General features: G+C 38.8%; 3 protein-coding genes across 5 annotated transcripts in view; 1 reads left to right on the top strand and 2 right to left on the bottom strand.

The window, feature by feature from the left end:
• Positions 1 to 1,223, bottom strand: part of LOC130910914 (UPF0500 protein C1orf216 homolog) — an 8,002-nt gene extending 6,779 nt beyond the window's left edge. The window contains exon 1 of one of the 2 annotated variants that reach the window (XM_057828565.1): positions 1,107 to 1,223. Coding sequence is in view for 1 of the 2 variants with exons in the window: in XM_057828564.1 (XP_057684547.1) it covers positions 967 to 1,085 (119 nt within the window). In the remaining variant the exon portion in view is untranslated. The other variant, XM_057828564.1, reaches the window with a different exon arrangement.
• An 11,544-nt stretch (positions 1,224 to 12,767) lies between these two features.
• Positions 12,768 to 33,858, bottom strand: LOC130910910 (claspin). Its single transcript, XM_057828556.1, has 24 exons — positions 33,591 to 33,858; positions 32,746 to 32,863; positions 32,290 to 32,660; positions 32,078 to 32,227; positions 31,939 to 31,995; positions 31,771 to 31,843; positions 30,104 to 30,206; positions 29,552 to 30,030; positions 28,190 to 28,378; positions 25,961 to 26,112; positions 25,696 to 25,877; positions 25,576 to 25,625; positions 22,007 to 22,206; positions 19,718 to 20,201; positions 19,611 to 19,644; positions 17,013 to 17,088; positions 16,770 to 16,894; positions 16,540 to 16,701; positions 16,271 to 16,392; positions 16,079 to 16,206; positions 15,279 to 15,399; positions 15,140 to 15,210; positions 13,245 to 13,406; positions 12,768 to 13,018 (listed from the first exon to the last, which is right to left on the bottom strand). Exons 1-24 carry the CDS (start codon positions 33,615 to 33,617, stop codon positions 12,899 to 12,901), a joined length of 3,756 nt encoding a protein of 1,251 aa, XP_057684539.1. The 5' UTR covers positions 33,618 to 33,858; the 3' UTR covers positions 12,768 to 12,898.
• Positions 33,859 to 34,176: 318 nt separating this feature from the next.
• ago4 (argonaute RISC component 4) lies at positions 34,177 to 58,848 on the top strand. 2 transcript variants are annotated; one of them, XM_057828560.1, is made up of 19 exons: positions 34,177 to 34,384; positions 43,262 to 43,433; positions 46,193 to 46,313; positions 46,400 to 46,581; positions 46,717 to 46,853; positions 47,104 to 47,238; positions 47,319 to 47,406; positions 48,595 to 48,742; positions 48,820 to 48,939; positions 49,247 to 49,408; positions 51,390 to 51,538; positions 51,610 to 51,794; positions 52,673 to 52,832; positions 52,906 to 53,077; positions 53,141 to 53,284; positions 53,365 to 53,499; positions 56,042 to 56,143; positions 56,215 to 56,414; positions 56,475 to 58,848. In XM_057828560.1, the coding sequence occupies exons 1-19, from the start codon at positions 34,366 to 34,368 to the stop codon at positions 56,581 to 56,583; spliced, it is 2,640 nt and encodes an 879-aa protein (XP_057684543.1). In that variant the 5' UTR covers positions 34,177 to 34,365; the 3' UTR covers positions 56,584 to 58,848. The 2 variants fall into 2 exon arrangements, with proteins under 2 accessions (XP_057684543.1, XP_057684544.1); XM_057828561.1 differs by having other exon boundaries at positions 34,178 to 34,384; positions 51,405 to 51,538.
• Positions 58,849 to 70,086: the final 11,238 nt, after the last annotated feature.

A 70,086-nucleotide genomic window follows, 5' to 3' on the forward strand; every position in this document is an offset into this window, starting at 1 on the left:
CGACATCAGTCATAGGCGTTCATTAATGTTCATGATAGTGTCATGTCATAATTATGACGGTCTTATGACAGTCAAAGTGTTACTGTCTTTTTTTTCTTTTCGTTTTTTCCATCTTTTGGCAGGTCAGTCTTTTCACTCATCATTTTGTCATCAGTCAGTCTTTTAGTCAGCATTTTAGTCGGTCTATCTGCCTTGAGGTTAGTATCTCTCGATCAGTCTGTTTATATATTTAAATCAGGAACTTCTAAAATCTCTGAAAATTTTCTCAGCCACGATTGAAATACAAAAGACACTTTATAAGGTTTGTACAGTTAAGGATTTTGTTAGTAACTAATCCATTTTCACTTACTTGGAAGTCATTCCTCCACACTCACACAGCCACACATGACCATGTCATCAATTAGAACTATAAAAACACTGTAAGAAAATAACAATTGTCCAATCATGCTTTATCTGTATTGTACGACCTCCAAATCACCCTGAAAATAGTTGCCTTTTCCTAATAACTACAGGCATAAGTGTTGCACTCAACTTGTATTAGCATCACGCATTTCCATGTCACCCCATAATGGAAATTTCTCTAATCCTGACTAGGGGCTGCTGTCAATCCCGCCATAACCCCCCACCCCTTGATGCGCATGCGCGTTAACGCGGTGCTGAAGGACAGCTCATCTTTAAAAAATACACAAAAAAAATAATGAGAAAAACAATAAATAATATTTAAAAAAAAAAATAATACCCAAATAGAGATGGAAGAACGTTCCGGGTCCGAAACTGCGTGGATTCGAATATCTGCTTATAGAAAGCAGAAAATCGACGACTAATAGCGCCTACTGGCTTCATTCGTTTTTAAAATCAAAACGTTCGTTTTAAAAATGAACAAAAATCTTTCAGGTCGACGCGTGGAAATGATTGAAAATGATGAAAATGCGTCTCTGCTCGAGCGTTATGTAATATAAGACTCACCCCATCTCAGTGCTCGCTGCTGTCTTTTCCTTCCTGAGTGAAAACAACACTGCCGCCCTTTGCTTTCCTATTTGTTGCTGGCTTAAGTCACTTGACGGGCATTTCACGCTCATTTGCATGCATCGGGTTCGATTTCTTACCTTGGTGCGGTTCGTTGCGAGCTGGAGAGGCTGGACCCGACCGACGTTGTGTCTTTGACGAGGTTTGGTTCCTCCTCCCCTTCGCCGGCTTCCGCTTCCCATCCCTTGACTCATGTGAGTCCAGGAAAAAACAAGTAGCAGTGCAGGAAAGCTAGAAAATCCCCAGCAAATGCCTTTTCCGAAAATGGATTGGACGTCTATCGTTGTCAATGGCATCCATTGAGTTAAGAGGTGAATGAAAAGGATTTGCTGTTTTTTGGGAAAAAAATAATTGGTTACTTGGAATTTTTTTTACATAAATGTCCTTATGAAAGAAAAGAAAAGAAAAAAAAAAAACATTTTCCTGGAAAAAATATTTTGGGAAAAAGGGGATGGGGGTCCACTTTTAGGCAGTGTTGTCACAGATTACTTGAAAAAGTAATCTAATTACTGATAACTGATTACGCCTAAAAAAATTAATCTAGTTACTTTACTGATTACTTCATTATCAAAGTAACTAAGTTACTTTAAAAGTAATCTATCAGTAACTTTTTACCCATTTTTTCTCCCTTTGCCGCCTCAACATAAGAACGACAACAGAAAAATGTCATCACATGTAATTGACTTTCCGATGATTGAATTGAAAGGGGAATATCAGAATTTTGCGCTAGCTTAGCCACTACGGAGCCCTGAAACTAACAAATATCTGACTGCTTGGAATTGGTTGAAATCAACTCCACCGACCAATTAAACCCCGCTAACTCTAAGATCAAGCCTAATGTCAAAACTTCTTAATTTCGGGTTATGGTTAACAGCATTTCAGTGCCAATGTAAAACAATGCAAACTGACGGCACAATAATCAACAACACACAAGTGGATTGTACAGTGCAATAAACACAAAGGTGGTGGCGGGCGCGGATGCGCGGGCACAACCCGGAAGTACTCCTCTCAACACACACGCGGTCAATTTGGCCACAAAACGTGGCGGCAACTAAGCACTTTACACTCAGTCGGACTTACAACACATTCCACAGATGCTAAACAAACACATCACCTCACGGCATGAATGTGCAACACACATATGATGTAAACAAAGCTTGCCAACTTGGAGCGATGACTGCGTGTCGTTGCTACGGCAAAGCTACAAAACGGCCACGCATGTAGGGGGTCCAGCCTTTTGCTGATACCCTCCAGAATGAAGGAAAAATACTCACCTTCATTCATGGATATCCACAGATCAACATTCCCTCGCAATGTCTCAATACTCGGCGTGAATGTCCACCCGCCTCAGTCCCACAACACGTGACGCGAGACCAAAACAGGAAATAGCTAAGAGGTTGTCATGGAAACACGTACCTTGAACCTTTTATTTTAGCATTTTCTATTCAAAATGCTCTTCACACATGACTACAATATTCCTCATTGTACATACGTTATGAGGCAATGAAAAAATAGTAACGCAAAGACACTAAGGAAACTAACTTTAATCAGATTACTGGTGTAGAAAAATGAACGTGTTAGATTACTCGTTACTGAAAAAAGTAATCAGATTACAGTAACGCGTACTAAGTAACATGCTACTGACAACACTTCTTTTAGGTAATTAAATTACTGCAATTTTTGGACTATAAGCCGCTTTTTTTCCCTTCATTTTGAATCCTGCGGCTTATTTGTTGATTTATTTGGGTTAATAGGCAATACATGCCTCCTAGTATGCATTGCAACAGTACAGATGTAAATAACAATCAAAATTCATGTTCTGTGCTAACTATTTATTCAGTTACTGTTCCAGTTGTTCCATTAATTGCTTGTTATGGTATTTGATAACAATTTATTTGACAGTGGTGTCATAAGACGGTCAAATTTATGACATGACACTATCATGGGTATTACTGAACACTTATGTAATTAACCCTTTCTTGCCAAATTTATCACATTTGATACACTTAAAATTTCAGGATTTTGAGACTAATTCAGAATTATGAAATATCTTTAATCAAAAAAAATAAAAATAAATAAAGGATGCAGGTCAACTCATGCATCTACAGGTTCCATGAGAAAAAAAAACAGGATTTAGCAAGGGTTATAGATATTAGAGCGCTTAATACACATATTAAATTTTTTTTTATTATTTTTTTTTTTACAAATTTGGAAAAAGGTTTCTTTAAGACCTTATTTTTCACATTTTTGTGATTCTCTGACAATTGTTTCATATTGCAGGCATTAAAGGGTTAAGTGTCATCCGGCAAATTATGTCACTAACTCCATTTATGTCCAGCTTGGATCTTTTACATCTATTCAAAAGTGAGATGTAAAAGATCCAAGCTGGACATAAATGGAGTTAGTGACATAATTTGCCGGATAACACTAAATGAAATCTGTTATAAGCATTCATTAATGGTCATGACAGTGTCATGTCATAGTTATGATTGTCTAATGATGTCTTATTGGGCCACTGTCAAATAAAGTGTTACCAAATACCATAACTAGCAATTAATGAAACAACATAGCACAGAACATGAATTTTGATTTATTTATATCTGTAGCACTGCAATGCATGCTAGGAGGCATGTTGGACAACAACAGTGTTGACAGCAGATGGCAGAAGAGGTTGACTGTCTCCCCCAAGGGGCAAATGAAGCTTCTTGAAGTATTAAAGCTTTGCAGCCAATTGGGTCAAAGTTTCATGGTGGTTCATTTGGTCTTATGACAGTTGTAAGATGCCACTGTCAAATAAAGCGTTACCGGTTAATGTCTTTTAGTGTAAACCAGTTCGGCTTATCCATGAACCAATGCCCATTTTTGTGTCACATTTGGTGGGTGGCGACTTATAGTCAGGTGTGCCTTATAGTGTGAAAATTGCGGTAAAGTAAATATTTTATTTTAAAAAAAGGAACATTTTTATTTTGACAAAGGGGGGGTTTGGTCAGAAAATGAATGTAAATATTTTATTCAGAAAAAGGACAATTTTTTGGTACATTTTTTTTTTTTTTTAATTAAAAGGTCATTTTTAGATCGAAAATAAAAGAAAAATGGCATTTTTACAGACAAAATATTTTAAAACCAGGAAAAAAGGTACGACATCTAAAGAAAATTTGAGGAAAAATTAAGTTTATTCTTAATTTAATATGTTCTAAAAATACATATATATATGTATATAGTGCGTATATATGTACAGTATATATTGTATATTGGGTTTGAACTGTGAGGGCTTGCAATGACTGATGTTGCATTGCCATTAACAGTAATTGATGCCCAATTCACTTGAACTGTACTTTTGCTAACTACCACATCACATACTTAGCTAAATGAGAAAAATACACTAAAATTAAAAATATTTCTTCCTTCAAATGATCATTGTCAGCCCTCTCAGATTGGACATCCTTCACCGTCAATATAACTGAAACAGGATCAGTCACTGTCAGCCCTCCAAGTTCAAATTTAGATGTCGATAACCTTCAAATGCAGCGATTGAGTCACGGATAAACACTCACCTACTTCCACTATAACATAACTGCCAGTTGTCCGAGTTCAAATGGACGTCAATCACCGTCAATAGCAGTGAATGAGTTAAATAGCCTCATGAAAAGTTATGTAACACGATCAAGAAGTTCAAATTCATCCACATCCTCAGGAAAAACAACATTCTACAAAAAAAGCACAGTGTGAACCTAGAGTTACGTAGGGTCTGATGATTCATAAATAGGCGAGCAAGCTCGAATTAGAACAAAAAAGTACTTCTGAACTGCTTGACATTCATGTTTTTCAACAGATGACTATGAGAGTTGTCCGATATTATCAGGTATCCAACAATATTGACCAACATAAGCATTTTACAATGGCATCGGGCTATATTTATATCGGTTTTGAGCCATGCTGCCTTCGAAGTGACAGTTAAAGACTTCTGCCTATGTGCATAATCTATTAGCAGTTTAGCATAGCAGTTCTGCTTATTAACCAAGAGATGCTAACAAAGAATTAAAAATGAAAAGAACTAAGAATTAAACCCACACCAAGAATTAATACCCACACCAAGCTACACGGCTGCTAACCGTCATATGCTATTGTTTAGCCACAACTGGATTCATTACCTTATAACTATTCATCCTTCACACAGCCACTGGAAACCGAAATGTTGTTTAATACATCTGCAGGCGACCGGGAGATTGATTTTTAATTGAGTGATGATTTTACGACACTGTACGGGTTTGCGCTGGTCCTCACGGGCAAAACATTACCGCTTTTGTCCACCGGCGTTACTAAAATCGACCAAAAATGAAAAGTTACAAAGTGTTGTTTTAATAGCGTACCGTACGAATGGTATTTTTAGACCGTGACGTCGCCATGGTAACGCGGAAGTGGGACATTATAGACACGTACTCGCATACAACCACATTATTTCTGCTTGTTTTCTCAGGTAATCTTTCAAAAAAGAAGATGTCGATCAAACACTGCTGCTATGGAACTTGCAGAAACGACTCTAGACATTACGACATATGAAGGATGTTTTCTTCATACGTTTCCCGAAACCACAAACTGTAACTGGAAAAAATGTGAAGAATGGATCAACTTGCGCGGACGTCCAAAAGACCAGTTTAACCCCAGCAAGGTGAAGCCATTTACATTTCACATGTAGTAAACATTTTGTTGGGGGGCCATGGTCCTACAGAGGATGAAGAGGTAAGCCATTTTGATATTTTTTACTTATTTTTTTTAGCGTTGTGTTTTGCCGTGCTGCTTCTGTCTGACAATGAATGACCTGAAAAAAATTAAAATGGTTTCTGACTGCCACTGTTGTTACCTTTTCTGTTGTAAAAACAACTTTAGTAAGGGGGAAGCGTGAATAACATATAGAATTAAAATTTGTTATTCATTAAAAAATTAAAAGTGTTCGTTGGCTGTCACTGAGTAGCATTTGCAATCGCTACACAAAAATAGCAATGTAAATTGCCCCTTAGAATGGTCAGAGACGTAAGACAACCAGAGGATATAATATATAAGAAAGACAGGGCATATGTTGGTAAAGGATAGACTGTTGGAACAGGAGAATGCCATTGTCAGTGGTGTAAGGCAATTCACACAAGAAAAAGGTGTGGACAAAAAAGCTAACTCTGTATCAGGTCGGCTCTTTTTCAGCCCTCGACACCCAATCCATCTCTTTAACTGAACATTTGTATGTTCTTCCACATCTTTACCAGTAAATTTAGCACCAGGGACATCATTTTCGGATAGAATTGGTAGGTTTAGCTCAGTAAACATCTCATTCGTACACTTTTTCCATTCATTTACTACCAGGGACAAACGGGAGGTTGACCCACCAAGCAACAATTGCTAACGTCATGAATATTAATGCGCAAAACTGACGTGTTGCTCACGGTACGCCATTGTGAATGATTTCTTTTATTCAATTATGGACAGTTTGGCTAATTTCAATTTATATGGGACATTTATATAACTTCAGTTGAAGTTGTTCTCTTATTTTTAACAGAATATTTGGAAAACATTAAAGTTGTTACATTTATCATTACTGAAGTATTCAGTGGGGCATCACAATACAATTCGCAATAACACATTAAGTGTACGACTGCGTATATCAACATCAGATTGTTTACAATATTGGGATATTGGTTGAAAATTCATTATCGGACAACTCTACAGGTGACAGTTTGAAAGTACTTAGTTACGTATTACAATTATTATTCAAATCTACAGTATTTGTACTACTTACTGCCTCACTTGTTGTGTTCAAAACAACCGCATTTTGATGAAAACACCCCATCTTCTACTGCCGATTAATCAAAAAGAGAACAAGGTAGACGGCAACTTTTCTCTCCTGCCAAAAGAAAGAGTCTATTCTTTCATGCTTGCATATAAACAGTAGTCATAATCACCAATCTCAGACGTAATAAAATCATTTTTTGCGTGTGGTATCGAGAGGCTACATCAGACAGACTTAACAAGTGTTCAGTGTCTCTCTGCTCTCGTCCCCCTGACATGTCTTTGCTGGCGGCGGAAAAAACGCGCCCGCACACACGCACGCGGTCTTCCATCCCTTCTCGCTCTTCCTTCAACAACATCCACATTGAAAGCCAGCAGCTGCAGGCGTCCTCCGTCTCTCCATCGTTCAGCAGTAGCCTAAGCCCATAAAAAATACATCAAACAGGCGCCCTGCACTCGCCCCGGGCCTCGTCACACGCAAAATCATCATTCTCTCCAACTCGCTCTTTAAAAAGAACTTACAAAACAGATGGATGGAGCGATACAATGGAAAAAATAGACCCTGTCAAATTTAGGGATAAATACTGGCGGCTGGATTTGCCAGGATTTTAACTTGAGGGGAGGGAAAAAAAGAGAGAAACCGTTGTGTTTACAATTAAATTAACAACAAATGAGCGTGAAAATGATAGTATTGAAGTGTTATTTTTCTCAAAATAAATAAGTAAATTAAAAAAATAATTGAAAAAAAAATACCATTATTGTAAAGTAAAAACAAATACATTTTCATACAGTAATATTTACTGTGAATTACCACTGCAATACAGTATTTAAGGTTTCTATACCTTTATTTTTTTAAACATTACATTATTTATTTTAAAATGTACGTATATTTGATTTTGTTCATGAAAAATCATACTTTACATAATATTAAAGTAAAATTTTAAAATGAAAAAACTTTAAAAATATTCTAATAAAAATTACAGGCAATGGTAATTTTCTTAAAAATAAAAAAATATACTATTCACTGTCTATAACAACACGATTTTAAGTTAAAAAAAAAAAAAAAATCGATATTGGCTAACATTCAACAGATTTATACTGTATATTTTACAATGTAAAAACTAGAAAAACGTTAAAATACAAATTGATGGTTTCCAGAATAACTTTCAAAAAAATCACAGAATGAAAATGTACAATTTTTTTTTTGATAGAATGATTTTCAGTTAAAAAAAAAATAAAACTGTCAAATCGCAAATTAACAATACCAATGTTCTGATTATTATTATGCATTTATGATGACATAAATTTGTTTTTTTTATATATAACTGTTTAAGAAAATTAAGAAAATATTTGTAATGTAAATTTTATTTTGGCAATTCCCTCCAAATAAAATGTAACATTACACCATAGACTTCTCTGTGAAAGCTGACCGAGGTGAAACACAAAGACCTTTTTACGTTGAAAATTATTGTGAATTAATTCTTAAATCCCTGAATTCTTTATAGATATGAATGTAAAACGGTCTCGATTCTTGGTTAAAAGCAAAAAAACAAAAACAGGCAGTTAGCATTTATTTTACGTAAATGTTGCTAGACTTAAAGCCACTGTGGCGTCTCCTTATAACCACAAAGAGCTTTTTCGTGAAAATTATTGTGAATAAATGCTTAAATCCCTTAATTCTTTACAGATATTGACATAAAAGTCTCCCAAAAAACAAAAACAAAAAAAACAGGCAGTTAGCATTTATTTCATGTAAATGTCAAATGTGCTAATAGTCTTTAAGCCCACTGTGGCGCCGCCTTATCAGCAAAAAGAGCTTTTTATGTTGAAAATTCTTGTGAATAAATCCTTGAATCCCTGAATTCTTTATCGATATGGACGTAAAACAGTTTCGAATCTTGGTTAAAAGCATAAAAACGGGCAGTTAGCATTTATTTTACGTAAAATGTCGATTGTGCTGCTAAAGCCAATGTAGCGCCGCCTTATGACCACAAAGAGCTTTTTACGTTGAAAATTTTTGTGAATAAATGCTCAAATCCCTGAATTCTTTATCAATATGGACGTAAAACAGTTTCGATTCTTGGTTAAAAGCAAAAAACGGGCAGTTAGCATTTAATTTACGTAAATATTGGTAATTATGACGCCAATGCCGTAGCGGTTAATTTCTCCCATTGATTTTTTCACCACGTTTCATAATGCATGCATGGTACGAAAAATATAATAATTACCTTGAATCCTCGAACAAAATCACTCCTGAGATAATCCTTCCTGTTTGTGTGCGGTACAGCTTTCGTACTTTTTCAACCTAAATCCGGCGTTAGCCTCTTGACGCTAGGTGTAGGCAGGCACCCTACTCGAAGGCGTGACGCAGTGTCAGCGCCCCGTGTCCTGTCAATATATTATGAAGTGGATGGTTACACAATTTCCTTTTCACAGTATTTTTTAATATTGCCACTTACTATACTTACGTTTTCACGTTTCACATTTATATATAACTCATTGCTTGCCACCAACAACAATAGAAATCCAATTAATATAAACTAAAATAACTTGCTATAAACTCATCTTTCGGTGGGAGGGTCAAATGGATTGGACTTCTAGCTCTGTCAATGGCAACCAATAAGTTTAAAAAAAAAAAAAAGTTTTCATATCCTCAATTTACTGGTACTGATCAAATAACATTTTTATTATCCGGGTATTTTAGTGCTTTCTTTCATACAACAAATAAAACCTATTACCGTAATGCTCCCGCAACGCCTGACTTACCTATAGTGCACAATACAGTCTTATTTTTTTGGCTCTAACATTACACAGCCCGCAGCAGCGTGACCCACTTCTGCTCCAGCAGCGGTCTCGGACCGTGACAGGGGCCCGAGGCTGCCGCGCCAGAACCCCGGAGCCCCCTCTGTCAGTGAGCACCCCGCACACAAACACTGGAGGAAGAGAGACAGCGAGCACGGTTACAAAATCAGCCTGGACGTGCTAAAGTGAAATCCAGCGTGGCTTGTTTGGCGCTATAATTACACTTTGTATCTGGCATGCAGAAAGCAAAAAGACCCTTGGGTGCCGAGTCTTTTGTTTGCAACCTCTGCCCTCGCTTATCTGGCTAATCAGAAGAGAAGAGGATCCGTGTCCTCTAGATATTTAACCACTACGTGTAACCTTCCTCTTCGGGGAGACGTTTCGGATTTTCGGCCTTTTGACCTCTCGGGGGGTAAAGTTGTGAGAATTCATTTTGAATTAAAGATCCTATTAAAATTGAATTAGATTGGCTTGTTTGACCCTGCAAAACAGGCCTTCAGGATTTGGTATCAAATACCAATGAGCAGTGATGCCCATATAATAAAAGATTTGAACTCATTGAACTTAACATTCATTCATTTTCCGAGCCTTTTATCCTCACGAGGGTGGCAGGGGTGCTGGAGTCTAACCCAGCTAAGTAAGGGCAGTCGTTTGCCAGGCAATCGCAGGGAACAAGGAGGTGAACAACCATTCATGTACACATACTGTAACATATTTTTGTCACATTTCTGTTGCCATAGTTGTGCACTCCCTGTGGTTGTGGTATTACGGTAAAAAAGAACCTCTGTGATGAGTTGTGTGCACATGTGATGAGAAGCACATTGAATAAAAAATTGTTCCACTCAAGTCTTGCCTTACATGTATTGAGACTGAGGAAGTACGTAATAATGATGTATCATGATACTTTGTATCGCAAAAGATTATCGATATGCTTCCGCCAAGAATCGATATATCGGTGTGTCACTGATTTTGGGGGGGGTTCAACCAACAGGTTGCTACCAAAATCTTCCACTAGAATAGTGTCTGTGTTAGCTTATTGGCTGACATTGACAGTGCTAGCCGTTCAATCCATTTTAACTGAAAGGGTCAAAGCTAAATAGGACATCTAGCCCCGTCAATGGCACTGAAACGGAGCATTTGCAGCCAGTCTTCCCGGTTTTGGAGACACCAAACTAGTATACCTTTTTGGTGAACGTATAGGTCATTTCATGTTCATTTTAGGGCATTTACAGGTCACTTCTTGTTGATTTGGAGTCACTCTCTATTCATTTGTGGATGTTTCCAGGTCACTTCATGTTAAGTAAACAAAAATCGACAGGAGGTGACCAGTAACGACCCCTAAAATAAACAGGAAATAGCACAGAAATGTCCCAAAACCAACAGGAAGTGACAAAAATCCGTATATTATAGAACGAGTTCCTGACCCATGTATCGATAATTGGTGTACAGTGGTCCCATGTTTTTCGCGGTTAATAGGGACCAGAACCTGCCGCGATAAGTAAAAAAAAAAAAAAAAAAAAACGCTAAGAGAAAAAAATCCGTATATTGTAGAACCGAGTTCCTGACCCATGTATCGATAATTGGTGTACAGTGGTCCCATGTTTTTCGCGGTTAATAGGGACCAGAACCTGCCGCGATAAGTAAAAAAAAAAAAACAAAAACCGCTAAGTAGTGCCCCCCCCATTTTTTTGTGTGTGTTCAATGTATAAAATATTAATTTAAAAAAGCCCAACTTCTATGTATATATATTTTAATCAATGGTTTATTATAAGTTTTAAACATGTTACTGCCACCAAATTACTTTTAAACAAGAATAAAGTAGAAATTAGCATGTCTTTATTAAATGCTTCATTGAGTGAGTCCACTCAAATCCGCTCAAGCTGCTCACTAACACACAATGAGTTGCCACAGCAAGTGTTAACATGCTAAACGATTGACGCATGTAGCACTTTGAAGTTTCGGCTTTCAATAGTCTCTGGCAAGATCAAACCTTAACGTCAGTCGATCATTGTTAACTTTAATAAGCAACTCCAGTGCACTGCCAGACCAAGAAAAGCAGCAGGAGCGAGAGAGAGAGAGACAACGTTATCGGATCTGGGCACCTCATCTGTATTGATTGATGAAGTTTTTTAATTGAGAAAAAATCCGCTATGGACTGAGGGTGCGAAGTTTGAAGCACGAAGTAGCAAGGGATCAGTATTGCCATATCGAGAGAGAATCGTTATTGCCTTGTATCGCGTATGGTAACGTAAGGTACTCATCCGTAATTCATACCCTATGGACAATTTAGTGTTCAATAAACCTATCATGCATGCATGCAAACCCCCGCAAAAATGGGGAGAACATGAAGGCCGAACCCTTGATCTCGGGACTTTAAGACTGACGTGCTAACCACTGAGCCCGGGCATAACAGTGCAGATGGCTATACAAACAGCAAAAAAGACGATAATTCAATGGGTAGATGGGGGTGGGATGCGTCATGAGCTGGAATCAAACCACCGCCACCCACTGCCCTTGATAGCAACATGTCTAAAATTAAAGGAAAAACATTTTTCTACAGCTTATGCCAAGCACAACTTCAAAAAAGAAAACAATTTTGCCTGTTGTCACCTTGTGTGAGCAGTTATGTTATCTGAGGTAGGAGTTTACTTAGTCACAAGTAATACGATTTTGAAATTATATGTTAATTGGCTTCACAGTAATCCCCATTAAAATGATGAATTCCAACTATTTTAGTTTATTGGCTGCCATTGAATGTCAGCAAGGTTGTCATTAACTCACTGGCTGCCATTGACGGAGGTAGACGTCTAATCTCGTGCTGACGGCGATTGAATGAGTTTATGGTTTGGCAAAGGCAGGTAGCAAGTGAAAAAATAATTTGACAACCATGTTTTACTCACATGTGAATCTTGTTGATGGCCTCGTGCAGCTCTTCAGGAGGTCACAATAATATTTTTTTTACTTTGCCGTTACCCCTTAATGATGTGTAATGGGGCCCTCGTAACCCCAGGACTTGTCCTCTAATTACCACAGCAACTAATGAGATGGCAAGATGTTATAATGTCTTTCTATTATTAGTCACTTCAAGCATTAGCCTCCAAAACTGCAATTAAAAGGTTCAAAGAGTGAGTACAATGAAACACAATTCCAGAAACGTCTTAAAATATACTTTTATTTACATGTAAAATACATTATACAAATCCTATCAAATTAAAAAAAACTCCTGAATTTAAGAATTCAAAGATGAGTTAGACTCAACGATTGTTAATAATACTCAGCCTATGCTGTCAAATCAGTGGTCCAGGAAGGTAAAAATGCTTTTTTGGGGTCCCTTAATAGTAGTCGTAGTTTGCCGGCAGACTCTCTTGGCCGTCGGGGTGACTGCTCCAGTGGTTCCCCTTTTCTTCGTTGGCTGTACATTCAAACACAAGTCAGTTTTGAACTAATTTGCTCTACTAGTGATAAACTCACTAGTCACATTATTAAACTCTCTTCCTAAATATCACTTAAAGATTAAAAGGTAAAAAAAAAATGTGGCTGCTCCTTGAGTATGTGGACTTTGCCGCCATCTAGTGTCCAAAATGACGAATGACGTCGAAAATGACAGCATTGAATTGAGATTCTTTTTGTGTACTTACATGATTCTGAGATGCATCCTTGGTTGATGCGTCCTTCTCTGGAGACAACGTCTGAAAAAGGAAACCGCGAGTGTTTCTGGGTGCTAGTGGGTTTCCTTCCGAGATCGACGCCAGTTTCTCCAGAACAGACTGAGGTTGACTCAGCAGGGAGCCTCTTTTCACCTGAAAAGACGCAAGAAAATGGAGAATGAACATTGAAAATGTACTTAAAAAAAAAAATAAAAAAAAATAAAAATAAAAAAATATATATACACAGTGCCTTGCAAAAGTATTCGGGCCCCTTGAATCTTGCAACCTTTCGCCACATTTCAGGCTTCAAACATAAAGATATGAAATTTAATTTTTTTGTCAAGAATCAACAACAAGTGGGACACAATCGTGAAGTGGAACAACATTTATTGGATAATTTAAACTTTTTTAACAAATAAAAAACTGAAAAGTTGGGCGTGCAATATTATTCGGCCCCTTTACTTTCAGTGCAGCAAACTCACTCCAGAAGTTCAGTGAGGATCTCTGAATGATCCAATGTTGTCCTAAATGACCGATGATGATAAATAGAATTCACCTGTGTGTAATCAAGTCTCCGTATAAATGCACCTGCTCTGTGATAGTCTCAGGGTTCTGTTTAAAGTGCAGAGAGCATTATGAAAACCAAGGAACACACCAGGCAGGTCCGAGATACTGTTGTGGAGAAGTTTAAAGCCGGATTTGGATACAAAAAGATTTCCCAAGCTTTAAACATCTCAAGGAGCACTGTGCAAGCCATCATATTGAAATGGAAGGAGCATCAGACCACTGCAAATCTACCAAGACCCGGCCGTCCTTCCAAACCTTCTTCTCAAACAAGGAGAAAACTGATCAGAGATGCAGCCAAGAGGCCTATGATCACTCTGGATGAACTGCAGAGATCTACAGCTGAGGTGGGAGAGTCTGTCCATAGGACAACAATCAGTCGTACACTGCACAAATCTGGCCTTTATGGAAGAGTGGCAAGAAGAAAGCCATTTCTCAAAGATATCCATAAAAAGTCTCGTTTAAAGTTTGCCACAAGCCACCTGGGAGACACACCAAACATGTGGAAGAAGGTGCTCTGGTCAGATGAAACCAAAATTGAACTTTTTGGCCACAATGCAAAACGATATGTTTGGCGTAAAAGCAACACAGCTCATCACCCTGAACACACCATCCCCACTGTCAAACATGGTGGTGGCAGCATCATGGTTTGGGCCTGCTTTTCTTCAGCAGGGACAGGGAAGATGGTTAAAATTGACGGGAAGATGGATGCAGCCAAATACAGGAACATTCTGGAAGAAAACCTGTTGGTATCTGCACAAGACCTGAGACTGGGACGGAGATTTATCTTCCAACAGGACAATGATCCAAAACATAAAGCCAAATCTACAATGGAATGGTTCAAAAATAAACGTATCCAGGTGTTAGAATGGCCAAGTCAAAGTCCAGACCTGAATCCAATGGAGAATCTGTGGAAAGAGCTGAAGACTGCTGTTCACAAACACTCTCCATCCAACCTCACTGAGCTCGAGCTGTTTTGCAAGGAAGAATGGGCAAGAATGTCAGTCTCTCGATGTGGAAAACTGATAGAAACATACCCCAAGCGACTTGCAGCTGTAATTGGAGCATAAGGTGACGCTACAAAGTATTAACGCAAGGGGGCCGAATAATATTGCACGCCCCACTTTTCAGTTTTTTATTTGTTAAAAAAGTTTAAATTATCCAATAAATTTTGTTCCACTTCACGATTGTGTCCCACTTGTTGTTGATTCTTGACAAAAAATTAAAATGTTATATCTTTATGTTTGAAGCCTGAAATGTGGCGAAAGGTTGCAAGGTTCAAGGGGGCCGAATACTTTTGCAAGGCACTGTATGTGATATACCTGCGCAGGTCGCAGGAAAGGATTGAGGGTTGTTGACGTCTTTTGTGGCGGTGGTTGTACAGGAAGCTCGGCTTTGTAGATAAGGAAATGTTAGGTACGCATTAAAAATTACTCTAAGATAGCATGCTAACAAATTTACCTTTTTTTTGCAGTGTCTTAGCCGTTAACTTCTTGGCCAATTTCATGAAACGGCTATCTTCCTCTCCAATGTTTTCATCCGTTTCATCCAAATCGGCCATTTTGTTGCCTTTCTGTTGGGACTAAAGAAAGAAAAAGAAAAAAGGTGCGAGGGCAATTTTTAGATTGAATATATACATTAAGGTCCATTTTGAGGTTAAATAAAAAAAGAAAAAGTATTTTTACATTGAAAATAAATTAGCATATTTAGTATTAAAAAGGTAATCTTTTGAAGGTACAAAAACAAAATGCAAAAATTTGTTATGTGGGGAAAAAAAACTAGAAAAAATAAAAGGACAATTTTTAGGTTGAATAGATAAATATGGGTCAACGTTGGTAAAATTAATGAATTAAAAAAAAAGGAGGTGTGGTGGCATTTTTAGTTTGAAAAATAATAAAAACTGACCATTAAAAAATGACTAAGTTAAAAAAATGTTTTTTTTTAAAATTTATCCATTTTATTTATTTATTTATTTATTTTATTTATTTATTTTTTTAGGAAAAAAAACCCCAAAAGTATTTTTTACTTTCAATTGAATAAATGATTAACGTTTTTTTGTTACATAAAGAAAATGGGTACTGTTAGCTGGAAAAAAAAAATTAGGGTGAAAAAAGTTCTTAGGTTAAAAAGAAAACTAAATATTGGGGCCGAAAAAAAAAAAAGATTTTTTAAGTAAACAATTTCTCTGCGATTGTCGATTAATTTGATACTGAATTAATCGTGGCAGCCCTAGCAACTGCAAAGACATTTTGACCACTTACCTGTTCTCTCATCCACTGTTCCCTCTCAAGCCTCTCCTTCCTCCTCTGAACTTCTACTTGCTCAACATCATCCTCCTCGTGGTCCTCCTCACCCTCAGCTCCGGTGGTGTCCATGTTGAAGTCGTCATCTGCGAGAAACGACCATCAATCACCATGAATATTCATGATGCCTTATTTCTTCCCGCTACAAACCGATATTTTTCCAGCGGAAGCGTCGAGCCCTTCCTGGACCGTCGGAGTGTAAATCTCCGTCGGCGAGGTAGCGTTCCTGGTACAACCGCAGACGTCGCTTGTCATCGTCCAGTATTTGCTTCCTGGAAGGAGACACAGACTTTTAATATGACGGTTTTAACTCATATGCTGCCATCGATGATGACAGACAAGGGCTAACAATGATTGTACAATTGCTGCTAGCCCCTGGAATGAGTTAAAAATAATAAATAAACCTGTGTTTGACTCACATGTGAATCTTGTTGACCTGGTTGTGCAGCTCTTCATCCGAGGGGAGCTCCTCAAGCAGTTCCTCTTCCTCGTACTCGCTCCCTCCTTCGTCATCTTCGTCACCGCTGCCCTCGTCGCTTCCCGACAGTTCGGCTTCAGAGTCCACGTAGTCTGTCAGGCGCCTGCGAACAGAGATGCACGTTTTAAACAATCTGTAACTCGGGTGACATATTTCAACAACTTCACTTACATTTTCTTCTTCTTCTTCTTAAGATTAGGCGAAAAAACTGCATTCATTTCTTCTTCTTCTACCTCGTCGTCGTCATCTTCCTCGCCAGAATTGGCTTCGTCATCTTCCTCAACAACTTCGTCCTCCTATACAGGAAATCCAATTTTTAAAAAAGTTATTTGAATGGAATCTCAAACAATATTTTGATTATCTTAATAAATTTGCTTATTCTATATATAGATACATATTTTTTTATTTACATACCACGTCTGACAGAAGCCGAAAATCACAGTCCTCTTCTTCCTGCTCCTCCTCCTCATCCTGTGTTGGCTTTTTAGTACTAGAAAGTCAAATAAAATGAAGAACTAAAAAAATATTTTTTTTAAACGACCAAAAATATTAACTTGCTCTATAAAGTGTTAAAGAAACGGGTAACGTTGTAGAATTTGTCATGCTGTATCAATTAATAGCCACATTCTAAAAGAACTGCATGTCCCATAATGCTTGGCAAGAGTACCGTAATTTTTGGACTATAAGGCGCACCTGACTAAGCCGCCACCCACCAAATTTGACACGAAAACTGCAACTGTCCTCAAATTATCTCCGTTTTGAATGGATGTGAAAGATCTGAGCTATACATAAATGATGTTAGTGACAAAATTTGTCGGATGACACAATGACTTTTGTCATAAGCATTCATTAATGCCAATGACAGTGTCATGTCATAATTATGACAGTCTTACGGCAGTCTTGTGAGGCCGCTGTCAAATAAAGTGTTACCCATTAACCCAAATATATCAATAAATAAGCCGCAGGATTCAAAATGAGGGTGAAAGTAGCGGCTTATAGTCCGAAAATTACGGGTAACCGGTACTTAGGGGTGGGAACCTCCCGATACGATTCAAGGATCACAATAACGTCGATTTCACTATATAGATGGGTTCAGGAAATCATTCTACAGCACAACAAATCAACAGAAAAACAAGGTATTTTCATCCTTCTGCTTGGAAATGGAATCACTAGTAGACATCCAATCCATGGGAGGAAATGAGCTTTCGTTCATTTGTTGCCGTCCCGGCAAACGGATTGAACGTCCATGGCCGTCAGTGGAGGCAAATGACTTAATTTTCCGTCACTTCCAGTTGATTTTGGAGCTTTTACAGGTCACTTCCAGTTGATTTTTTAACCAAAAATCAACTGGAAGTGACCTGTAAATGCCCAGAAAAGACTGGTTGCGAATGCTCTGGTTTCAGTGCCATTGACAGCGGTGGATGTCTAATCCAGTCAAAATACATTGGATGTCTAGCGCCATCAATGGCAGCCAGTTAACTAACATATACGCGATTCTAATTGAACTCTTTGGTAGCAACCTGTTGCTTCCGAGATAATTGAACTCTTTGGTAGCAACCTATTGCTTCCTAGTTTTTTTTGTTTTTTTTTTAAACAGTGACGCATTTTTAAAAAGATATGGCAGAAAACACAGACAAGACTGAAAAAGCAGTTTCTGCTCTTGCACCCCTCTTTAAAAGAAACTGTTGTATTTTAAGATAAACAACAGTTGTGTTTGATAGAACAATATGTCAATATGCTGCCATAGCAGACTCATGGAACATGAAGCCACCGAACTATTTTTAATTTGTCCGTTTTACCCTGAAAACCCCCGTTTACAGACGTCGCGCAACTGCTTTTGTTTCAACCCAGCCATAAAACGAAGGTAATTAATTATATTTATTATTCAAAATGTCTGTCGTTTTTAGCTTAGAATCATTCAGCATTGATGTCTCATTTTTCGGTTTAAAAAAAAAAAAAAAAAAACTTTAAAAAATTATTCACTCACATATTTTAAACTTTTAAACAAATTGTGTCACAAGGAAAAAATAGTGTCTGTAAAAAAGTCATGGATATCTACTTCATAACTATCGCTTAATTGTATTTTTTTGTTACTGTCACATTTTCTCCGATGTTAGATGATAAATAATTGATCAAAACAAAAAAAAGTTGGAAAAAAAAAAAACTATATGAAAAAAAACTATATGAAAAAGAAAATCTCGACCACTCCTTGATGTCTGCGATTTCTGCATCGCGACCCTTGTTATATTACCATTTTTAACCCATAAAATCCCCCCAAAATCCAGCTGTGGCCATTCACAGGTGTGTCTTGACACTCAGTGATACATGCTACATGGAGTTTTTGGATCGAAACAAAGTAAGTACGCGATAATATCTCGTTAAAGTCATGGCGTCTGGAATTCTGTTCTCGCGTGCCCTCACCTCCAGATAGGGTTTTGTTGTTTAAAAAATATTTAAAAAAAAAAAAATTTCCTCCTGCTCAAAATTTTTCTTCCCCCAGAAAATTGATGTATCACACATGCATATCGGACAATTTTGAAAGTTGGCTAAATTGGGGGTCTCAGAGTGGAACTTCAATTCACCTGAGTGTTTTCTGCCGTATACTGATTCTTGGTGGGAGCATGACGGTAAACTTTTGGGCTACAAAGTATCATGATATGTCATCACCTGTGATATTTTGTCACACTCCAATTGGCACGTGCAACAAAAGTTCTTTATCAGTTGAAAACTTTAATCTTGTTATTTGTAAACATATTAATCAAAAGACTAATGCAATTTAAAAAAACTGTTGTTATTGTTAGCGCGTTTGATGCCAATGTCAATGTTAGCCGTCGCATCGTATTCAATTGAAATGAATTTGTCACGAGTAGATGTCCGATCAATTTGAAGTGGGAGCACTAGCAGGGCTCTCAATGGCAGTCAATGAGTTAAATGTGATTAATTGCAAGGCTCTAGTCGTTGCCCAGCCTTAATTTTTACAGTTGAAAATCAAGGTAAAAATAGTGACCGTACCTGTCTTGTGCTGGTGAACCCATGTGGGAAGAATCTAAAAATACCACATGACAATGAGGAGGAATACTTACATGATCTAAATTCTAAACGGCATAAAATGAGCGTACCTGAGCTCGGGAATTTTCCAGAACACAATCCAAGTAGCTGATCCATGGTGTTTTCCATGTCTTCCTCTTTATTCTTATCAGTCTGCAACTCCTCTTCAACACGAGTCGCCGGAAAGCTGCCCGAGCACAATCCGAGAAGTTCTTCCGTTTGCGTATCTGATTCCGGCGCCGTGCGGAAAACGCCTGAGCACAAGCCTAAAAGCTCCCCCATGTTGGCGTCCATGGCGTTTTCGTCCAGGCTGCCCAGGATCAACTTCCTCTTGTGGGAGCGGACGACGCCAGGTCTCGCGCCCACGTTGAGGAAACCGTCCGCGTCTAGTAACTGGGAGTGGGCGTCGTCTTCTAGAGAGAAGCGACCTTGGGAGTCGGGACCGGTGGCGACTTCGGCGATGGGCTCGGAGTCCATCGGAGAAGAAGGGGCATATAAATCCTGCGAGTCTTCCACGGGTAGACAAAGCGAAGGCTCGGAAAGTTTACCGGAGCTCTGTCGGACAAAGCGGTGAAAATTAACCCTTTAATGCATGAAATATCCAATCCTTCATTAGCTCCTCCCAGTCAAATTGAATTGGATGTCTATCGCTGTCAATTGCATGCAATGAGTATAAAAAAAAAAAAAATAAATAAAAAAATTTAGATTTTAGAGTATTTCTGTTTTTATTCAATTTAACTTAATGAGTTTGGCTTTTATTAACATTGTATTAATTTATAAATTTATTTAAAATTATGTTATTATTATTTAATGACCAAAAATAGTCACTTAGGCTTGCAAAAATTGAGATTTTTTTTCTTATTACATTCATAGAAGACAGTGGTCTCAAACTTGCGGGTCCAGGGGCCAATCATGGCCCACGATTAACTCGAGTAATTCGATTAGAAAAAAGCTGCGAATCAAATTTTGCAGCTTCGAGGATTCGTTTAATTAGAGTGGTGTTGTAATGGTTTGCTTTGAAAGTTGTTGCATTTAGTTTTATTGATTTGGATGGATATACCGCCCTCTAGTGGCAACAGTGAATATGACATAACTAACATGGCTGAATCCAGCTGCTCCGTTAAAACCCACATAAGGTAAGTTTTTGTTTGAGCTGATATGTTTGTTCATGCATTCATGATTTAGTTTAAAAGTATATTTAGCAGTTTTTGTGGGAATATGTGTTCGAACGATTTGTTAAGAGGTTTGTGTATATATAAAAAAAAAAGTTGTACTTAGAACAGCATTTAGTTATTCTTTTTATATACCGTTTGAGGCTAAGATCAGGTATTTGAATACATTTATTGCTCTTGTGAAATGAAAGTGCAATTCTACACCGTTTGATGAAAAGGTATTTTACTTTGTATTTGCACTTAATGTTCTTTTGAAAGTGCAATTTTGCAAGCATAAACACTTTTTCTTTTGTTTTACATCCCCTAAAATCTATTCTGCAACGCATCAAATGTTTGTAAACCGATTACGCGATTATTCCAACTAACCAATCAATAGATTAATTGATTACCAAAACAATCGATAGCTGCAGTGCTAATTTTGCAGCCCCCATTTGACATCCAATTGTAGTATTAGTGTTGCCCGCACACATTTTATGATAGGCAATAAAAAAAACAATATGGATAATTTTAAGTTAAATGAATGAATGAATTGAAGAATCCATTTTGGAAGAAACAATCATTAAACTAGTAATTAGCGCTGCAACAATTAATCTATTAACCTGAGTAATTCAATTAGAAAAAAGTTTCAAATAAAATTTTGCTGCTTCGAGCATTCGTTTCATTAAATTGATGTTTTAAGGGTTTGTTTTGAAAGTGTTTGCATTTAGTATTATACATCTGGGGGGATACACTGCCCTTTAGTGGCGACAGCGAATATGACATAACTCATTTTACATGGTTGAATCCAGCTGCTCTCTGTTAGGACCAACATTAGCTCAAACAAAAACTTATGTTTTTTAAATGCATTCGTAATAGGTATATTTAGCCGTTTTTGTGGAAATGTGTGTTTGAACCATTTGTTAAGAGCATTGAAAAAAAAAAAAAAAAAAAACCCTTATCATTTTATAGCATTTAAGCTAGCTGACTTTTGCTATGCAAGTTAGCCAATTGTTCTTTTGTTGTACTTCGATCCTCATTTATTTATTTTTAAACAGTTTGAGGCTCAGTTCAGGTATTTTAATTTTTTATGTTCTTTATCCGATTACTCGATTATTCGACTAACTAGTTCATCGATTAATCGACAACTAAAATAATCTATACCTGAAGCTCTACTAGTAATAAATAAGGAGTTTTTTTTTTGCTTCTCACCTTAGAAGCTGAGCTGAGAAGGTTGGGCCGGAAGAGACACGGAGAAGGTGAGCGGAACACAGAGTTGGAGTTGGAGCTGCAAGCCACTCTTCCTGTACGCTGATGGTTGACTGGTTGGTAGGAAGTGATCATGGATCCGGCCAGATCAAAGCTGCTGTTGTGACTGTTGTCCTTCACCAGAGATAGTGAGTCATCCTCTTCTAGAGACAAAAACCGTGGATGGCTAATTTAAGATGTTGGTGGTGGTGTTAAGGCGGGGTGATTAATCAAAAGCGATCGCGAAAAACTGAAGGTGGATTTCTGCAAACAGTTGTGACGTTTAATAGATCAAACCTGGTGAAAATGTGTCTGTCTTTATTTTCATTTTTTGTCTTTGAAAAAAAAAAAACACAACCTTTGAGCTATGCCATTGACAGCCATGTATATCAATTCTATTGATGCCAATGTACTTGAATTCTATTGACGTCTATGGATGCCGATGCCTTTGATGGCTATGGAAGTCCAAATTTCATTAATGTCATTGACGGCCATGTTTGTCAATTCTATTGATGCCAATGTACTTCAATTCCATTGAAGCAAATGTAAGTTGTTTCCCTCAGGCATGAAAATGGGTCAGGGGTTAAAAAGGTGAGAAGGGTGTGGAGGAAATATGTTCCGGTACACTGTACACCCCAACAAAATATTGAGCTCTGTCGACCCACACTGTGTTTCAGCAGGGCCGTGCAGAGACCGGTGGAGGGGCGGGTGCTCGTAGATCAAAAGGGGCACATGAACAAGTATTTAATACACCTTAAAACAACATAACTTCAATTATAACCAGCTTTAGATAATAACTGGCTGCGACTGTGACATACTTTAATTGGGAGGGGGCAACAGTGAAGAGAAATCAAAACTGTCATCAACACTTTCTGGCTGTGACTCGGTCAGTCTGCCTATTTTCTTCCTTCAACCTCTGCATCAAAACTTCCTTCCTCAACTTGTTCATCTGAGAACAAACCACATCAGATCGTCACTGAGCCACCAACAGCACAGTTTTCTTCAAACTATTATTTCATTATTATCCATACTTAACAACTCTAGCACCTAATGATTAATAAAGCAATGACATAAAATCTTATACAAAAATAACATTGTAATTGTGTTTATAATTGTATTTAATACCCGACTATCCTTGCAAACTTGTTCTTACCAGGTCTGCTATTCACCCAGCTGATGAGGTATCCACTGCCTTTAGCAGCCTCATCTAACTCCTTTTTTTATCCCTCAATCTCCCTTCCCTACGAGGCATGTCTATGTAATGAAATATAAATATTTAAAAAAAAACAAAAAACAGACTCCCCGGTGGCTTTTAGTTTTAAAGCTTTCTTAATTTCTTTCTTTCTCAATAACGATGGAGGTAGATTTGTGTTTTTATTATTCAATCAAAAAACAAAGTTACTTCTATCAAAAACAAAGTTGCTTCAATCAAAATACAGTATATACTTATAATCCCCAAAAAGTCACTTCAATAAAAAAATTGTTTTTGATTGCAAAAATAAATTTGAGACAAAAAAAGCATTTGAAAACTATTTGTCTTGATTGAAACACATTTTTCCATTGAAGTAATGTTGTTTTGCGTTTGGGCCACATTTTGGCTAGGACATTTGTGTCTTTATTATTCAAACAAATAAGAAAATAAAAGGTATAATAATAGAATAGAATAAAAAGAAAAACTGTGCACATGTGTCAATCACTGTTTAACAAAGCCTGAGAGGGTTTGAGTAGACTCACTATGAAGCATTTAATAAAGCCAAGCATTTTCTTACTACTTTATTCTTGTTTAAAAATAATTCGGTGGGGCAGTAACATGTTTAAAACTTATCATAATTCTTACATTTTGAATTGCTTGAAAACCATTTATAAATGATACTTTGGTGGAAAAAAGTTAAAAACATGTCTTTTTCCAATGTAAAATCTGAATAAATACATTGAACACGCACAAAAAAATGGGGGGGGGGGGGGGGGGGGGGGTGTTACTTTGCGGTTTTCACTTATTGCGGCGGGTTCTGGTCCCTATTAACCGCGAAAAACGAGGGATCCCTGTATCCCTGTATTTCTGAAAAGCTTTAAGACGCAAGAGTCATTCCCACTACTCGTCGGGCCGGTGTTGTGCCGACACCGGCCGTCAGCTCAAGTCCCAGGCGAAAATAACGCGTCTTAGGCGGACGACGGGAGCGATGCGAGGCGCCCCCTCCATCCGAGAGCATGCCGCTTAATTTGACTCAACAGTGTGTTTCTTCGTTTATATTACCGCTAAATACACAAGCTTGACACCAATTTAACCGGAGGTATTTTTTTTCATGGGAGATATGGCTAGCTCTGGCAGTGTTCAACGCAAGCTGCAACGAATGGCAGTAACTTTTTTATATCGCAAAATGTGAAAACGATTGAAACCATTACTCACCAAATTCAATCTGCTGGCAAATACAGGCAAGTGTGTATGCTGCGCTCTGGTCTGCCTCGGTGTGGATAAGGCCTGCTTTTTGTTTTCGCAGCTTTGCAATGCAACCAAAGGCTCTCCGAGCACTCCATGTACAGTAAGGAGTGCGCGCGTTTGGAATAATGGAACGCAGCTTGGGCCGATGATTGGTTCTCGTCAGCGAAGCATCTAGAGGGATTTGCTGACTGTGTTCTTAAGTGCTCAGTTTACGTACTAAGTTAATCGCATGATGATAATAATAATAATAAAATAACCCCCCCCCCCCCCCCCAAAAAAAAAGAATTTCTCCTCGGATCTACGCAATTCACGTAGGTCGCCCTTTTTGACTTCAAAACGGCGAATTTCGCCGAAAGGTGAGAGATTTTCATGCCTGTTCCCTTTACGGCCATTGACGTCCAAATTTCGAATTCATTTTCAATGGCAAAAACACCAAATGTCTCCAAATCAACCAGATATCAATAGGATGTGTCCCCCAAATGACCTATTTCTAGGACACGTCCCCCAAATGTCCCCAAATAACCTGATACGACCAGGACACGCCCCCCTAAATGACCCGATTTGACCAGGACACGCCCCCCAAATGTCCTGATATGACCAGGACACGCCCCCCCAAATGTCCTAAAATGACCAGGACACGCCCCCATATGTCCCCAAATGACCTGATATGACTAGTTGATTTTTAGTACTGCGGCGATCCCATTTTTTTTTGGGCTCCCGATGCAGATTCAGACACCCAGCTGTTTGGTTGGAAAGTAGATCTCGCAAAGTATATTTCTCAGTACTCCCCGATACTGCTGACGTAATTCTCGTGCCATATGGGCCTGTACTAATATTGGTACTTGTGCAAAACCAGTTCTTTTTATAAATTCCTGATATATTTTTTGATATTGAAGTTGTTATGATGGACTTTGTGTGTTAATGTAATGTTGGGTTTGCAGTTTGACTTTTTAATAAAAGTTCAGCTCCTTTCTTTCTTAAATTACCAATAAAGTGTCTTTAAAAAAACATGGAAAAACATAAATCAAGATTGGAAAAATATCAGGGGGAAAAAATCCTGATCATATTTTGTTCGAAAAGTGGATTATCTTACCTAGTTTACCTGGACCATATTGTCCAGCACCAGATCTCCTTCCACCGTCACTTCAACGGGAAACAAAGCTTTAGGCACAGAAGCACAGAAAATAAACATTTGTATGGAAAACCAACTTACCCGGTGCGAGAGCAAGAGTTGCCAGGGAACAGTATGAGTGTTCCATCAGTGTTAATGAGATCCGGCGTCATAGCCGGGCAGTTTAGCGCCACTGGAGAAAGACTCCGGACACTCTGGACCACGCTGCCTTCCTCCTCTTCGGCATCATCTTCGTCACCGCCTCCTAATAAGTCATCTACACCCTGAGATATCAAATAAAAAAAAAAAAAAAAAAACGGATGGTGAGTAAAGAGGATCACATTGTAAAAAGCGTGAAAACACCTACTTCTTCCTCATCTGTCATTTCCGCCTCCTCCTCTTCTTCACCGCAATCTTCATTATCCAGGCGATGGAGCTCGGCCTTGCGCACCCGCTCTTCTTGTCGGCGCTGTGCCATGGCGAGTTGTAGTCGCTGCTTCAGGGTCATCAGTTTCTCTCCTGTAAAAACAAGCATGATGAGAAAACAAATTTTGCTGACTCCCAAAATAAAGCACAAACAACTCCCTAATTTAGTTTATAATGGCACTGCGGCCATTTTGTTGAATGTCCGAGTGCTAGACATGTGTCGATTGGCAGTTTTAAAGTATACCGTGATATGAAAACGTCAAGGTTTTAATACCACAAAACAATTTTGTCATACAGTTCCTACGGTAATAGCTATTTTGTCCCAAAATGCAGCAAAAAATCCCTCGCTTGCAGCTACAAGGCTCATCCCGCCTCCACTGGTTGTTGCTCAGTGTCAGTGAGTCAGCTGTGCTACATGATGGCTGGAACCCCCCACCTCATTGAAGAAAACTAAATCACTGGTATAGAAATACTTCGATTACAGAACAGTTACAGACGGCCACCGCTTAGACAAGGAAGGCCAGAGGGTGGCTGCTGAGGAGGCAATACCTCCAATATGATTCGCATTTATACAAAATTAAAGGTTAGTAAACACTGTCATGAATGTTTCCCACCAGCTACAAGAGTTAACTCCAGTGTGTTTAGTTTGTCTAGCTGTGGTGAAACATGTTTTTTTTTTCTCTCTGGAAACTGTGTTGAGAGAGAGAGAGTGTGTGTATAATATAAACATGATACGAGTCATATGCACATGCTTTTTATGGAAAATAATTCAATTATTTTTGTTCCAGGGTCTCTGCAGTTTTCAACAATCCAAATTTAAGACTTGTAAAGACTTTAAGACAGACATGTCCAAAGTCCGGCCCGGGGGCCAAATGCGGCCCGTGGTCAAATTTTATCCAGCCCCCAGCGTCTGTCATAAATTCAATAACGTCTGGCCCGCACACAGACTTAATAAATTGGTCAGCAGCACTGCTACCAGCATATGAAGTAGCTTACACACTAAATGCTGCTTCTCATTTACCCACTAAAAGGCAGCAGCACTCTAAGCAACATTACCCCGTGTGACCCTTTACTTACAATTTTCTAAAATGGCGATAATGACAAAAAAAAAAAAGTTGACTGCGTTGGCCGACGCTTCAAGGATAGGTGGAAATTTGACTATTTCTTCACTAAAATACGCAACAACTGTGTCTGCCTCATTTGCAAAGAGACAGTCGCTGTTTTTAAAGAGTTCAATGTGAGGCGATATTACCAAACAAGACACGCTGACATGTACGACAAGATTACAGGAAGATACGCAGCGAAAAATTTAAGCAACTTGAAGTTAGCTCGCAAGAGCCTGAGAGTCGAAAGAGAATGCCACACAGGCTAGTTGCGAGATTGTTGAAATTATTTTTAAAAAATAATAAAGCAAATGTGACACACTAAATGGCTTACTAAAATTTGCTTTAATATATTGTTCTACGTAAAGGACGTCAGCCAAGGTCGGCCCCCCACATTTTTACCACACCAAATCTGGCCCCATTTGCAAAAAGTTTGGACACCCCTGCTTTAAAACAATAATGAATAACATTTAAGACCCATTTTACATTGGTACTGGCAAAAAACATACAAAAGTTTTGAGGTAAAATAAGAGGCTCGGAATTACTTGCAAAATATATGAATTTATTCCTAGCTCTTTCACACTGTGGTACAAATGAGCACAAAGTACTATTAGTAGTTGTAGTAGCAGTGAAGAAGTAACGTTTTTAAGATCTTTCCAGATTGTATTTAGTACTGTATTGTACTTTATGGCATTTTAAGGCCTTAAATTCAAATTACTGGATTTAAGACTTTTTAAGACCCTGCGGGTACCCTGTAATGTTCTGATGGTAATATTGTTGAGCTGTGGCTGTACGCTCACCTAAAGGACTGCATTTTTCATTTAGAATATTTCAGTTATTCGTTCTCATTTTTTAAAAAAATATTTCAAGTTAATATTATACTTATGTTCTACTTTGCTAATATGTTTTGAAAAATAAAAATCCTGTTCAATGTATTTTTTTTAAACCCAGGTATCTCAAAGTAACACATTTTAGAGCTGTAATTGCAATACCGTGAAATTTTTGCTTAAGGTTATCATAGCGTCAGAATCTCATACCGGCACATGCCTAGCACAGTCATATCTTACCAGGCTTGGTTGGCGCCGGCTCCTCTGGTCCTTCCTTAATGACGACACTTAGCGACTCGGCTCGCAATTCCTCCTTGCCAGAGGGGGTGCTGTCTTTCCGAATGATGTTGAGTTGCACCGTGTGCTCTCCTGGCGGGCGGACCGGCGCTTGGACGTGGCGAAGGTAGCGTTCCTTCAGCGCTTCCACACCTATTAGAATAAAACAGAATTTTAGAAAATGGCGGCTGACGAGGATGTAAATAAATGTCAAACTTGTGGCGTGGGGGTTAGACCCTGCACGCCACATCATTTTATGTGACCCACGATAGTAAATCATCCGCATCGACTTCAAGTTTTATTATTAAAATAAAATGTATACAAAATTTCTGTAATCCTGAAATAGGAAATTGATATTTTTCCCCTTTAACAATATAAATGCTAAAAATCTAGAAATATATATATTTTTTCCCTTTGCTTTTTTAAAATAAAAAAAAATGTTTGCCAACCCTTTCTTGTTTAAATAAAAATTAAAGACTAAAACTAGGGCTGTCAAAAATATCGCGTTAACGGGCGGTAATTAATTTTTTAAAATTAATCACGTTAAAATATTTGAGACAATTAACACACATGCCCCGCTCAAACAGATTAAAATGACAGTACAGTATAATGTCCGCTTGTTACTTGTTTTTTGGTGTTTGGCGCCCTCTGCTGGCGCTTGGGTCCAACTGATTTTATGGGTTAGTACCATGAGTGAGCATGGTGTAATTATTGACATCAATAATGGCGAGCTACAAGTTTATTTTTTGATTGAAATTTTTACCAATTTTAATAAAACAAAAACATTAAGAGGGGTTTTAATATAAAATTTCTATAACTTGTACTATCATTTATCTTTTAAGAACTACAAGTCTTTCTATCCATGGATCTCTTTAAGAGAATGTTAATAATGTTAATGCCATCTTGTTTATTCATTGTTATAATAAACAAATACAGTACTTATGTACCGTATGTTGAATGTATATATCCGTCTTGTCTTATCTTTCCATTCCAACAATAATTTACAGAAAAATATGGCATATTTTATAGATGGTTTGAATTGCGATTAATTACGATTAATTAATTTTTAAGCTGTGATTAACTCGATTAAGTTTTAATCGTTTGACAGCCCTAATTAAAACATAAAAAAAGGTATAAAGAGAATATTTACATTTTTCTTTTTTTAAATTAAAAAAAAAAAAAAAAAAAAAAAAAAAAATCCCCTTAAAAAAAAATTTAAATGGAGATTTTGCTATTAACTCATTTATTGCTATTTCAATCGGGATTACCAGCAGTCAGTGATCAATTTTCACATGTCCTGATGTAGTTTTTAAAAGCACTACTGACCCGTGTTGTGCGCCTCTGGTTCAAGAACGACAAAAGCTCCTGCGTCGGCGCACAGCTTAGCGACAGGTGGGGGCTCCAGTCCGAGCTCCTTGAGTCGAGCTAGTTTGTCCATTTTGGGCTTTAAAGATGTGGTTTGAGGCTCAATTCTAGCAACTTCTTGTTGGACAGTTTCTCCTTCGGATATCGGTTTCACTGGACAATCTGCCGAAATTGACTCCTGCAAACTCTCGGAGAGATAAAGCATCGGCGCGGATTCCTGCTCGGGTTCTGAGCTCTGAACGGCGGACTCTTCGGTCTGAATCGTGCCTTCTTGCTGCGGCGATGATGTGGCGGCTGGCTCGGGTAAGTTGACTTTAAATTGAGAGATTGTGTCGAGTTGAGCGGGAGCTGAATCTTGCTGTTGGGCTTTACCAGGGGGCTCGGGAGGAGGTGGCGGTAATGTTGGTTTCTCCAACATGACTTCAGAATACTGTCGAGATCTAAAAACATAAAAATAATGAATTTTCAATCAGTTTTAGAGCAGTGAATGTTAAATTGGAATTTGAATTTTACTTTAGTAAAGCCATGGCAGATCCTTCAGGTCTGGCGCGCTTCTTGAAAAACTGGCTGATGGTCTTTGGTTCCGGGACGTGGTATGGGAGCCCAAGTTCCGACTCTGTTAGATAGAAATAAATGTCAGATTGTTTGAGAAACAGAGAAAAAAAAAAATATTCTGTAGCTTTCTGATGAAAGTATATAATTAATCTACTATCAAAATATGCATTTGCGGCAGCCCTACTTACAGTGGTATGAAAAAGTATCAACCTTTTGGAATTTCTCACATTTCTGCATAAAATCACCATCGTATGTGATCTGATCTTTGTCAGAATCACACAGATGAAAAAAAAAACAGTGTCTGCTTTACCTAAAACAACCAGAACAGAAACATTTATAAGTTTTCACATTTTAATGAGGATAGTATGCAAATAAAGACAGAAAAGGGAAAAATAAGTGAACAATCACATTTAATATTTTGTCGCCCCGCCTTTGGCAGTAATAACTTCAACCAGATGCTTTCTGAAGCTGGAGATCAGTCTGGCACATCGATCAAGACTAATCTTGGCCCATTCTTCTCTAAAAAACTGCTGTAGTTCAGCCAGATTCCTGGGATGTCTGGCATGAATCACTGTTTATAGGTCATGCTACAGCATCTCAATGGGGTTCAAGTTTGGACTGACTTGGCCACTCCGGAACGTGCCTTTTGTTCTTCTGAAACCGTTCTAAAGTTGATTTATTTCTGTGTTTTGGATCATTGTCTTGTTCCAGCTTCCATCCTGTTTTTAGCTTCAACTGTCTGAAAGACTGCCTCAGGTTTTCCTGCAAAAAATCTTGATAAACTTTTGAATTTATTCTTCCATTAATGATGGCAAGTTGTCCAGACCCTGAGGCAGCAAAACAGCCCCAAATCATGATGGTCCCCCCACCATGCTTCACAGTGAGGGTGAGGTGTTGATGTTGGTGAGCTGTTCCATTTTCCCTCCACACATGACATTGTGTGTTACTCTCAAACAATTCAACTTTGGTTTCATCAGTCCACAAATTATTTTGCCAAAACGTCTGTGGCGTGTCCAAGTGCCTTTTTTGCAAACATTAAATGAGCAACAATGTTTTTTTTAGACAGCAGTGGCTTCCTCTGTGGAGTCCTCCAATGAACACCATTCTTGGCCAGTTTTAAAAATAGTCGATCTGTGCTCAGGTCTTTAGACAGCTCTTTTGACCGAGCGATGATGCACATCAGACAATGCTTCTCAACAAGACAGTTCTTACCAGGTGTGTATTTCATAGTGGGCAGGGCTGCTTTAAACCACTCATCAGGGATTTGGCACACACCTGACGTAAATTGTTTGGTAAAATTTGGTTTCAGTTTCTCTTTAAGTCTTAGAGGGTTTACTTACTTATTCCCCCCATTTCTATCCTCCCTGAAATATAAAAACCTATAAATGTTTGTGTAGTTTTAGTTAAAGCAGACTTTTTTTTTCATCTGTGTGATTTTGACAAAGATCAGCTCACATTTGATGGTGATTGTATGCAGAAATGTGAGAAATTATAAAAAGGTTCAGATACTTTTTCATACCACTGTACTTTATACCCTGCCACTGATGGTGACAGACATCCAATTTTATCCGAACTGAGAGTTCAAATGGATTGGAAGACAGATTACAGTGTGTGCATGAACTGACCTCTGACTAGCCGCTGAGACTCACTGTGGAGCTGCTTCATTGCTTCTTTACTTGCTCTCGCAGCTTTTCTTTCCTTAGAGGACAAAAAAAAAAAAAAAGCCCATCAAGCCCAACTCTTTTTTTTCTCCTCTTCATTTCTATTTCCAAGTGAAAAAAAAAACAGCTTACCACACGCTGAGGTTTTTGCACTTCATCCTCTTCCTCTTCTTCACCAAACAAAGATTCCTAAATTAATATTAGAAAATTCAAATGACACTCTAATTAAAAATTACTTTACATCTTGGCGGTATTGTTGGACTTACTGTACCTTGTGCTTTTTCATCTTCTCTTTGACAGCTGCTCGGATTGACTCCAGTGACTCCTCTTCCTCCAGCTCTTCATCAATCCCGGCGTCAAAGAGCTCGGTATCACCCAACAAGCAGCCGCTGTCGTTCAGAGCACCGGGGAGAGGCGCGCCCTGGACAAAAAGCAGTTTTTCGTTATCAGTATCGACTGTACTAAAAATCAAACATCACTCACTTCAATAATGTCCGAGAATCTCTCATTCTTCTTCATTTTTTCGACTGTTTTACTCCGTTTCTCCTTTTTCTCTCTGTGTCTCTGGCTCCTCTCCCTCTTTTTCTTATCCTTTATTTTTTCCTTCTTGTCTTGCTGCTCCTCCTCCTCATCCTCTTGCTTATTTTGGTCATCTTCGCCATCAGAGAGAACAGAGATTCTTCTCCTACCCCTCTGAACGTCTTGTTTCGGATCAGCGTCCATTTCTTCACCGCTAGAAGCAGACAATACTAGCGCAACAGCTTCAGTTGCAGGTTCTTCTTCACTGTCGCTGTCTCTGATGGCATTACGGCGAGGCTTTCTGCGAGTTTGAATGTCGTCTTCTTCGTCGGAATCTGAAAAAGGATACAAATATACATTGAGGAGTGTGAATAAACTGTTGTGGCATTTTATTGCAGTGTCTCGGTCATGCAACTCCACCTGGATGCTCCTCTTTATTGTTTGTTGTCTCTCGAACCATCTCCTCTGCTGGAGATCCCATTCCACTGTCAGAATCGCTCTCAGTTCCGGTGCGAGACACGGGCGGGAGATCTTCAGCCTGCATGGGTAGAACAACAGGACAGCAATATATTCAAAATAAATGTACAATACATATACAGTACAGTCTCAAAGCTGTTTTGGGGACTGAAATATAGAAAGACTCCCATTAAAAAGCCTGACCACAAGTAAAATGAAGCCCAAAACCACACAAGAATCTCTTGCAGATCTTGTTTATATTCATCTTTAGTTTGACTTATGGATTAATTTAACATTTTGAATGAGGACACGAGTGGCGCCTTACAAGCTAAACAATGAACATTAACGTAAACTGGCGCTTTTCTTATGTCGTAAAATCTTGTTTATATTCATCTTTAGTTTGACTTATGGATTAATTGAACATTTTTTGAATGAGTACACGAGTGGCGCCTTACAAGCTAAACAATGAACATTAACGTGAGCTGGCGCTTTTCTTATGTCGTATAATATAACTAAAACGTGTCCAAGGTACTGTTAGATTGAATATGTTGGCTCAGGGCAGTATAAAAACACAGAATGTAGAAAAATACATCCGCGTGATATTGTTGTATTTAAAAAAAGAGGAATAAACGTCGATGCATTCTACAGTACAGTAGCTACAACTTCGCCTAGCTCGCTAACGGGCTAAAGCTAACAATAGTAAAAGAAATGTTTATCATGACAGTTTGGGTTTTTGCTCCAAGAATGAATACGTTATTTAGTTGATCAACAACAAGCGAAACTTTCTTCTAAAATGTGTAAATGCTCACCTGTTGTTGAGAAATGACCAGGCTCATCTCGTTGCCCGCTTGCTACTCGACGCCTTATAACAAAGAAACTGTTAAATATAAAATCTCGTCAACTCGCGGTGGCCACAAAAGGGGTCCGAAAAGTTAATGCCTGAACGTCGACGGCTAATTCAGTCATTTAAGTCGCAAAGAGAAAGCCTTTAGCTCGGTTGCTTCTTCTCCTCCCGCCTGATCCTCAGAGTAGAAATTTTGAGCTTTCGCGCGTCGTGACAGCTGGACCGCATTTTGCGTAGTAACGTGTCAATCGTGACGTTTACGCTTTTCTATTGGTCAGTAGAACTCTTTTGTCCCGCCCAAATAACCACCGCGCAATAAACGCAATAAAATAAGTTTTATATTTGAAGAATTTGCACTTATGAATAAATAAAATAGCCTTAAAAAATCACATCCAGAAATAAATAATATTATTCCTTTTTAACTGTATAAACATTTACATTAATCTGGCTAGTGTTTACTTCGTGGCGTCATCAAAATTTAATGAGCGCTTGATGAACATGCGCATGCGCGCAAGGGGAATGGTTGCTTCCCACTCGCGCCTGCGCAGATACAAATCCCCAGCGCCAGAAGCGGCAGTATCAGTAGTTCGGGTCAGCCAGCCCAGTCAGCAGCACTTCTTGCTGTCTTTTATCCCCTTTTTCTTAAATTAGCCACTTTAAGCTTCGCGATACCGCCCCCAATTTCAGCGTCGGTACGGAGCCGCCAGGCCGGGACAGAGTCGGAGAGAGAGGCCTCGGCAATGGAAGCGCTCGGACCCGGTAAGAAATCAAACAAATGAGAGGCGAGCTTGAGGCACCGCGAGGCCGCGCAAGCTACTCCGTGTCAGGTGGACCGCTTCACTGGGGGCCGCGGCTTCACCGAGGCCTCGGAGCATTGACGGAAAACAAACGCAGGCCCACCCCGCGTGTTTCTCAACCTGACATTTTTTACGTTGAGCCAAATGCTTGGCTCGAACGTCGAATGTGTTTGTATTATGTGTATTCTGCCGACATGCCCGTGTGGTTTTATTTATGTGAGGCACGCACTGCTCGTCGTGTCGGAGCTGGTATTGTGTGAGTGGGGATTTAACAAGGACCTCCTTCCGCGTCGTAGTGTGTTCATGTTTACGCGACACGTTTTTTCATTTCCATGAAAAAAGACGACATTTGTGGACAGTGACAGCCCATCTGGGTGAGATTTAGCAAATCGTGGCACCCATTTTTGCACCCTTGAGCCGTTTGGATTTGGAGCGATCGCCGTTAGGACAGTGTGCTTCCTTTCAAGAACCGTCAAAAACGGAAAATGAAGACGTTAATTTGAGTGGTGGCGTAATTGCGTCGGTCTCTTCTGCCTGGCCGAAAGCCATGCGCATGTGAGGACAGTGGGAAAGGATGGATGGCGCTTTTAACCATCACACGGCTGCAGGCGTGCTCCATATTACTCATCTATAGGATAACAAAGCCACTTCCCGGCTGTGCAGTTGTCTCAAGGAAGCGTGCATCTCAACACGAGACGATAACAAGGACGTGCTGCGAATGCTTTTTTTTTTTTTCTCCTTTAGCAAATAAACGCATCCTTCCTCTTTTTTGTGACTTGGCTCCTTTGGTCTAGCGTGCATTTTTAGATGCTTGAAACATGTTCTCACAATCAAAGAGATTAATGCTGTTTTCTTTTAAATATATGAATTATAAATGAAGTAACAAATGATGTTGAGGCGGGAAATCAGTCATTCAAGGATCCACAGGTGTTATTTTGGCATATTAGCTTTAAAAATGCTGTTCTTGTCAAGATTTAGCCCATTTTTTAGTCATTGTTTTAAAAGACTATGTATGAGGTGTGACTTTTTTTTTTTTTTCTTAAAAAAAAAAATTGCAGCTAGGTGTGGAAACCTTTTTGGATACCATCTAATACAATTTGTGATCCAAAGCTTACAATAATGCGATACAACAATTGTCTTTACTTGGGTCAGCAGATCAATCAATCCATTATTCTACAGTAGTGTTGCAGCAATACTATTTATTTTTTTTTTTTTTTTTTTGATCCTGATACCACTACCAGCTTTGTGGTATTGGCAGGTGCCAATACTGTACCGATACCACAAACAACACAAAAATAAAATGTTTTTTTTTCTTCTTTTAGTATGACTGCACTCAGTCAGTGCCATTATACCACATTAGCATAGCTCATGTGCTAATCACTGATGCTAGCAGAGGACACAAGTTGGCTGGCCCGCTTTTTCCAGTTTTCCCTCCTTTCAAAACTAATCTTTATAGACCCTCAGGTCAGCGTTCACAAACTTCAAATCCTGGCTTATACTACAGGTTGACATTTACGTTTATCTACCATTTAAAGTATAAGCTAATACTTCACAAATATTAACTGCTAAATGAGCACATTCAACAACTTTCCTAGGCTCAAAACTAGTGCTGCAACGGTTAATCGAGTAATTCGATTAGAAAAAGTAAAAATTTTTGCTGCTTTGAGTATTCGTTTAATTAGAGTGGTGTGGTGGTTTGTTTTGAAAGTGTTTGCAATTACTTTTATTGATTTGGGTGGATACAATGCCCTCTATTGGCAACAATGACTATGACATAACTCATTTCACATGGCTGAATCCAGCTGCTCCCTGTTAAGACCAACATAAGCTGTTTTTGTTTGATCTAATGTTTTTTTTAAAGCATTCATAATTAGATATATTGAGCATTTTTTTGTGGCAATATGTACTTGAACCATTTAAGAGCATTTAAAAAATGCATTTTATAGCATTTAAGCTAGCGGACTTTTGCAATGTAGCCAATTGCTCTTTTGTTGTACTTAGATCCTCATTTATTTTTTATACCGTTTGAGGCTCAGCTCAGGTATTTTAAATTTTTATGTTCCTTATCCGATTACTCGATTATTCGAACTAACTAGTTCATCGATTAATTGATAGCTGCCGCCCTACTAAAAAACACTTATTTCTCTTCTGCATTTTCATTTTACATTTCTACTTCGGTGGCGTTCCTAATCATTGGCAGTCTTGCGAAGGATGACGAGCACTGCTACTTTCAAAGAAGCGTTTGTAACTGGCAGCCATCTTGGGAAGGGCAACTGTGAATACGGTAACGATCGCAAAGTAGATATTGCTCAGCATCGCCACGTCATTCCTTGGTAATAGGCGGTATTGATGTTTGCATTTTAATGTGGTATAGGGGCCCCTTCTGACACTGTTCTGTGGTACAACTATTAAAGAAGAAAGAGCAAACTATTTGTAAATGGAAAATTGAATATTTCAATGCAATATTTCTGTAAATAAATACCGCAACATTCTTCTAAACAAGCTCTAACTCATTCCTACCATTGACAACGATCGAAGTCCAATTCATTTTAGTTGAGAGGACGGGCTTTAAATGCTCACGTTTCAGTGCCATTGACGATGCTAGACGTCCAATTCATTTTGACTGCAATGAACAAATGACAAAGTATCGCGATATATTGTCAGCCCTAGTTGCAGGTGTGGGCGTTAGCCCACTGTCCGCTGAGTTCCTTTCAGTGTCTGACTCATCAACAGGCCAGTGCAAACCCAGCTGTCTGACTGATGGAACACGCTGTGGTTACTAGGGACACGCAAGCCTTAACATAATATCGTACATTAACGTCCTCACACCTGGTAATGTGAGCAAAAAATGATTTTCCTCTCTAAAATGCATGATCTTTCTTGTCCTTTGTTCATAATTGGTGATTCCATTAAATTCCAGAATGTCACGCTAATTACACGACTCCATTCCGCCTACCTGCTCCATGATGGAAATGCAAGCAAGATTCAGCACTAAACTACAGACAGCACTTAGTGGTAAATTAGCTGTTAGAATGGTGGTTTTTGGACGTTAGGTGGCCATTTAAATGCATGCTGAATGATGAGCACTGACTACAACAGCAGGAAGATAGCAGAGTTGTGTGTGTGGAGTAAAGCTCTTTTTACTCTGTCTAGGGTTAAGCAGGTGAATGTGAAGGTTGGAGTATTTTTTTATTTTATGATGCAGAGACTAGTCATTTAGTGATGAGCCATGACTGCAGTTTTTGCAGCGAAGGAGGCTAAACATAGGTATTAGTACCACTCATTGGCTGCCATTGACAGCGCTAGACGTCCAATACATTCGCCCTTCGCAATGGCAATGAAATGAGTATTCAGTCAGTCCTCGCAGTTAGATGAAGTGGATTTCTATTTATACCATTGGCAGGCAATGAGTTATATACTATGAGGTTAAAAAAACAAAAAATCAGCTTTAGTGTTGGTGGGAGCCATAACCAGAGTGTTTCTTGCATTCATTTTATTTTAATGAATGTATGTATTTATGAAATATTTACCAAAAAAAAAAAAAAAAAAAAATTCACATCATATTTTGCATCATGTAGACAACACTTGTATATCAAGAGTTAAATTAAAATTTTCTATTTGGAGATTTTTTTAAAAAAAAACATTTTTTTCCCTATATTTTATTTTTTTAACTTAAGGATTTTCAAATTCATTACTGTAATTTTTTTCAATTTTCTATGTTTTGTTTTAGAGCTGCAGCTGTCGATTATTTTAGTCGTCGATTAATCAAGTAGTTAGTTCGAATAATCAAGTAATCAGATTAGGAACATTTAATGTGTTGCAGAATCAATTTTAGAAAATGTAAAACAAAGGCTTGGTAAGATTGCACTTTCAAAAGAGCATTAAATTTGGACACAAAATTAAATTCCCTAGTGCATAGACTTCATCATGTATTGACGGGACACGGGGCGCTGGGCCGATTCATAGGGAGCCTATCTCCGTCAAAGCTGACAGTGGAGACCCAGACGTAGGAAATTCTTGTGAATAAATGCTTAAATCCCTATATTCTTTATAGATATGGATATTAAAGCGTCTCGATTGTTGGTTAAAAGGAAAAAAACAGGCAGTTGGCATTTATCTGACATAAATACGTCTTATGTTTTCAACCTAAATCTGGCGTTGGGTCGCTGCATTTGTTTGAGAAGAACTAAGGCTGACTGCGAATAACTGAAGCGGAGTGTAGGACGGCACCCTACGAAAAGGCATGCTTCAGTGTCTGGTGATTTTGTCCCGTCAATATAATTATGACGTCTATGCCAATTGTTTCTTCAAACAATGCAGGATTCCACTTTCATTTAAAAATAAGTGAAAATACCTGATCTTGGCCTCAAACGGTATTAAAAAATAAATAGATGAGGGTCTAAGTATAACAAAAGAACAATTGGCTAACTTGCATTGCAAAAGTCTGCTTGCTCAAATACTATAAAATGATAACTTTTTTCCCCCAATTACTCTTAAATTGTTCAAACATTTTCCCGCAAGAAGAAATGCTAAATATACGTTTAAACGAAATAAAAAACCATCAGCTTATGTTGGTCTTAACAGGGAGCAGCTGGATTCAGCCATGTGAAATGAGTTATGTCATATTTGCTGTTGCCACCAGAAGGCAGTGTATCCACCCAAATCAATAAAACTAAATGCAAACACTTTCAAAACTAAACAAATACTCGAAGATGCAAAATTTGATTCGAAGCTTTTTTCTAATCGAATTACTCGAGTTAATCGTTGCAGCACTTTTGTATGAATGCCATTTATGTACTTATGTATCCCTCAAATTATGCAAATTCAGGCATCAAGGGTTTAAAAAGGAATTGATTGTTAAGATAATTGTCAGTTTATTTGGTAATCGATGTCGATAAATGTTGACATTAAATTAAACTTTACGTCAGAAGTCATTTTGAAGTAAATGGGCGACTAGATTTTTTTGTCTCGTGGACATTGAGATCCTCAACTCATTGACCACCATCGACAGCAATAGATGTCCATTCATTTGAACAGGAAGGGCAGTTTTTTTTTTTTTTTTTGCTGCCAGCCCATCCAAGTTGAAATAGACTAGCGATACTCAACTAAATTAAAACTCTTAAAATGTTAAGAGCCACAAAATTAGACATCTATCACTGACAATGGACTTAAGCCCATTGGCTATCATTGACGGCATTTAGACGTCCAATACATTTGAAGCGACATCAGCGGGCAAATGTTTCGGTGAAGCAATGGGGTCCCGATTGTCTCTGCTCTCGCGCCTCACTTGCTAACTGGAGCGTGTGGCCGCATGGAGTTCAGCAGGACCCCCGCAGTCCTTTAGCTGTCAGTTGACAAAAGCATTAAGCACCCCCCCTCCACCCCAACACAAGCCTCCATCAATACAACCAAAGCTGATGATGTCCGATGAATTGAAAATAAAGAGAAACATAGTGATAAAATTTCGACTGTCAAAACGCGCTCAGCTTCCCATTTGGATGCAAATTGGTATTGGCGGAGTGAGATGAGTCAGTGTATGGAGGTGGGAGCTTTAGGTTCTTTTTGTACAAACATGGTTATCCGGTATTTTGACTCGATTCTGAATGGATTTGATCAAGTTTTACTGTCGAAGATCCCCCCCGCCCCTTACCCAATTTTGGCTTCAACGTTTGAATTAATGGTCCTACTAAATACAAAAGTTTTATTTTTTTGGCGATGCACTGACTGTATTATGGTGCATCTAGCCTTGGGCAATTTTAATATTTTTTAAAAAGAGTGACCAAGTTTGATGGTAATACTTTTGCCTTAGGTTTCACCTACCGTTAGAATTAATACATTTTTAAATTGTATTTGTCTTTATTATGAATAGATAAAATTATTAAAAAAAATAATTATAAGAGAGATAGTTCATAGTTATGGCCCTGATTACATAGCAAAGTTTAATTTTGTTACCTACAAATGCTTTTTTTCCCATTTTTAGCCTTAATACCTTTTCTAAGAAGCATTTTAGCCTAAAAATTGTACCCTTTCCCCCCCCTTTAACCTACAGTAAAGCTGGTCTGTTGTTATTATTAATAATATACCGTAAAATTATGCAAATCCTCCAACACTCAAGGAAACAGACAACCTTCCTACTGTTCTAATTTGAGGTCAATTTTGGTGGACAGCCATGACATATTTAATCCGTTATATATGTTGTAATTATTGACTTTGTTTTCCAAGTCGGGGCAACCCATTTACCTCCAAAGAAGACTTTGATTAATGAGCTAGTTGTTTTGATACGAACATTGCGTTGTTTAATGAATCTTAATAGTTTTATTTTTTTGAATGACTTTCTAGTTTTAATTTTAAAGAAGTTTTACTGAAATTTCTTAGTTTTGACGATAATTCAATGAAAACATCAGGTTAAAAAGAAAACTATAGAAAAATCGGGAGGAGAATTGGGATCGGTTAAATAGGGAAAAAAAATATTGTGGTCCTTATTTGGCAAGATCGCCAAGCCCTAGATAGACATCCGCCGATTACCGGTTTCAAAACCGTAAAAAATTTCCATCATACCGCTCCTATGGTATTAGCTATTTTTTATGTCCCAGAAATGCTTGGAGAAATTCCTCGCTTGCAGGTGTTAGGTTCAACCCTCCCCCACCGGTTGTCGCTCATTGTCAATGAGTCAGCTGTACTAAACGGTGGCTGAAGGAGGTGAAACTCCTGAACTTTTTCCCCCATCAAAGAAAAATAGTCGCTGGTATGGGAATACTTCGGCCACAGAAAAGTTAGACTGCCCGGCTTAGAGGAGGAGGTCTAACCGACATGTAAAACATGTTTGCGGAGGGTGGCTGCTAGACATGTGCCCGTTACCGGTTTCACGGTTTACCGTGGTGTGAAAACGTCGCGGTTTCAAAACCACTAAAATTTTCCGTCATACCTTAGTACGGTATTCGCTATTTTTCATGTGCCAAAATGCAGCCGAAGTGGCTTGGTGCGGCAGCGCTCACCCTTCCCGTTTGTTGCCGTGATTGTCAGTGACGCTATTCTGCTAAACAGCCAGCAAACCCAAAAACAAACCCTCCAAACACAAGGCGTACTTTTCTTCAATTTATTGACCTCTCAAATCGTGGTGAAATATACAAATGAATACATTTAAAATGTTGTACAATTGTATTTTTCCACGTGTGAGTAGGTTCAACAGGATAGCTGTAGCACCATGAAAAAGGTCGCCAAAAACAAAAGACACATTTTCCTTTCAAATTCAATATACAAACTAACTAAAACTTACAAAGACGAATGTTAGCCTCGGCTAAGCTGGGAGAGCAGCTTTGTCAAGGTTTTATGTCTCACTGCCGCTGAGTGAGAAACAAGCTTGAATGAAGGGGGGAGAAAAAAAAAGGATTGCGTCAAAGATCGCTTATTGCGAAAGGAGGTCTCACTCCTCAATTTTTGTTTTAGATTAAACCTTTCCTCAACAATATTTACATTTTAACTAACTTATAAAACTAACTAATACATTTTTAACTAACGTATTAACTTATGAATTCTTTGTTCTTTTTAACACAAAGGCATGACATCATGTAGAAGAGAGTTGACACAGTGGCTGAAAATGGCGAAACTTCAGCTTCTCCCCCTCAAAAAAAGTCCTACAGGATATATTTTTAATTTTATTTAGAAGTGTTTTTACTTTTTTATAGCAATTATTTTGTTCTTGCTCTAATATTGAGCAACTTGAGCTGTGGCTGTGGGTATAGTCTAGGTTCAATTTATTTTGATTTCATATATGTTATTTTTTGTTAATTTATTTATTTTCACATTATATTCATGTTCCAATTTGCAAATATGTTCTGGGGAAAAAAAAAACACCTGTTCAATGGGAAAAAGTTTTTTTTTTTTTTTTTTTTAAACCCATACATCTCAAAATTTTGGAGCTATAATTGCAATACCGTGAAACCGCGGTATTTTTGCTCACGGTTATCATACCGTCAAAAACTCATACCGGCATTTACACAAAATTTAAGGTTGGTAAACGTTTCCCACCAGCTACGAGAGTTGGCTAACTCCAGCGTGTTTAATGTGTCTAGCCGTGGTAAAATGTGGGGTTTTTTTTCTCTCTGGCAACTCTGTGTTGAGAGAGTGTGTGTACTGTATAATGTAAACATAATACGAGTCATACACACGTGCTTTTTATGGAAAATAATTATTTTTCTGATGGTAATAATGTTAAGCTGTGGGTTTAGGCTCACCGAAAGGAATGCATTTATATAAATTTTATTTAAAATATTAATTTTTAAAAACATTTTAACTTAATGTTATACTTATATTCCAATTTGCTGTTGTTCTGTAAAATAAAAATTGTGTTCAATGGATTTTTTTTTTAAACCCAGATATCTCAGAGTAACACATTTTAGAGCTGTAATAAAAATACCGTGAAACCGTGATATTTTGGCTTAAGTTTATCATACCGTCAGAATATCATACCAGCACATGCCTAGTCCTAGATGTACGTTTTGCAGCTATAGGCAGATATGTTCGCTTTTATTTCAATGTAACGGTAATCCCAGACGGGCACGTCCATATGGCGTTGCTGCTGTCTGTCTGAGAGAAGCTTGGGCTTTGTCTCAATGTTTGGGGCGGGTGCCCTCAAATGTATGGGTGGAGTTGGAGGTGGGCCCACTCATAATTGGAGGTCATTGTTTCGCTGGCCCCTCTTTGACCCATGCGGGTCAAGGGGGCAGAGTTCTGGATCAATCTTGTAACTGCGTGTGCCGGGTCTCACTTCATTAAAATTTGATGTTGAAATGAAACATGACTTGATTGATTTTTATTTGTGTTTTTTTGCTGTCTCCAGGCCCGCCTGCCCCTACCTCTCTGTTCCAGCCTCCGCGGCGTCCCGGCCTGGGCACGGTGGGGAAACCCATCCGTCTCCTGGCGAACCACTTCCAAGTGCAGATTCCCAAGATTGATGTCTATCACTATGATATCGACATCAAGCCTGAGAAACGGCCGCGGAGGGTCAACAGGTATCGTCAATAAGATTTCATAAAATTGAGGTGGGGGGAAATACTCATCTGCCATTGAATGGTCATGTTTCATTGCCATTGACGGCGATTGCTGTCAATGGCAGCGATTGAGTTAAGATGCAGATAAAATGCAATTTGTGCAATTTTAGGTAAGATTTTTTTTTTCCCTGTAAAGTGTCAAAGTTGAAAATAAGAAAAAATAGCATTTTAGAGACAAATATTTTTTTTAAATGGGGGGGGGGGGGACAATTTGGAATAAAACAATAAAAAAAAAAAAAATCAAAAAGGAAGTTTTTAGGGTCACAAAATTAAATAGAAAAATGTTTTTGGGGTAAAAACAAATGATTAAATGACCATTTTTAGGTAGTGAAGTAAAGAGAAAGTATGAGTATATTTTGTTAAAGGACAATATTTAGTTTCTTTTTTTAGGTCTCTAGGTATAAATGGGGATTTTTTTTAATAACAAGCATGTTTAAAACAATTAAAAAAAAGACCATTTCTGCCATCAATGGCAGCCAATGACTTCTATATCACGTTCAGTCTTTGTCAGTCATATCAAAAATGATCACATCACACTGGTGTGTTCACAGCCAGTCTGAAATCACAAACCACTTAACTTTAAAAACACGCAGTTATAGGTGGATGGCGATGTAGTGTAAAGCGCTTTGAGCATCTTGAAAGGTGGAAAAGCGCTATACAAGTATAACACCATTTACCATAAGTGCCCAAAACAAATCCACTTTACCGTGACTTGACACTAGCGCTGGAGCTATAGTTTATTTTAGTAGTCGATTCATCGATGAACTAGTTAGTTTGAATCATCGAGTAATCTGATAGGGAACATAAAAAAATACCTGAGTTCGGCCTCAAACGGTATTAAAAAAACATATAAATGAGGATCTACAGTAAGTACAAAAGAACAATTGGCCAACTTGCATAGCAAAAGTCCGCTAGCTTAAATGCTATAAAATGCTAACTTTTTTATTTATTTTTTTTTACAAAGCTCTTAACAAATTGTTCACATATTCCCACAAAAAAAGCTAAATATACCTAAATAATAATTATGAATGCATAAAAATTTTTAGCTCAAACAAAAACTTAGCTTATGTTGGTCTGAACAGGGAGCAGCTGGATTCAGCCATGTGAAATGTTATGTCATATTCACTGTTGCCACTAGAGGGCAGTGTATCCACTAGGAGTGGGAACCTCTTGGTACCTCACGATACGATTTGCGATACAAAGCTTACGATAACGATCTGACAATACCACGATTATTGATACATTGGTCAGGAAATCATTCTAGGATTTTCTACAAACAACTAATAAATAGAAAAATAAGTTTCTACTGTAAATTGGAATGAGGTTATCACTAGTAGACGTCCAATCCATTTGAACCGGGAGGGTGGCAGCGAATGAACGAATGTTCATCCCTCCCACTTCAAACGGATTGAACGTCTATGACCGTCAGTGGCAGCCAATGCCAGGCAATGAGGTAATTTTGGGCCATTTAAGATCATTTACCTGTTGGTTTTCAGTTACTTCCTGTTGATTTTGGGGTATTTTATGGGTCACTTCCTGTTTATTTTGAGTTACAGAACAGGATGTGACCTGGGAATCACCCAAATGAATAGGCAGTGATTCACTCAACAGGAAATGACCTGTAAATGCCCTAAAATGAACAGCGAGTGACCTGTAAATGCCCTGAAAATCGGACCGAATGACTGTGAAGTAGGGCTGCAGCTATCGAATATTTTAGTAGTCGATTAATCGATGGACTAGTTAGTTCGAATAATCGAGTAATCGGATAAGGAACATTATAACTTAAAATACCTGAGCTAAGCCTCAAACTATATATATATTTTTTTTTTAATGAGGATCTATGTACAACAAAAGAACATTTGGCTAACTTCCATAGAAAAAGCCCGCTAGCTTAAATGCTGTAAAATTTTTACAGTGCTATAAACAAATGATTCACACATATTCTCACAAAAAAAAAACAGCAAAATATACCTATAAACTAAATTATGAATGCATTAAAACATTTGCTCAGACAAAACTTAGCTTATGTTGGTCTTAACAGAGAGCAGTTGGATTCAGCCAAGTGAAAAGAGGCAAACCAGAGGGCAGTGTATCCACCCTAATCAATAAAACTAAATGCAAACACTCTCAAAATAAACCATTACAACACAAATTTAATTAAACGAATACTCGAAGCAACAAAATTTAATACGAATATTTTTTTCTAATCGAATACTCGAGTTAATTGAATAATCGTTGCAGCACTACTGTGAATTCTCTGGTTTTGAATGAACGAACGTTCCCAGTCTAAATGGATTGGGCGTCGAGCACCATCAATGGCAGCCTTAGAGTTAACTGAGACACTATTATGGTGTAAGATTTTGGTAGCAACTTGATGATTCCTTTTTAAAAAAAAAAATTAAAAAAAATTGACACCTTTTTAAAACGATAAACCGATTCTTGAGAGGAGCATATCGATAACCTTTTGTGATACAAAGTATCTCAATATATCACCGTTTCGATATTGTGTCACACCCCTAGTATCCACCCAAATCAATAAAACTAAATGCAAACATTTTCAAAACAAACCATTACAACGCAACTTTAAATAGACAAATACTCAAAGCAGCAAATTTAATCAGAATCTTTTTTTTTTTTTTTTTTTTTAATCAAATTACTCGAGTTAAGCGATTAACTGTTGCAGCACTACTTGACACACAGCCATTTTGTTTGCCATCCAGAGAGGTGGTGGACACGATGGTGCGGCACTTCAAGATGCAGATCTTTGGAGACCGACAGCCTGGTTATGATGGGAAGAGGAACATGTACACAGCACATCCACTGCCAATAGGAAGAGACAGGGTAGGTATCCCACAAATGCGCTCTAATGACAGCAGTAGATATTCAATCCATTGGCACTGAAACATAATTTTCTTTCTCACGTTCAGGTGGATCTGGAGGTGACCTTACCTGGCGAAGGGAAAGATCAAACTTTCAAGGTCTCTTTGCAGTGGGTGTCTGTGGTCAGTCTTCAGATGCTCCTGGAAGCGTTGTCGGGTCACCTCAACGAAGTCCCGGAGGACTCCGTTCAGGCTCTGGATGTTATCACGCGCCATCTTCCTTCGATGAGGTCTTTATTTAGCCTCCTCTTTATGAAGCTTTGACTGAATTCAATGTTATCTCGAAGGCAAATCAAATTATAACTCGCACAATTGATGTAATTTCAAGGCTCGGTTTAATTCGGCAAGACTATTGCTGTCTGCAGATACACTCCAGTGGGACGTTCTTTCTTCTCTCCACCTGAGGGCTACTACCATCCTTTGGGTGGTGGCAGGGAGGTGTGGTTTGGGTTCCATCAGTCCGTGCGTCCAGCTATGTGGAACATGATGCTCAACATCGACGGTAAGGCTGTCATACATTTTAGCATTCACTTTGTTAAACATTAGTCAGAAATGAGTTCTTAGCATTATTTTTCATTCATGTAATAAACAGAAATCACCCAAAATTGCTATAATTGGTAGTTTGCGCATTCTTTATCATTTCCACTTGAGCCATTCAGCCTGTGATATTTCATGCGTGAAATTTTTGTGCTCCTAGTTACTAATTAATGGGCACCAATGAATAATGTGCTATCTGTCTTTTCCCTCTTCAGTGTCTGCCACCGCTTTCTATCGCGCTCAGCCCGTGATTGAATTCATGTGCGAGGTTTTGGATATCCAGAACATCAATGAACAAACCAAACCCCTGACTGACTCGCAGCGTGTCAAATTTACTAAGGAAATAAGAGGTGAGTATCGATTCAAAATTGTCAAATGATTTAATACAAGACTGAAATGTCACACAAGTGTTTTAAAAATGTTTTAACAGGCTTGAAAGTGGAGGTCACACATTGCGGTCAGATGAAGAGGAAATATCGTGTGTGCAATGTGACTCGTCGACCAGCCAGCCATCAAACGTAATTTAAACGTTATATTTAATCATGAAAAAAAAAAAAAAATGCTTATATAAATATACATATTTAATGACCAAAAAATAGTCACTTTCCCTATTAAGAGTTATAGGTCATAAGTGTTAAGCTTTGAATAGCTGTTAGATTTAAAGCTTGGTTTATGTATACCTATCTTCGGCTAAAAAGAACACTCGGGCAGTTGATGTAGCTTTTGCGGAGGTTGGTAGCTGTAATGATAACCCTTTTTATTCAGGGTAAAACAAAAGGATGGACAGGAAAGCAACATAGAATAGAATACATAGACTGCATGGGGGCCACGTGGCCCAGAACGAGATAGGTGGACGAGATAGAAGGTATCCTATCTGGTGAGACACTATAAAAAGCAAAGCATAAATGTTAAACAAGTTCAGAGTGTTTTTTACGTTAGGCTTAAATTTTGAGCGGGTGTTTAATTGGGTAGTGGAGTTGGTGTCAACAAATTCCATGCAGTTTGTTAGTTGCAGGGCTCCGCAGTTGCTAAACTAGCACGAGTCAATGGTGCTTGCTAGCATGCCAATAAAAAAACAATATTAACAGATCTAACATGTCGTGGTCAAAGAGTAAACAGTGCATTGTGTCAGGGTCATTGAGTTGGCGGATGGGGAGTACTTTTCGTTCCCACCCAAAAAAAACAAAAAAAAAAAGCGGTGAAAAAACCGATGTGCTATCACTCCGTCCTGCTTGCCTAGACAGCCTGCTCCCTGCACAGCTGCTGGATTACAAATGTTGCTGTTCATACTACAATTAATGACATGTAATAGTAAATTTTAATAACTAATCCTGAAAATTTAGCCAACACTATTGATTGCATGGGTCATCGGTGATTTTCATGCGTGCATACAGTATGTCGTTTTTTTATTGGCATGCTAGCAAGCACCATTGACTCGCGCTGGCTTGGTGACTCCGGAGCCTTGCAACTGACAAACTGCCTGGAATTTGTTGAAACCAACAACTAATTAAAGCACCGCTAACTCGAAAATTTGAAAAAGCCTAACATAAAAAATTGTGAACTTGCCCTTTAACTGTGTGTACAGTAATTCTAACAATAGCTGCCCAATGTAGTGACTACTGTCCCTGAAATAGTTTAATTCCAGATGATATTTTTAACCAAAAAGTATACTATTTTTTCCCCCTCATTGTTTATTTTCTACACAGGTTCCCCTTACAACTTGAGAACGGCCAAGCAATGGAATGTACCGTCGCGCAGTATTTCAAGCAGAAGTACAATCTACAGCTCAAGTATCCACATTTACCGTGTTTGCAAGTAGGACAGGAACAGAAGCACACTTATCTGCCATTGGAGGTGAGAAACGTTTAATTTAGTCATTTCATGGGTCCAATAAAACATTTATTGTATCAATGACTTTTTTTTTTGTTTAGGTCTGTAACATAGTCGCAGGCCAACGCTGTATTAAAAAACTGACAGACAACCAGACGTCCACCATGATCAAAGCTACCGCTCGTTCCGCCCCTGACAGACAAGAAGAGATCAGTAGACTGGTAAGTGGGCGTTCATTTCCAAACTTGGCTACATAATTAATATAGGGTATGTCCCCGATCTGATCACGTGATAGGAAATCTGGTCCGATCACATAGTTTTAAGAGAAGCGGGTGAAAAAGTGTTTTTTTTTTTTTAACCCTTACTGGGTACTCATTTACTGCAATTGACGGTGCTAGACGTCAAATCTATTTGAATATTTGATTTCAGCCAAAATATCCAGTTCAGAGAAATGGAACAGGGAATAAGGTGATTTTTATTACAGCCGATTAGTTGACTAATCAGTGATCATCTCCACTCTTGGTCCAGGTCAAGAGCAACAGCATGGTCGGTGGCCCTGATCCGTATCTGAAGGAATTTGGTATTGTGGTGCACAATGACATGACTGAAGTCACCGGACGAGTGCTCCCGGCGCCCATGCTACAGTATGGGGGCCGGGTGAGTACGGATACAGGGAGGGACTGTGGCAGGGTGAGTACCAGGATGGAGCTACGCTTTGGTGGGGAGTGAATGTTGCAAAAAATGGGGTTTCTTTCTGGGTTTACATTTATTGAGCCATAATAGATATAGTGGGGGATTTCCCGGATTAAATATTGGGCCGTCATTTTAAGAGGACAGTTTTTTTTTTTTTTATATATTCTATTTTTAAGAGCTACAAAGTAACAAAAGTCCAGATGTACAGGAATAATGGCAAAATAATCAAGACGTCTTATGCTACACACTGCCTGTAGGACAACGTTATGCTAGCTGTTGCGGGAAGCTAACACTAAGATCGCCATGCAAGTATGCAGTAAGGAAATATTTTACATTTGAATGTGATATTTTTCATTTGACCTTTTTGCTAACATTTAAATTTATGTAGTTATTATGTACTAAAATGTATATGGCAGAAAACACTCAGGTGACTTGAAGTTCCGCCCTGAAACCCACAATTTGGCCAAATTTCAAAATTGTCCAATATGCATGTGTGATACATCATTAGGAAAGCTTAAAATCTCAGTTTTATGGGGGAAGAAAAAATTTTAACAGGAGGGCATTTTTTTAATTAAAAAAACTTTTATTTTTTTTTTCTAAACAGCAAAACCCTAACTGGAGGTGAGACGCCATGATTTTAATGCGATATTATCACGTACTTACCTCGTTTCCATCCCAAAACTCAGTGTAGCATGTATCACCGAGTGTCAAGACACAGATGTGAATGGCCATAGCCGGATTTTTGGGGGACAAGGGTCGCGATGCAGAAATCGCAGACATCAAGGAGTGGTCGAGATTTTCTTTTTCATATATTTACCCTTTGAAAAGTTTTTTTTCTCCCCAATTTTTCTTTGTTTGGATCGAATATCATTTAAAAAAACATTGGGGAAAATACGACAGCAACAAAAACAATACAATTAAGCGATAGTTATGAGGTAAACATCCGTGACTTATTTACAGACACAATTTTTAAGTGTGACATAATGTGTTTAAAAGTTTAAAATATGAGAGTGAATAATTTTTTAGTTTTAACTAAATATTGGACATCAATTAATGATTCAAAGCTAAAAATGAGACATTTCGAATGATATAGTTACTTACCTTCTTAGTTGAAAAAAAAAAAAAGCAGTTGCGTGACGTCTGTCAACGGATTCTCCAGGGTAAAACAGACGAATTAAAAATAGTTCGGGGGCTAAATGCGCCATGAATCTATGGCAGCATATATACATATTGTTCTATCAAACACAAGTTCTTTTGGCTTAAAATACAGCAGTTTTTTTTTAAAGAGGGGTGCAAGAGCAGAAATAGCTTTTTCAGCCATGTCTGTGTTTTCTGCCATATACACACCATAAAAAAAAAGTTAAAAAAAAAATGAAAGAAATGAAACAATGGTGACATGCTGCCAAATGGCCACGATTAACAACTTTAGTCATTTGCTAACGGGCCTACGCGTTTCTTAATAGTCTTAGCTAAAGCTTGTTAACTAAGTAGAACGCTTTTGCCCTTTTGGATTTGTGTTTACAACCATGCAGAATTAGGAACAAAAGATTCTTTGGTCAAGTAAGGCCAGGGAGCTCACAGGAATTAATAAATAAGTAAAAAAACATTAAAAAAATTACTTAGTTGGCTGCCACTGGCAGCAATAGATGTTCAATAATGATAACTTTCTTAGTTTTGTCCTAATAGAATAACATAGGAACAAACATCATTTATATAACAAAAGGAAATGACATGATTTTTTACAGATTGCTTAGTCAACTCTTGGGGGGGGAATAAAAATCAGTGATTAACTTATTGGCTGCCATTGAGTGAAGACGTCCACTCCATTTGAACTGGGAGAACCATCCAGTTCAAATGGATTGGACGTCTACAAGTGACAGTCATTGAAATTCACAGCAGAAGGATGATTGTTTGACTAACATACGCAGTCAACCTAGTCAGTCAGCTGATCCAAGCGGGGGGTTGACTAAGAGGTCAGGGTCTCTCTCCGCAGAATAAAACGGTGGCCACGCCCAATCAGGGCGTGTGGGACATGAGGGGAAAACAGTTCTACGCCGGCATAGAGATCAAGGTGTGGGCCGTGGCTTGCTTCGCGCCGCAGAAACAGTGCAGAGAAGACCTGCTCAAGTGAGTTCCGCAATCATTAAAATACTGAATTCCCTTCGGTTTAATGCTAATGAACTCGAGTTCATTTTTAGGAGCTTCACTGACCAGTTGCGAAAGATCTCAAAAGATGCAGGGATGCCCATTCAAGGCCAACCATGTTTCTGTAAATACGCCCAAGGAGCGGACAGTGTGGAGCCCATGTTCAAGCACCTCAAGATGTCCTATGTGGGTCTGCAACTTATTGTTGTCATCCTGCCTGGAAAAACGCCTGTCTATGGTAAGCGCGCCAAAATATAATACAATGGTACCTCTACTTGTGAACGTCTCTACATACAGAATTTTCAGGTTAAGACACGCCTCAAAAAGAAAATATTGCCTCTTTTTATAGAAATTTTAGGATACGAAAGGCTAAAATACACTATGGCTGGACAGGCAGCTCCCAGAGTTTTTACTGAACGTAACATACTTATAGCTGCATTGCCATTGGCTGTTGCCTAGCATTCCTGGTTTCCAATTGGCTAAGAGGGACCTCTTTAGCTTTACATTAGTGTAATAAATTTTATTCTTTATTCTTGTTTTTTTTTTTACACTATGCACAACTCTGATTTCATTTGCATTGTACAATTATGTATTTGTTACATGTTTTGATGCATTCTAAAAGATTTTTGTCTGAATTTTTCGGGGCTTGGAACTGATTAGGGCCTTTACATGGAAAACGCATCTCTACTTATAGAATTTTCAAGTTAAGAAATTACTTCCAGAACCAATTAGTTTCATAAGTAGAGGCAAGACAATTTTTTTTTTTTTCACAACAAAATATTTTTTTTTGCTATTGTTGTAACAACCTAGGGCTTAGTGATAAGTCCCCCCCAAAAATCCACTTGCAGTTGCCAAATATTCTCCAATTGAAAAAAACATAAATCAATTTTACTGTAGCCAAAAAATATATATATTTTTTTTTGGGGGGGGGGGGGGGGGGGTTAATTTACTGTTGGCCAAACATAGTCTCTGATTTATTCCACGAAAAAAATCAATTTACTGTTGTCACCCAAATTATTTTTCCGTCCACAAAAAATTAGTTGCCAAAAAATCTTGTTTTTTTACATTTTCTCACGAAAAATGAAATTTATGATCCACTCTTCATTCTTTCTACAGCTGAGGTGAAGCGAGTGGGCGACACTCTTTTAGGCATGGCCACCCAATGTGTTCAAGTGAAGAACGTGGTCAAAACGTCCCCGCAAACTCTCTCCAACCTCTGCCTCAAGATCAACGCCAAGCTGGGAGGCATCAACAACGTGCTAGTGCCGCACCAGAGGTTTGAACCTTTTTGGTTTTTAATGGACTACATTGCTCGGAGCTCCGTTAAATTAATCTTCTTGTCTCGCCAGACCGTCCGTATTCCAGCAGCCAGTCATCTTCCTGGGCGCAGACGTGACACATCCCCCGGCAGGAGATGGAAAAAAGCCATCCATAGCGGCGGTGGTGGGCAGCATGGACGGCCACCCGAGTCGCTACTGTGCGACAGTGCGAGTCCAGACGTCCCGGCAAGACATGTCCCAGGTTTGAGAAGCTTTTTGGAACGAAGTTCAAATCACAATATTAACATAATTCGAATACTCTTAGGAGCAGCTCTTCAGTCAGGAGGTCATTCAAGATCTGACCAACATGGTGCGAGAGCTACTGATCCAGTTTTACAAGTCCACTCGCTTCAAGCCAACTCGCATCATTTATTATCGTGGTGGTGTGTCAGAAGGACAGATGAAACAGGTATGTGCTAATCTCAATTATGAGGAATATGTGAGTTTTTGGGCTGTTTTTTTATACTTTTGGATTTATGGTTTGTTCAGGTAGCGTGGCCAGAGTTGATAGCCATCAGGAAGGCCTGCATCAGTCTGGAGGAGGATTACCGGCCTGGCATTACTTATATTGTGGTCCAGAAACGCCATCACACTCGTCTTTTCTGCTCTGACAAAGCTGAGAGGGTATGTAGGCAATGATCATGTTTCTGTGCTATTTACAATAAAAGACATTTTAGGAATTATTTAAGGAGTACCGTATAACCCTAACAAGTATTCAGGTGTGTTGGAGCAGGGAGACATGGAAAACACGACAGGAAAAGTGGCACCGAGGTCCAGATTTAGTGAACCCTGATGTAAACTAAAGTGCCATCACATTCGTAAATGAATGGTTTATTTACGTTTCAAAAACCAGAAGCCAATCTATTGTGATAACACAACAAAATTGCAATAACTACATGAACCATCAAAGTGAAGTCTAACTGTAACTGTAGTCTTGAAACATATCTGAATAAGGAAAAACATTGCAATAAAATAATGCAAACTGGTTAAACTTGAGAGTAGCTGAGATCTGTCATGACATAGCATGGCTTCAATGATATCTGGCGCCATCAAGCGTCGTGAATGGGTGTAATGTCTAGACCGCGAATATAAGACGACCCCCACTTTTTCAGTCTTATTTCAATGTAAAAAAAACACTTATATTCGGGCCAATGCGGTATTACATCAGGTATTTAAGTTACCTTTAGTAGATATAAGAAGTATTACAGTACATGAATGACCATTTAGATTACTTTTAGAAGTATTGAAGGTAATTTTATATGATATTTCAGTTTATCAAGGAGTATTTAGATTATCTTTAGGGAGTATTTTAGTCTATTTGGGGAGTATTTCAGTGTATTGAGGAGTATGTTTTTGACTTTTAGGGAGGATTTGAGTTGGTTTAAGCATATTTAAGGAGTATGAATAAATCAAGGAGCATCATTGATTGATAATTGTATGTTGGGATTACGCTTTACATTTGAATTTTGTATATAGATGACCTTTTAGGGAGTATTTTAATAGATTTGAGTACAGGTAGTCCCTGGGTTACGACGTACTCGATTTTGACTTTACGACGCTGGAGACTCGTCCGCCATTTTTTCTTCAGTCTTTTTCATTTTTGGTCGCACAAACAGTACCTAATTGTACGTCACAGTATCTTATTTTTTACTTTATTAACATGACTTGTTGAGTCCTCACTAAATGTGTTGTTCGGCTTGACGCAGCAAACAAAGCAATTTTGCTTTTTACTTCCTTTACTTTTGACATTTTTAAAAACTAACACCCATATGTACACGTCTGTTCAAAACAACACAATTTTAACGATAAAACCCTAACCCGCGACACAAAACGATTGGTGTTAAAAATGTCCATTTAGTCTGATCAATATGTAAATTTTAGGGCTGTCAAAATTATTGCGTTAACGGGCAGTAATTTAAAAAATTAATCACATTAAAATATTTGTCGGAATTAACACACATGCCCTGCTCAAACAGATTAAAATGACAGTAGTGTAATGTCCGCTTCTTACTTGTTTTTTGGTGTTTGGCGCCCTCTGCTGGCGCTTGGGTCCAAATGATTTTATGGGTTTGGGGAGTGAGCATGGTGTAATTATTGACATCAACAATGGCGAGCTACTAGTTTATTTTTTGATTGAAAATTTTACAAATTTTAATAAAACGAAAACATTAAGAGGGGTTTTAATATAAAATTTCTATAACTTGTACTAACATTTATCTTTTAAGAACTACAAGTCTTTCTATTCATGGATCACTTTAACAGAATGTTAATAATGTTAATGTCATCTTGTTGATTTATTGTTATGATACAGTACTTTTTGGACCGTATGTTGAATGTATATATATCAGTCTTGTGTCTTATCTTTCCATTCCAAAAATAATTTACAGAAAAATATGGCATATTTTATAGATGGTTTGAATTGTGATTAATTATGATTATTTAATTTTTAAGCTGTAATTAACTCTATTAAAAATTGTAATCGTTTGACAGCCCTAGTAAATTTATTAGATAAAATTAGCCTAATTTGTTTCCCAAAAGTCCGCTATCTTAAATGCTACGAATGCTCACGCACTTAGTTTTCATAGCAAATCGCTTACACGTAACTTCACAAACTGTACTTCTAAACTTAATTACAAATACATACACAAACATATATTAGCTCAAACAATTTACAGCCGTATGAGGGCCAAACCAGAGCGCAGCTATCCTTTATCCAAGTGCGACGCCTGAGTGCTCCTGAATGGGAGCATGATTGAACGACAGTCCAGCAAAACCCAACGCTGCCACCAGAGGGCAGTGTATCCTCCACCATTAAACAAAATACAACACTTTTGGACTTCTTGGATAATGGTGTTTATAAAGGGTTAATTTGCTGAAATTCGGGTAACGTCAGAACTCGTTCGTAACCCGGGGACTACCTGTTTTTACGTCATTTTGATGAGTATTAGTGTACCTCAAGGAGCATATAGATTACATTTGGAAAGTATTTTAGTAGATTAGCAAATATTTGAACCTATCAAGGAGGGTATTTTACTTTGAGTATTTCAGTGATTTAAGTACGTCTAAAGAGGATTTGAGTAATTCAAGTAGATCAATCATTGCTTAAATATTGTGTACGTTTCCTGTTTACATTTAAATGATGAAATTTGTATTTTATTTTTTAAAGGTTGGGAAGAGTGGCAACGTACCAGCTGGTACCACAGTAGACAGCACCATCACACATCCGTCAGAGTTTGATTTCTACCTGTGCAGCCATGCTGGGATTCAGGTACTGCATCGCTAAAAGTTAGCGTTTCAGTCCACAACAATAACAATGTCCCTTTTTTTTTTTTTTCTCAGGGTACCAGCCGCCCGTCCCACTACCACGTCCTGTGGGACGACAACTGCTTCACGGCCGACGAACTGCAGCTCCTCACCTACCAGCTGTGCCACACCTACGTCCGCTGCACGCGCTCAGTCTCCATCCCGGCGCCGGCCTATTACGCCCGGCTGGTGGCTTTTCGCGCTCGCTACCACTTGGTGGACAAAGACCACGACAGGTGAGGTCACGAAAATATTGTTTTTTAACCGTGAGACTGATGTATTTGTGCTGTTTCCAGCGCCGAGGGAAGCCATGTGTCCGGCCAGAGCAACGGTCGCGACCCCCAAGCGTTGGCTAAGGCGGTCCAGATCCACTACGACACGCAACACACCATGTACTTCGCCTAAACTCGTGTCTGCAAGTGGACTTCCATCCCGTTTGTATTTTTTTTTTTTTTTTAAATTTTTGAAATCTTGTCTCTCGTCTTATCATCGTCACTTTTTCGTTTTCCTGAATGTGCACCAAAGCGACACTTTGAGGGGATTCAGTAGCTTTCTTGACCGAAACGAGCTCAATCCGGTTTTCCCAGACGGGTCGCTTTTCTAACCAGCAATTCAGCACTGCACAGAAAATGACAACCGTACACGCATACTACTAATTGAGCCATTATTTTGTGTTTATTTTTTTCTTATCTGAATGTCTGCACTCGTCTTTTTAAGATACACTGAGCAAAGTTTTTCGCTCTCCCAGCTAAGCAGGACTCTGATCTACTTTTACCTCAAAGCCCAACTGGGCGAAATCTCTCACAAGGTCTTGGGTTTTATCGGGAGGGAACTCGAGATGGAAAAGGGGGAGGGTCGACCTTTTCAGAATGAATATATATACAGTATATATGATATATATTTTTTGTTTTTATGAGTGTTTTAACTTTTTTCTTCCGTCAAGTCTTTTACAAAACGAGGTGACCTGGGTGTCCATACCCATTACTACTTTCCTCCCGTTGGGTAGCCGCTGTATGTGTGTGCGTCTTTGTATATACGTCGTGCGCGTGTCGTGAATTGTAAAGGGAAATTGAGGAGATAACTGCTGTAAATGCCTCAGATTTGTTGTTTTTATATTCACACGTACAGTACATAGAAGCATATTTACATCTCTAGAGCAGCTTTTGAGAGAGAAATAACTTTAAAGGGCCTGTCGGAGGCGGCTAACGGTCCTGGGTCGCTTCGACTGCGATGGATTAATCTCTGGCTGTGACGTTTTAAGTGAGGACGCATTTATTTGAAAGGCTTGAACTCATTTACTGCCATTGAGAGTGATAATAAGGGGGTTTGCAAGGCAAAGGCCCATCTAGTGAAATTCTTTTATTTTTAATTTTTTTTTATTTAAAAAAAAAATTTTTTTTTTTTTTTTTTTTTTTTTTTGAATGGCGCTTCTTCGCCACGCCGCACAGACCAAACCGTTTGACTATTACCGTTTAACTATCAAAATGACCAGAATTTTCGTGCGATGCAGGGAATTTTTCGAATGACCCCCCAAAAATTTCAGTTGGCCCAACACTGTTTTTAAAAAAAAAAAAAAAAAAAATCTTCAAAATGTATCTAGTCCTACAACTTTTGACCAAATCGCATAAGGGGCATAAAAGTTGTATACAGAATTTGCCAAATATTTACGGTTCCCTCAAAATTCACCAAAAACTTGACCATTCATTTCGAATGGGGATGCCATTGCTGGCCATGTACGTCCTTCCATTCATTTCGAATGGCAAACATTAACCCTTCTTTTTCAAGGGCAGGAAAACATTGGGGGTTGTGACTCTTGACTGCTTACCATTACAGCCCTTTGAAAGTCAACTGGGCCCCATGTAAGTCAGTGCCATTGACAGACATGTACAGTGGTATGAAAAAGTATCTGAACCTTTTGGAATTTCTCACATTTCTGCAGAAAATCACCATCAAATGTGATCTGATCTTTGTGAAAATCACACAGATGAAAATAGTGTCTGCGTTAACTAAAACCACCCAAACATTTATAGGTTTTCGTATTTTAATGATGATAGCATGCAAACAATAACAAAAGGGGGGGAAATAAGTGAACTCTCGGCCTAAGGAGACTTAAAGAACAATTGAAACCAATTTTTACCAAATATTTTAAGTCAGGTGTGTGCCCAATCACTGATGAGTGGTTTAAAGCTGCACTGCCCACTATAAAATACACACCTGGTAAGAACTGTCTTGATGAGAAGCATTGTCTGATGTGCATCATGGCTCTGTCAAAAGAGCAGTCTAAAGACCTGCGATCTAGGATTGTTGATTTGTATAAAGCTGGGAAAGGATACAAAACCCCCCTCTAAAAGTCTGGATGTTCATCAATCGACAGTCGGACAGAAGTTGTCTACAAATGGAGGGAGTTTGGCACTGTTGCTTCTCTCCCAAGGAGTGGCCATCCACCAAAGATGACGCCAAGAGTTCAGCGCAGAATACTAAGAGAGGTAAAAAAGAACCCTAGAATTTCTGCTAAAGACTTACAGTAATCACTGGCACAGTCCACTATCTATGTGCACACATCAACTATATGTAAAAGTATGGCCAGGAATGGTGTTCATGGCTTGATGCCACAGAAGAAGCCACTGCGGTCTTTAAAAAAAAAAACAAAAAACAAAAAAAACCCAAAAACATTGTTGCTTAATTTTCGCGAAAAGGCACTTGGACACTCCACAGACGTTTTGGCAAAATATTTTGTGGACTGATGAAACCAAAGTTGAATTATTTGGGAGTAACACACAATGTCATGTGTGGAGGAAAAATGGAACAACTCACCAACATAAATGCCTCATGATTTGAGGCTGTTTTGCTGCCTCAGGGCCTGGACAACCTGAAATTATTAATGGAAGAATGAATTCAAAGGTTTATCAGGATGTTATGCAGGAAAACCTGAGGCTGTCTGTCAGACAGTTGAAGCTAAAAAGGGGATGGATGCTGCAACAACACAATGATCCAAAACACGCAAATAAATCAACTTCAGAATGGTTTCAGAAGAGCAAAATACATGTTCTGGAGTGGCCAAGTCAAAGTCCTGACTTTAATCCATTGAGATGTGGTGGCATGACTTAGACAGCGATTCATGGCAGACATCCCAGAAACCTGACTGAACAACAGCAGTTTTGTCGAGAAGAATGGGCTAAGATTAGTCTTGATCGATGTGCCAGACTGATCTGCAGCTACAGGAAGCGTCTGGTTGAAGTTATTACTGCCAAAGGGGGGGGGCACGAAATATTAAATGTGATGGTTCACTTTTTTATTTGCATACTATCCTCATTAAAATATGAAAACCTATAAATGTTTGGGTGGTTTTAGTGAAAGCAGTTTTTTCATCTGTGTGATTTTGACAAAGATCAGATCACATTTGATGGTGATTTCATGCAGAAATGTGAGAAATTCCAAAAGGTTCAGATACTTTTTCATACCACTGTAATTTCTCCATAAATTGCAGTTTCTAGTTTCAAAAGTCATTGGAACTAGTGATCATGATGGTGATAGACGTCCAGTCCGTTTGAAGTGGGAGGGTGGCAGCGAATGAACGAACGTTCATTCGCTGCCACCCTCCCACTTCAAACGGAATGGACGTCTATAGCTGTTAAAGGATTAAACAGAAAAACTGTAGCTTCTCAAATGCTTTGAGTTTCCACCTATGTGTCGCCGTCCCTGGCAGCCAATGAGTTCAATGCAACTTCACGTGTGACGACGCGATTTTTTTCAGCGGGGCTGGACCTGATTTATCTGAAAGATTTTACGATGACACGGCAGGATGTTTTATAGAGCCAGAAACCAGTTTGTTGTTTTTGTCTTCGGGCCGTCATTCCCAAATGGCGGCCATTTCATTGCACTGACCCGGGACGCTAGGCAAGCAACAGAGGGCACTCTCGATCCCTATTTACCTTTATGCATTTATACATACGAATCAACAAAGCAGATTTGTAAAATTTTAATATAAGGATGTTTTGTGGTTATCTTTAGAAGTTAGCGCTACCGTCGATGTTGTTATCGTGGTTATCAATGTTGTAATTGTTGTCTTTTTTTTTTTTTTTTTAAAGGTAAACCAGTTACGGGGGGGGAAACTTCGCGAGTAGTTTAAGGGTTGTGGGATTTTTTTTTTGTAGCAAGACGTGAGGCCCCCGTATGGAAAAACTGGCGCTTCCTCGACGCTTAGCGGCGATTCGGGGCTTCCGTGTAGCACTCCAGAGTGGTGAAACTGCGTTTTCCGATTTCGACAGCTAGATGGAGACAATCAGGGATCGTAATGTAGTGAAGCTAGATCGGGGCGGGTTTGTTTTAAAACGGTTTGCTGTAGGCAATGAGATTTTTCAATGGTTTTAATTCCTTGATGTATTTGATGTATAGCCATTTTACTCTTAATGTCTTTGCTATACAAGTGTGACTTTCTTATCCTCATGCATTTTTAACACTGGATTGACTTTATAGCATGAGCACTGCCCCTCTCAACCGCCATTGAAGGAGGTTCAATTTGGACAGGGAAGACTGGCAGTGATCGTTAAAGGGATCCACGGATAGAAAGACGTGTAGTTCTTAAAAGATAAATGTTAGTACAAGTTGTTATAATTTGGTATTGAAGCCCCTCTTGATGTTTTCGTTTTTATACAATTTGTAAATTTTAACTAGTAGGTCGCCATTGTTGTTAACGTCGCAGGGCCACGCTGCCATACTTCAGTGTCACTCAAAAAAAAAAAAAAAGTGTCACTCTTCAACTCATTCACTCCCAGCCATTTTCACCGGAGCAAGGCCTTTCGCTCCTGGCCGTTTTACTGGATTTTGATTGATTTTGCAAGGCCCACAGAAAAATCTGTTCTATTGCTATACAAGCATGGAACCCACCAAAAGAAAGATTACTCTCTTCTTTCAGCAGAAAAAAAGTTTTTTTCCATTCTTTAGAAATCAACATTAGAAAATAGCTTAGTTTGAGCAATTTTCCAATTTCTGATGAAAAACAAAAATTGGAGAAATTGAGCTTTTTGTGAAAGCATACATTTCAAACATAACTTTGACTTTAACACAGCTATTTTTTTGCTTTAGTTACATCCCAAACATCTGAATGTTTTCCTTTTACAAAATAACAAACAACAAGACAAATAGCTTTTGATTTCAAAGTAACAATTTATTTACACATAACTAACTGAAAGATGACACTATTTTGGCTGCGACAGCCGATTAAAGTTTTCCCTCATCACTGCCTCTCAAAAAGATGAAATTTTTTGAGACTCTGCGGGCTCTGCTCGCGAGCAGCACTGACTCAAGGGAATCAAGTGGTCCCGGTCGTTCTGCTCGGTCGTCCAGCGCCTGGCATCCCGGGCGTCTTACCGGTTGTTCTGCTCGGTTGTCCGCCGCCTGGCATCCATTCCGTAGTCTTCCGTCGCCATAAGGTGTCGATGGAGAGTTTTACATTAATTCGGGATCAAGCCAATGAGTGTGTTTTTTTCCCTTGACCAATGCTGTAGTTTCTTTAATCTACAGTGGGAGAGAGAAAGAGTGGACACAGGCATTCAGATTTGTTGCTCGGACCGTGCCGTTTATTGGCATAAGCTTCGGCAACTCTTTCACAACACACATAAGTATCATATAGTGAAAATACTACATATCACCAAGAAGAAAAGTGCTTCAATCTGTATTACTGAGGCCCTATTCTAACACAACGATGCAAAGAGAACTGGCATTCACAATTAAAATGAATGCGCAAAATTCACATAAAACTTCACATCAGACTTCTATATTTAAACATTTTAGCAACTCCTTTTGCTCAACAAATACACAGGATGGCAATATGTAGTCACAATACACAAACTATGATGATGGGAGCCATTTTCAGGAGTTTTGTGAAGACGACACTCAAATGAACGTGAATTGCAACAGACGCAGTCTAAAAAAACCAAAAAACGGGAAGCTACGGCATCAGTCAAGGGACAAAACGCACTCATTGGGTTGATGTCTTATTAATGTAAAACTTGCCATTGACACCTTGTGGTGTATTTAAAACACTACCTTACATAGTTAGTAGAGTAACTGAAGTACAGCAGCATGGCCCTGCGACGTCAACAACAATGGCGAGCTACTAGTTTATTTTTTTTTAATTTTACAAAATTTATTAAAATGAAAACCTTAAGAGGGGTTTTAATATCAAATTACTATTACTCATACTAACATTTATCTGATAAGAACTACATGTATTTTTATCCGTGGTACCCTTTAACTGATTTTGAGCGAGTTAGTGAATTAACTGAGTGAATGATTTGCTGCTAGCATCTTCCCAGTGCAAATTTTTTTTAGACTATTATCGCCGTTGACGGCGCCAAAATGATCATGAACTCGCCTTGGAGCGACGCTAGCAGATAGCCGAGCGTCGTCACGCACGCCTCATCAGGGGGGGCCCGCTCAAAGTAAAAACCCTTTTGTAATAAACCACCCGTAAAGCAGCAGGTTTATTATGAATGAGTTTGAGCGCTTACCTGGCGACGGCGTGCGCGTCGGCCTTAAAAGTGTGGAAAGTTTAGAATTGCGGCGGTTTCATGATCATTTACTCTTAAAAATTCAGTATTTCGTAAAGCTCAAGTCTTATAAACTACTGCGCTGTTTGTAACAAGGCAGCGCAAAAGCAATATAATTCAATACGGTTAAAATGCGCAAAAGCAAAGCTGTAAGTTTCACCATTGTGGTTTTTGTCTGCTGTTTTTTTTTTTCCCATGTTTCATTTGCTTGTATCAATCAGTGGGGATGTGCATTTGGTGGTATAGTTACGTAGGCTTTAGATTTTTTTTTCTAGTTTTTGCTCGCCTGCATGCCAAGACTATTCTCCTAAAAACTTTTTGGAATCATATTTATAATGATGAATACAAAATATAAATACTTTTTTGTTGGTGTAAATGTTTATCACGTTGTTGAGACTGTTTAGATTAGCAATATTTGTTCCATCTCATGTTTTTTCACTCGTTCGCTTCCATCGACGGCGATAGACGTCAATGGCAGTGAACGTTTGGCAGGGTCTGCTCTTTGGGTCCAAATTCAAACGAGGTACTTTCTTCAATCGCGGACCTTTTTAAGAGCAAACTCCCATTTGTGAGCCTCCATTTTTGTCTTTTTGGTTTTTCCCTGTGGCCACGCCTCTTTTTAGGGCGTTTCCTGTGTATCCATGGCAACACCCCCCTCACAAAAAGGTTACCTCTTTTTACAGAGTTATTTGAGAGCATGACAACTGTTCAATTTCCAGTATCACTTTGTTATATCACTTATCTTAATGGAGTTATTTGTGTATTTTATGATGTATTTTCATTTTTGGAAGGAGGGGGTCGTTTTAGCTCTGCTCAATATTTTTTTTGTCAGTTAGCTCTCTAATAGCAGTACAAAGGATTTGAATGCTTCAATTCAATTGAATGCAGTTGTCCGATACTTTCTGACCAGTAGGTGGGGCATGTTCTAGAACCTCTCCTGTATTGGGCCGTTCACATGGTATTGCTATTAAGAAATGCGCAAATATTTTTTGTTTTTTAGCCTGCAGGGAACTCTTGTGTTTATGTGCAAAAGTAATAAATTGGTATTTTATGCCTGTAACGTTGATTGTGTCTTCTGATTATTTTTGCCCGTTGGATAGATGGCAGTTTTGGGCCGTGAATTTTAGAATGGCGCAGTATGAAAATAAATTAACTTGGGAGTATATTTGGACTTAAAAAAAAAATTACCTAACGGAAATACAAACTTCCAAATAATTATGAAAAGTAAAATATGGCAACTTTATTTTAGTGTAATAGGACCGTCATAATTATGACATGCAGGCATGAAAATCACTCACCTTTCAGCAAAATTCGCCGTTTTGAAGTAAAAAAGAGGTGAATTGTGTAGATCCGAGAACATTTTTAGAGGGGGGAGGGGTCGTAAATCCATCTAACTAACGACATGTTTTATTGAAGTTGCTATGTCTGTCGCGATATGCGATGAATCCATTTACAGTATTGCAAGGTAAATTAAAATGAGGGCGGTAATTTTCACGGCTGGACATGACATTGTCATGAGCATTAATAATGGCTTATTACAGATGTCATTAAGTGTCATCTGACAAATTTTGCCACAAACTTCATTTATGTCCAGTCCACATCTTTCTTACATCCATTCAAAAGTGATATCATTTGCCGGATGACACTTAATGACATCCGTCATAAGCATTCGTAAATGCTCATGACTGTGTTATGTCATAATTATGACAATCTTAAGCCACTGTTAAAAAGTTTTTCCTAAAATCTAAAGTTAACAAAACCCTCCGACTATACATTAAAAAGTAACAAACGTCTAGATAAGTACAAAAAAATACAACCACTTTAATGAATTTTCAAAAATAAGTGAAAAGCATATGCGGAGATTAAGGGGGCCGTGTGCATAGCCCCTCTGGTGGCCGAAAAATGTAATTGCATGTAATTGTCCTGCACAGTGGATGTCAATTTAAAATTAAAACTTTGCCGGTAAAACGTCTGTATAAGTTGTAAAGCAATAAAATGACAAAAATGACTAAACTAAAGCACAGCTGTCCTAAGCACCCTGATTAAGAATTCCCCTAAAAAATAAGGGGAAAAAACATTAATTTCCAACGTTTTCTTATAAATATTCCTGCCGAGAATATTCATTGAAAAAGGATGCAGTCTCCTGTTTTGCTTGCCGCCATTTTCAAACTGACCATGGTGAAGATTCGTTTTGCAAGGGTGTGACTGGAAAAAACTTCGCAGTAAATTGGATATCTACGTGTAACGCAAAAATCGGCATGTACTTCTCCACTAGGTAAGACCGACAAAGGCGCGAGCTCACACACGCACGCATACAGGTGGGATGCCTGTATTTACGAGCAGGGCCCCCCCAGGATTGATAAATCTAAATTCAAGACTTTTAAGACCTTTTTTTAATGCCATTTCAACTGAAAATTAACTTTTCTCGCACCCATTATTTAGCTAATATTGAATCATATTAAAAAAAAATAAAGCACTGAACATCAAATTTAACCTCAATTACTAAGTGTGTTTGACAAAAGAATGCGCATTTACTGAAGATACAATTAAAACACATTTAAATATAAGGTCTTTGAGATTTTTTTCCCCCAGTACAACAGGTTTCCCTTTTAAGAGGACCTAGTCAAGGTGGTAAGGTTGGTGATTATCAAGTTGGTCACCTTAACTGTAAAGTGCTTGGGAAAATCTTGCAATTGGCAGTGAAAGTTTAAAAAACAGCCACTAAATGACAGTTTACCATTAATTACCACAAAATAAAAAAGCTACACATGACCATTTCCCTTGGTAATTGTTTTTTTCTAATCACAAGAAGTATACAAAACACATGTTAATCCTTCGTTAGCTATTGAAGACATTTCTTTTAATCAGAGAAAATCCATACTCTTATTCAATCAAGAAAAACATTTCAAATATACCAGGAGGTGTTTTACTATCACCTACATTATAATTTGCCTATCACCATGCCATGTTATTCAGATCGTTACCCCGCACCCGTTCCAATAATAATGTCAACCGTGTTGTGTAACTGAGGGTGATGGTGGATCTACGACTCTGGTTTATCCATGCTAAGGCTAGTGCACCTGCCAATACCCCATTGAAGATGGCTAACTCTTGAATTAAAACTACGAAATTCACATTCATTCGAAAGGCAAACCGTGCAGAAATACATTATTGCATCTAACACATTTTAATTGGAGAAATTGGCAACTTACTTTAAAATGTTAAGCAGGTCCACTGCCTTCGCATGACCCATAAACTGCGACCCAAAGTATCTGGATGCGACTTGGTCGCCGATCCAATACCTCACATGCTGGTCCAATTGTTTGGACTTGGTTGTCTTGTTAGGTCTTTCGTTGTCGCGGCGAAGAAAGATCCACGGATCCAGCAAAAGCAAATCTTTTCACTTTCTCTATTTTTCTCTATTTTCCACGAATTTTCCTTTCCTGTCTTTACTACTGACTCTCATTTTATTTAGAACTTTAGTGTAGTCAACCCTGGTTCCACCAGATGGAGCCACCTAAGAGTTGGCCTCTAATGATCCACTAATGGGGGATGGAAGCCAGGTGTGTCTGTGAGCAATGTTATATAGGTAAGGGGAACCAGGTGTGTCTGTAAGCACCCAAACAACAGAGCACAGACGTTGCTGGTGAGTTGCAGTTTGCTTTCTAATTCCAAATTATGAATGATCAGGCTACTAGAATAAGCCTTTGTGAATGTAAAAATGAGACAGCTATGAGTTTAGAAGCTGGACAGCTGTATATGTGAATGTTTCAATTTAGGTGTTAATCAATGTAGGTGTTAGAGTGGCCTGAGAGGCTGCCCTTTGTAAGCATTTTCTGTTAGAAATTGAATTTGTTTAGCAAAGCATGAGTATATTTCAGTTTGTAAGTTAAAATATTGACAAGTCACTTCATGTTAAAATAGGCTTGACTGAATGAACTATTATCATTGATGATGATTAATTAAATAAGTAGATTAAGTAATCAATTGGTCTAGTTTAAGATAAGTTAGAAATTGTTTATGTTCATGACACCGATGTTTGATTATTCTGTAAATATTTCACTGTAAATAGTACACAAACATTTTCACTCTTTTTACTGTTTACTTTTTCTCAAGGTTTTCAACCTGCTTTTCTCCTTCTCAATATTCAAACGAATAAAAAATTGGAAGAAGCCGAGTTGGCCTCGCGTCATATGTGCTCGCCGTCCCATCAAGCGGGACAAACGTTTAAAAGAGCTTGACAGTTGAAAACCATCTCGCGCACCAGGATAAGTGAAAGATAAAAGGCTTTCAGAAAATCCAAGTGTTGTGGTTGCGAGGACAATGGCTGAAGAGAAGTCAATTAAGCAGCTCAAAAAAGAGCTAACAATTTCAAAGAGCCTCTTTACTCGTCAAGCAAATATCCTCTTAAAAGAGGCTGAGTCCATGGCTCAGCAGGAGATACTAGAAGAGTTTGATAAACTATCTAGTCGATTCAGAGAACTCTTGGAGGCAAACGTCAACTGTTTAGCAGCTGTACTGGAGGACGTGCCAACGAAAAAGGAGGAATCACAAGTCCTTGAGCATCAGGAGGAGTCTGACCGGACAGCTAACGAAGCTGAGGAAAAATACGCACTTGTAAGAAATATGGTGAAAGAGACTTTGTGGTCAAAGCATGGTGAACAAGAGGTTATGGACACAATTGACGGAGCTGAAGAGATTGTACAAAAAGCACAACATCTACCCGTCTTAAGTAGTAATGTTGAAAGCTTTAATGTTCTCATGGAACTACTGGCAAAAGGTCTTAAGGAAAGCACTGATGTTGTGCGTACCTGGGAAAAATGGATTCCTGTAGATGAGAGAAGGATGCTCAACGACCGGATCAAAAACATAAGAACTCTGAAGAACAGACTGGAGCTTCGCAAAGCCGAGTTTACTGCTGCAAGACGGGTCGCAGAGGAAGTGGCTCAAGCTGCCAATGGGAATGAGGTGCCGATGTCTCCTAACCCAGCACCATTGACCCCAATCGTCAGAATTAAACCAACTGCTCTTCCTGTATTCTGTGGTAACAGCAGAGACTATTACAGATGGAAAAAGGACTGGGAAAACCTGCAAAAGCAAGGTGAACCAACAGGGTCCGTCGAAGTCAAGAAGATCCAATTGGTGGATAGTATTGTGGAGAAAATAGTCAAAGACTTGAGACTAACCACATACTCTTCCGCTGAAGACATATTCAGAGTCCTCGATAATAGATTCGGCAACAAGTCTGCAATAGCACTTGAGATTCTTGAAGACGTGGAAAGACTCCCTCCCGTGCGGGGAAACCAACCACGCAAGGTTATCGAACTTGTCCAAGTGGTTGAAAAGGCGGTAACTGACCTCACAGAACTTAACAACACCAGCGCAATAAAGAATCCACTTGCAATACGAACAATAGAAAGTAAACTTCCCGATTTTGTGAAACGGGACTGGCTTGTCTACATGATGGAACCGGATAATGGAGTAAATTCCGACAACCACTTCGACATGCTTGTCACATTTCTGAAGAAGCAGGAGAGTGTGCTAGAGAGGTTGGAGCAGTTAAAAATAACTGACAAATCAGAGAACGCCCCTACAAGGAGGTTGGAGAAGAAGTTTGCTTCAACTAAGGCCACGAAAAAGCAGCTTGAAAGCACATGTGGTGTGTGTGGTGATGAAAGGCACTACAATAAACTGTTCTTCTGCAGGAAATTCAAAACCTTAAGTACTCCAGAGAAGAAAGCCACACTGAAGAAGCTAGGAGCCTGTAAGATGTGTCTTGGGTGGCATACAAGGAAGGATGATTGTACGGACACTTACCTGTGCAGGAACATGGAATGCAGGAAAGGAGGTCCTCCGGATCATCATTACTTTCTTTGTGACAGCACAGCCCAATCACGTAAAAGTACCGATCCCAGCCAGAAAAACAGTGCATCCAAAAGCAACTTGACAGCTGAGCAAGCAGATTTCCTTGCTGAACTGTCCCCGGAAATGGCTGAAAGATGCAAGAAAGCATTCACCAACGGGATCACTAGAGTTGGCAACCCACCGCCGTCCCAAATGCGAGAAAACAATGGACTACCAGAGCCACCTGTTATATTGATGTTGATGGAAGTCACAGCCAATGCAGGACAAAAAGTTGGAACACTCATCGATCTTGCTTCTGACACGAACTATATCACACACAAGGCTGCTGAGCGTCTCAGACTGCGAAGTGAAAAAGTGACCTTAGTCCTATACGGTGTTGCTGGAATGACGTTGACAGTGAGTACAAAGCGATATCTCCTGAGAGTGCGCGCTCGATCAGCATCCGGTGAAGAAAGAGCACATGAACTTGTTTGTTATGGGTTAGATGAAATAGCAAAGGTCCATACAAAGATCGAACCCAGACGACTTCAAAGCTTCTTTCCCGAGGTTGATTTGGAAGAGCTGAAACGTCCAAGTGAAGTTGAGCTTTTGATCAGCCACCGCGAGGGAAGACTTGCCCCCCAAAGGGTTAAAGTTGTCGGGGACCTTGTCTTGTGGGAAGGCCCACTGGGCAAAACGGTCGGAGGAGCTCACCCTGAACTCTATGAGCACACTGAGATCGCTGCGCACCAGTCCAAGACTCACTTTGCTCGATCGATGCGAACAGCTGCGACCAGATATGAAGAACTGGCCGAAGTCTGTCTCAAGCCAGACAGCACTTTGGAACAAAAAGTGTCCGAAACATTGGCCACAGCAGGCTCTCCCAAGGATTTCCTCGAATGGTGGAGATGGGAGAGCATCGGTGCTTCCTGTGAGCCCAGATGCGGGGGATGTCGGTGTGGAAATTGCCAACCGGGAGGGAAGGAAATGACACTAGCAGAGGAAAAGGATTTGGAAATAATAAAGGAAGGCCTTACCTATGTCAAGGGCGACGCTCATGTTGACTCTCCACATTGGGACACAAAGTACCCGTGGACGCAAGATCCCACCTCACTCCCGAACAACAAAAGCGCTGTCCAAGCTACATTCCTGAGGACAGAACGTCAGCTAGAAAAAGAGCCAGAGTGGAGAGCGGCATACACTGGTCAAGTTCATGAAATGGTAGAACGACGTGCGGCCATAAGACTTACAGATGGAATGAAAGGTGATTGGGGAGGTCCTGTTTGGTACGTGAGGCATCTGGTTGCCCCGAACCCTCACTCAGTCACTACTCCTGTCCGCCTGGTGTGGAACAGTAGTCAGAGGTTCAAAGGACTAAGCATGAACGACATTTTGCTTAAAGGACCAGATGTGCTCAATCCAATCAGGGCTGTTCTGCTACGTTTCAGACAAGGTGTGCATGCTGCGATAGGGGACATAAAGAAAATGTACAACTCGGTCTGGCTGGAAGACA

The sequence above is a fragment of the Corythoichthys intestinalis genome, chromosome 22 (genome assembly GCF_030265065.1).
Source record: "Corythoichthys intestinalis isolate RoL2023-P3 chromosome 22, ASM3026506v1, whole genome shotgun sequence".
Lineage (NCBI taxonomy): Eukaryota > Metazoa > Chordata > Actinopteri > Syngnathiformes > Syngnathidae > Corythoichthys > Corythoichthys intestinalis.

Bases quoted from the DNA above. Each gene is read 5' to 3' on its own strand.
- LOC130910910 (XM_057828556.1), bottom strand. From the start codon at position 33,617: ATGAGCCTGGTCATTTCTCAACAACAG. The intron at 32,864-33,590 runs GTGAGCATTTAC...CTACCCATGCAG, and splicing joins TGGTCATTTCTCAACAACAG to GCTGAAGATCTCCCGCCCGT. The intron at 25,626-25,695 runs GTAAGTTGGTTT...TTCCCGTTGAAG, and splicing joins AACTCTTGCTCTCGCACCGG to TGACGGTGGAAGGAGATCTG.
- ago4 (XM_057828560.1), top strand. The intron at 48,743-48,819 runs GTGAGAAACGTT...TTTTTTGTTTAG, and splicing joins ACACTTATCTGCCATTGGAG to GTCTGTAACATAGTCGCAGG. The intron at 51,795-52,672 runs GTAAGCGCGCCA...TTCTTTCTACAG, and splicing joins TGGAAAAACGCCTGTCTATG to CTGAGGTGAAGCGAGTGGGC.